This window comes from Cryptomeria japonica, chromosome 10, assembly GCF_030272615.1.
Source record: "Cryptomeria japonica chromosome 10, Sugi_1.0, whole genome shotgun sequence".
In the NCBI taxonomy this organism is placed as follows: domain Eukaryota; kingdom Viridiplantae; phylum Streptophyta; class Pinopsida; order Cupressales; family Cupressaceae; genus Cryptomeria; species Cryptomeria japonica.
The window spans coordinates 272,076,008-272,148,096 of NC_081414.1; the positions used below are offsets into that span (position 1 = coordinate 272,076,008).

A 72,089-nucleotide genomic window follows, 5' to 3' on the forward strand; every position below is an offset into this window, starting at 1 on the left:
AAATCAAGGAAAAGGCAAGAACCAAAATCAATCTAAGCCAAAGCCACAACAAGATGGAGCATAATCATCCTCTCCACAACAAGGTGATTCTACATCCTCACCTAAGAAGAAATTATATAAGGACAATCTTTTTTGTGCATATTGCAAGAAGTCGGGACATGATGAACACCATTGCTACAAGAAGGAAATTGATGAATAGAAACATCTTCTTGAGAAGAATAGAATTAGTTTGCCTTCTAGAATGTCTACTTCGGCTTGTTCTTCCAAAGAAACGGATAAAGGAAAGGATCACTCTTTTAGGACAAATAAATGACAAGCTCTTTGTGCTACTACAAGTCATGATTCGGGGAGATGGCTTCTAGATTCAGGAGCTTCTCATCATATGGCATCTTCATTGTCTATGTTCTCTTCATTGAGCCTTGCCACATGCCAAAAATTTTGATGGGCAACCATACATACATGGATGTGATTGGGAAAGGATCTATTGTCATTGGGGATAACTCCTTCAATGATGTATTGTGTGTACCCCATTTGACAAACAATCTTCTTTCCATCTATCATATCACTCATGGGGCAACAAGGAAAATTGTGGAGTTCACACCTGATTCAATTATCATTAGAGACATGGAGAGTAGAGCTATCATTGCAACTAGGGTGGTGGATCATGCATCTTGGTTGTACTCCTTTTCACATTTTGGCCCTATTGATGAGGTTGATTCTTCACATAATGATCAAACTTATTGTGTTGATTCGGATATTGAGGAGAATTTTGGGTACTTGAATTTGGGTATTCTCACATGTGAACCCATTCTTGAGCCTTGTATTTCATCTCCTCTTGTCGATATCACCTCACCTATTGCACCTAATGATGCGAATATTGCAACAGTTTTGCCATCTTGTGATTTAGTGCAACAGGATATACCTTGTCTTCCAACTTCAATTTCTTGGGATGACTACTTGACAGACATTGCAGGTTTCTTTGTGGAGTCCTACATTGCAGATTTGAAAGACATCATTGGTCACAATTATCTTCTCTTTGATGAAGATGATCCTTCTTCGATTGTTGCAAGGGAACACTCTGACCCTCTTGTTCATTCTTTACATGATCATTCTTTCGAGGTTGACATGATTGTGGATTCTTATGTACAATATTTGGAGGAGGCCTCTTTATCATTAGAGGAGAGATGTGAGTCTTTGGATCTTGTTCTACATTCATCCTCACTAGATCTTGCATTACCTTTTTCAACAGTGTGGATCAGTACACCTGATTTGGAGGGGGTAACTTTCAGCATCGACATGGGGACACTTTAGCAGTTTTCAGAGACTCCATACATCTTGAGTTTTTTCCTACATCTTCCCTTCATGATTGGGGAGACTTCATGGATACAAATTTTGTTTTGTTTCTTCCCGAGGGGAGAAACTTTGTTCGATGATCATGGAGCAACTTCTTCATTCAATTTCGAGCTTCTACCATTGGTGCAGATTCTACATTGAAGGGGGGCTACTTGGTCTCTCTTCTTCTCTCTTATGGGGGGGACTTTTTCCTCACATGGGGTTTTGTCCTTCTCATCTTCTTTGAGACTTCTTTTGTATAGTTTTCATCTCTCTTTCTTCATTTGTGAGAGATTGCATTGCATTGGTTTGTGTACATTTGCATTTGTACATGGGTACCTAACATGGCCTCATAACCAGGACCCATATTGCATTGTTGACTTAAGTCTACATTCCCCTAAGTTGCACTTAAGGGGGGGTGTTGGTGTAAATTATGTCTCATAATTACACTTTACTTAATTTGACTTAGGGTAATGCATTTCATAGTAGTTTGAATATGAGACACTTAGGGAAGTGTGCACATAGGGATGATGTATGTAGGAGAAATTCCACCTTTTGTGGTCCTATCTTGTTGTTACATTCCACCTTCAGTGGGTGATCCACCTCTTATGGAATATTTTATCTCTCCTAACTAATCCTACCTACCCTCACCTACCCTTGTTTCTCATTGAGCCACATGTCATTATTATGTGCTCACATACCCATATGGCCTTGCCTTTATAAGCAAGCTCATCTTCATTGTATGTAATTTTTAATGATCCAGTTGATCAGTAGTTTGCTCTTGATTAGAATACAGTTTATTCTTATCAAATCTATTGTCTGTCTTCTTGTGCTATTCAATATGCTCTTGATCTTCGCTATTTTCAACAAATTCTTAGAGGTTTCCACATATATCTGGTGTTCTCTTTTGTTGATGTGTGATTGTTTTCATCATTTACATAACTTCCTTAAGGTTAAAGTTAGATCTAGTAATGAACATAATGTTATATTGGATTTTAAGTCAAATTTGGTATATATTGATTCATGCCCCTCCCCACCACCACGCCCCGCCCCTCCCTCTCTTAGTGTGTCTATATGCATAACAAGGAAATGTCCTCCAATTTTTGGTATATCCACACCAAGTAAAATCATAATGGTTATAAGGTATGTGGCCCATATAGGCTTTTCTCCATAGTTTATTTAGTGATTAATTTTTTTCTCTACATGCAAGGATTTATAACGAATTAACCCAAGACATTGAACAAGGTGCAAACAAGCATCCAAGTGCTTTTAAGGATAGTTTCTTGAATGGATACAAGGTGGAACATTTGGATAATTTAGAGAGCATAGACACATAACCATGATGAATTCTTAGATGACTTTATTCTTCTAGCATGATTGAGTTGGTGCTCCAAGAATACAAAAAGATTCAACTTGTTTTGTTGAAACTAGTTGTAGTTTGTTGAAGATCTATTATAACTAGATTTTATTTTATTGTGATCTCTTGTTATGTATGTTAGAGTCTATTATGGGTCATTTTCATGTGTTTGACCTGGTTTTTAATCCTATAATACACCTAAATCTTACATATCTAGATATATCTCTTTGTAAAGAGTATTAGAGTATATTAAATTTATGTTTATTTACTTTATTATCCTAATTTTATAATCTACATAGGACAATCTTGCATAAATGTTCTCTCACACATAGGTGGCATCTTATTAAAACATCTTCTATATTTAGCAAATTATAATTTATTTAGTCTCTTTACATAGTGACACAATAGTAGTCATGTATTAGGACTCCTAAGTATTTGCAGAATGTTTTGCTAAAGATGTAATTTTTAAGAGAACTACATATCACTCCTTGATATTTAATGTTATTGTGCAACTCTTTGCTTGTAATTCTTTCTTTGTACATTTATCCATTTATTATAATACATTAGTCTTTAGTGAATTTTCTTTGTTGAGTACATGTTTGTAAAACCCTTTTGTTTCATGGATTTTTTGGAACTACTCATTTGAATGTACACTTAATCTAGCTCAATATAGTTGCATGCATCTTGAAAACATGATATTAATTTTTCCAACAAATGGTTGAAATTTTCAAAAAGAATGGAGAATTCAATATCATTTAAATCCTATAATTTTCAATAGAAGATTTTTGTTTCCATTTTCCTATCTAAGAATTATTGTTTTGAAATAAAGTCTCTATAGTTTATATGCGCATGTTTCGTTGAGTACTTAGAGTTTCAAACCAATTGTAAATTGTACTATGGGGATTATTATGGGGGTTGTATTACCACATGGTGTAAAGTACCTATGAACATTGCATCGTCTTCGTCCTCTACTAATGTCAAGGCAAACTATGGTGTAGATATTTATATAGATGCACTTAAATCACTAAAAACCCAATGAATGTTGTGCCAAATGAAAAAAAAAAAGAAGAAGATCTATTCTCTCCTTATTGTGCTTTTCTTTTCTCTTTTTATGAATGTCCTGAATAGATTAAACTTGTAGATAAATCTTAGATTAAAAATATTTTAAAATTCATTTTGAACTATCTATGATTATGCTAACCTTGATGTTTGTACTACTAACCATATTGATTAATCCAAATGAGATGGCACCCACAATTCATTCTGAACTATCTATGCTTATGCTAACCACGATGTTTGTATTGCCAACCAATATGGTTGATCCAAAGGGGAGGATGGTCATTATTAGTCCTCTCATGCCAAATTTGCAAAATATTGGGAGAAACCAAATCAAATGGCACCCACAATATCTAAGTGGTGTATTTAACAAAATTTACAAATTTTTTGAAGAAAGCTGAATCAAATAGCACCCACAATTTATTTTGAACTATCTATGATTGTGCTAACCTAGATATTTTTACATCTAATCATATTGATTAATCCAAAGATGTACAAAACCCTTATATATAAATTAACCCATAGCCTATTAGAAACATTGATCAATCTATTTTTAATTTGATATCTCTTAATAAGACAACCAATTGTCAAATTCTAATAATCATAAAAGAATACCAATATTTAAAGAAAACAAATCCCTTTTCAAATGAGCTTTATCTTATTTGTGTGTTGAAAGACAAATCAACATATCCATTAGAGTATCTATATATATAAACTTGACATATGATTATATGTCAACAAGTACAGTGTTCTATTAATACCTTTACCACCCTCCCTATGCTACTGCAAAGGTGACAAACAAATTTCCTTAAATACCGAGCAACTTTTTTCTTTTGCAAACATCTCTTTCCTTCAAGGCAACCTAACACCACACACTAAATACACTTCTTGAGGCGTAATATGCCAAAACTTCCCTAAGAAATGAGAGCCCATTATGATCATTTGCAGCATGGGATACAATAAAATCCAATAGCTTACTTATCATGGCCCATTGGCTGTAATATCAACCATTGAGGATGATCAACAGTGCCACCAATTATAGAGGCTAATAACATCAAATATCAAGTATGTCTTGTAATGTCACAATTACTAATGAATTTTGCCTTTACCAGACGTTGGGTCTATGAGTTGAAGGATGAGATAAGCCTTTCGATTCTATGTGATCAGTTGTCACATATATTCCCCTTCAAATCATAGGTATTGAGTGTGTGTTTCATTATCTAATCCTGCACATGGTTGTATTGGTCTTCATATAAAGATTGATGATGAATATTCAAGGCTTTTAAGTGGTGATTGGTTCAGGCAATGACTGGTTACCACATTGATATAGTCCTTTTACCTTTGGATCTTAAAAAGTATGTATACTCTCCACTTTTGTAAGGCTTTTACCCTTTATTTCTTATAGTGCTCGTAAGATACTGAATTTGGTTTGAACAAAGTCATGTGGAGTTTTCAAATATACCCCACTTTATTTCTCATAGTGCTCCACTCCAAGTAGCAGGTTTTTTTTGGTCAAAAGAAAGCCACTTCAACTGTAATGGCAGATTGTCATATGTATGAAATGTAATGGCAGATTGTCATATGTATCAACTGTAATGGAAGATTGTGAGTTTCCTTTCTTTATGTTCTTTTTACGTTAAAAAAATTGATCAATGGTGTGTTAGAGCCTTTTTGAGGTATTAAGACAATGAGATTCCAAAGTTGTATTTATCAATTTCATTAAGATTTAAGATGGATTTTTTTGACATTAAATTAATGTATGATTATAGAGATGTCCTCATTATGTTTATGTCTATATATATCAACATTTAAATATCATTTTATGCTACCATCAAAAATTAAATGAATTTTGAAATACATTATAAATAGTTCATATTAAAAATTATATTCAAATTGATCAATATAACACAAAAGTACATTGTCATTTAATGATACACCATACCAATATCATGATGAAAAATAAATTCTTTTGGCATAGATCGTGAATATCCTATGCCATATGAACATGAATATTGACAATACAATAATATGATCCTAACAATTATAAGATTAGAATGGGACCCCTCTTCATAGGCATAAATTATCACTTAAATGTTTATATAATAAATCTTATCAAACACAAACTAACAGCAGTTGACTAAAGTACAAATACAATTTAAGAGACATCAATTCATAACCCTAAAATGTATTCTCAAGGCTTAGATGTTTTACACATGTATGACTTTAAATTATTCTCTATCAAGCACATCAAGGTTTTCCTAAAAAATTATTATTAATGATCCTCAAAAGACAAATAAATACCACATATCCTATAAAGAACATACGCATTTTATCACGATAAAGTATTTCAAATCGTATAGTTACCATTAAAGGGTAATAAAACAATGGAGTCTCTTCATCTCAAGATCTAAGGTACTTCATTCAAACATATAATTTTCACCATCCATAATATTGTATAGTTTTGAATTTGACAATGTAAATTTCTTCCTCAATGTTTATGCTCAAACTCCGTCATTAGAAAGAGAGCAAAAAAAACTTGCATAGCCAAAACCAAAAACTATGCATAAAAACTACTACACTCATTCAAAAAAATCTAAAAATGCATCACTAATTATGGAAACATGGTGAAGATTCACAGTTAGCTATTGATGACACTTATGTCTACTATTATCTTTGGTTTAAAAAAATTCCCACCTACTGCAACATCCCCTCCCATTAATGAAAATCTTGACATGGCTCCTTGTGGTCATGAATTTGGTGATAATCTCCTAATGTGTTGTGTCTATTCTCTAGTGCATGCTTGTGGATGCCCTTCTTCTAACATGGGTTTTGTGGATTTGACAATCTATTCTGTTGTGAATAATGGTGTTGGAGATTTAAAAGGTTGTGCTCCTTTGATTTTTTTTATTGGTGCAAATGGTGTTGAGGGTTTAAATGGTTGTTTCATTCCTCTGGTATTTTCTATTTCAGTGTTTAAGGCTATTGTTGGTGATAGTCAAATATCATATGCTAATGTTGTCAATGTTGAAGGTACTCCTCATTCAGACTGAAAATCACAATCCTTTCCTTGCATCAAATCTTCCCCTATGGTGTGTTGTGGTTAATATGTGGTGGAAAATGAGGACTCATATTAGTGTAGAGGTCTAGTTTGTTAATTCTATAATAATTTCCCTTTTCTATCTAATTTACGAAAATGGGTCTTGGATTTTTAAAGGCCCACTATTGAGGGTAAGATTGAGCTATTCCCTTGTGAATTGTTTTTATTGTTACTTTAGCCTCTTCAAGGGATAAAGATGTCCTTAATGATAAGTTGTTGTCTTGGGAAAAACACTCTCTCCATAAAGCTTTGTCTAGCTTCCTTTAGCCCTCTTATAGAGCCTCTAAATGTGTGTTTGATGTGGGTCAGACTTTCAAATCTCTCTCTCTAATTTGAGGAGGTTTCATACTATGAGGTCATAAGCAATTCTATCAATTGCTTCTTGAAGTTTGATGGTCTCACTTCTTACATCAAGCACTCTACCTTTGCTCATATTTGGGTGGATATTGACATCTCAAGCCTCTTCATAGAGATGTGATTTTGATGGTTGAGGATAGGTCTTGGACTCAACCATTTGACTATAAGGGTCTCCCTCACAAGTCATCAATATTTTTCATCAATCACCTTGCTATTGATTGTTCTCTTTCTCAAGGCAAAGGCACAACTAATCAGTGTGAGAATGCCAGCAAAGATCACTTGACTACAAATACAAAGAAATCATTGACAATGTATGACTCTTTCTACCTCTTTCCAACTACAACTAGAGATAGTAGTACACCTTTGTATTAGGATATGTGAGAGATCCCACTTTCCTTAGTCCTGGGTATGTGGTCTAAGAAGCAAGCAAATAGACTATGTACAAAGTCAACCTTTGATCTGTTTGTACCCTCAACAACTACTCATCTAGGTTGTCACTAATCACCCTTACCCATTCTATAAATACTTGTCTGTAGCTTTGATGAACAGGATCATCTATGGTTGGAGCTCTTTAGCATCAGGAATGTCTACCACCCTACTAAGAAGAGTGACATAATCCCTAAAATCTATATGCCTATATGCTTTGTGAAAAATCTTCATTTACTCAAGTTGATTTGGTTTCTTTGATTTCTCCAAGAAGTTCTCATTAATGTAAGCCACAAAATTTGGCTCTTTTTCATAATATTGCTTTCCTTTAGTGAAACTCACAGAAACATACATATCATGACTCAAAATATGAAACACTACTTTAATGGCATCAAGAGAAATGTCCAAGATGACATCTCCTAGAGGTCTAGAAACTCTTTGTTAATTAGAATTGTACTTTGTTGTGCAAGCCAAAATCAAGTCTGGAGATTGTAAAGACATGGGAAATCCAACTGCTTGCACCAATCCAAAGTGTACCAATGATGAAGCCCAAGTAGCCCTTTCATCTAGTTTATACATTCTTTGCATGAACTCTTGAAGGTCTGCATGGCCTATATCAGTATCTATGATTTCCTAGTCCAAAGAGTGCAACTTTGTAGGAGGGAGGTATCCATCAAATTTGTACTTCATTAGAACCACCTTTTGTTGACACATCACCAATTCTGCACTAAAATACCTCAAATTAGGAGCCTTTATTGAATTGAAAAAATAACTATACTACTTGATGTAATCACCTCCTTTAAAGAAAAACTAACTAGCACTAAAGAAACTGAACAGTTAAATTTCAAAAATTCATGCCTTTAACATTATTATTAAACTCTTGTATATTGAGGATCAGGGATAGCAACATCCCAATGCCTACTTAAAAGAATGGTGGAAGCCTTCAGGTTCGGGGATACTATTATCCCTAATCCCCACCAAACATTGTGGGTGAATAGATTGGGGGTTAATGATGTGGGCATCCTTGATCCCCAATAGCATTGTTTATCATCAGACATCCTCGACCCTCGATAGCATTGTCTATCATTGGATGTCAAGGATGTCACCATCCCCCATCCTCATCACTTGGCATCGAAGTTATTGAGTTGCAGACTTTGGGGGTCGGGGATGCTACATACCCAACCCTACAATGGGTATCGAGGATGGAATATCCCCAATCCCCATGGGATAACTAGTGCCTGTACTAAGGTTTGAAATAGGTGGGGGTCGAAGATGTTCCATCCTCGATCCTCGCTAGGGCATTATTTTGACAGCACACTTAGAAATTTTCAAAGATCACAGTTGGTCATTCAATCACTTACACAGGGGTCTCTAAGTCATTTTTAGGGCACGAAATGCAAGAAGTAATCCTACTTATTGGCAAACAAATGAAAACCAAAATTAAGGAAAGAATTCTAGAAAGACCTAGGGCATGCACTACTCAATAAGAGATGGAAGGCAAAACCAATGAAAAGGTTTGAAAACATACTCCTATCAAGCAATGGAAGGATGAGGTCTCAAACCCTCAAGGATGCAACAAAGACAAAGAGATTCAAAGGATCAGAACCCTAAGATAGACAAGAAGACAAGAAAACCAAACAATGAAAGAGGAAAGAAACAAAAGAGAGTAGTAAAGAGATAGAGTTGAAACCCTACTTTAAACAAGAGGAAGTGCACCCTAGGACACAAACAAATTCACATGACAAGCATACCTATGCTCATGGAATCACTCTGAAAATCACCCCAAATGCGTTGTAGAATAATACCAAAAAAAAACTAACCAACAATTGGGTTTTTATAGGCAAAAAGGGGCTACATTAAATGCAATTGGTGGTATGTAGACCCATTAGGGTTCAGGGGTCATAGATGTTACATGTCACTAGAACAGTGGACACCACCACCTCCGATCCCCAATCCATGTTGGGGTGAGTCGAGGGTAGATACATCCTCGATCCCTGAAAGGGAGGATAGACAAAAGGACTCTAGAGGTCAAGGCTCCATGACTCCCAAAACTGGAAGGGGAACCCCTAATCCTCAATCCCTGCAAGGCCAACAAGGTGTTGAAAAGGGGAAAGAAAATAACAAAAGAAAAAAGAGAAAAGAGAAGAGAGGAAAGAAAACAAGAGGAAAGGAGGAAAAGGAAACAAGAAGACCGGGAAGGAAGGTGAAAGCAAAAACAAGAAGGCCAAGTGACAAGAAAAAAAGAGGGTTCATGTTTTCTCAAGGGAGAAAATGGAGTGTGAGTTGTGGAGGCACAACAGTTATGTTTGTCACCCAATAGTCTTACACCATGACCACTATAGGTTTTCTTCCTTTGATGCTTGAAATTTCTACCTCTTCCTTGGGTTTCAACTCCATAGTGGACTCTCACATAGGATATTCCCTTAGCATGTCCCTTATAAGTTGTTGTTTTTCATGTGTCCATATACTATGTTGGCATCTTGTGCCCACTTCTTTTTCTAATGTGATGGGGGATCGCAAACATCTAGTTAATCTTTAGGATTATACCCTTGAGCTGGAAATAAAGCATCACAATTCACTCAATATCTTATCCACATTAGTGCTTGGATGGCTAGAACAGTTGCCCCCTATAACAAAACCTTTCCATGAACATTACAATGAAAAGAAATCTTCTCAAAATTTATCAGTCCAATAATATTTGTAATTGAAACTAGCACTATTAAAATGATGTAATATATGCAAGTATCATAAACCTCTACAAAATTCAACCATTTGATTATTGTAGGAGTGGTAAATAGTTGTTCATACACTAAGAGCTTTCCATTAGAAGCTACTCATTGTAAATTGTTCTTCCCTATAGTTGATAATCCTTGAAAAACCACTTGTGTGAATGTCAATGAAGTAATGGGGTGGTTGTTAACAATGATGACAGCAATAATAGGACTTGAAATCAGGTCCATTATTGTATTGGGAATACATCTATTGTGATATAAGGATATCATCTTTCATAACCCAACCACCTCGTGCTTTATTGGAGATGTTGGTAATTGACACTCATCCGATAAGAGTTAATGAGATGATGAGTTTCCATTAATGACAACCCAAAATGCCATTAACTCTTACTGGATGAGTGTCAATTGCCAACAATCTCCCTTGATGGCAACACTCATGTGAAAAATGGTGTCAACCCTGAATCTGCATAACCTCCTGACCTGTACATGAATCTTCTATATACATCTGATGCTCCCCCTAAGAAATATATACATTTTTCACTTATTCCTCCCCCTTTGACATCAATGACAAAGTGGGGTGCCCACAAAGAATTGGATGTATATAGCAGATTCATGTAGAGGTTAGGAGGTAATGCAGATTTAGAGGCAGATTCAGGGTTGACACCATTTTTCACACGAGTGTTGCCATCAATGCCAAAGGGGGAGATTGTTGTCAATTGACACTCATCTGATAAGAGTTAATGGCATTTTGGGGTGTCATTGATGGAAACTCATCATCTCAGGGTAAATGGTTTCATTATTTGGTTAACCGGCATTCATTACAATTAATACCGGTATTCACATTGCTTTACATTGGCACCGTCATTCACTTCATACCCGAATAAGTCCTGATCTCGGTAACATCCCGATAATGGATAGGACCCAACTCGAAAATCTTTTGGTCCCAATTATTTCTTTCATGGATTTTGTGGTAACGTGTGATGGCCGACATGGTCATTAGGATTATGTTTGAAACTCATTATATACCAAAAACCGACATGTTTATATTTCTCATTGAAGCCGACATGGTAAAGTTGGAAAGATGGGTAAGAAGATCGGATACACAACCGACAGATCACCTGGTAGAGTCATCTGGCCCTACACTGGTAGCAGATACAACTGATAACTAAGGCACTTTGCCTTAGGGGAAGGCAAATCATTGAAGATCATGTGAATACCCCAGATTAGATCTATAGTCAGATAATTCTGATTGCGGATAGGTACTCAGGAAATTTTAGGAGTTTACCGGAACCTACTTGCAGACTATGTGAACCGGTAATGCTTCCCGAGAGCATTTATGACAATGAAAAATTAGGGTTAACGGTGAAAAAAAGGAAATGTTAAGTTATTTTCTTCACACAACGATCGAGCATTCAGACGAGCGATTTCCAAAGAGATTCAGAGTTCAAGGTGATTTGTGCAAGAACTTTATTTTCAAAAGCAATTTTCATCTCCCAGCAGTTTCTTGGGGTATTATTCATTTGCAGAAACCCTAGTTTCTGTATCTGGTTATTATGGCTTCTTCATCATCCAGCATCGATACTCCTTTGGTGGTTGAGATCAAGAACCGCCCATGTCCATCTTTTAAGAAGCATTCGGACAAATCACTTTTGGATGAACCATTGGGTGCATTTTCGAAGGTTCACCATGGAGTTCTTCATACTGAGGATATTAGGGCCTATATCCATTGTGATATTGAGGAGCTTGGAGGATATGAGTTGTCCTGCATTTTCATAGAAAAACTAATCACCGACAACCAGTTGAAACCAGAATTTGCACACCTGCAGAGGAAGGGTTTTACATAGTTCATGGATTTTTCAACTTTTGATGAGGTAGAATGGGTGCGATATGTTTTGAGCCGCATTCATGGAGATTTCATCTGGTTGGACCGGATGTACAAGATCACGGAGGAAGTCATCAAAAATGTTACCTGTTTGCACAAAATTGGAGGCATTCCTGGCACAAGGTGTAAGTTATCTAACACAGAGCTCAATAAATTTACTAGCGCAACTTTTGATGGACGTTCTTTAAGAGTAGATTATCTTAGGGATATAGATGTGAAGTTTGCAACGATAATTATCGGATATAAGGTTTATCAGTCAAATCAGTTAAACTATGTCTGCGGTAACACAATTTTGATGGCACATCAGATGGTTGAGGATGCCCATTATGATCTATGCAGTGTAATGTTGAAAGAACTCATGACTAACCTGCATAAGATCAAGCAAGACAAGAAGAACACCTTTCGGTATGGATCTCTAGTTATCTGTTTGGTATTTTACTCTTTGGGCACAGTTCCCAGTTTTGGCAAGATTCAATGGACTTTTGACCGCCCGATAGCAACTCAAATAGCACAAATTTTGGATAGGCAAGGGGACAAGCTGAGCAAAGCAAATTTATGGGTGGTTTTCAAAACATTCCAAGAAGAAATGAAGAATAGGTCTAGAATCCCCAAATCTGTAATAAAAAAATATAAGGATACAATTTGTTTTATGGTCAATAAAGATGAATCTATGATGGAGGTTGTACAACCTAGAATAACTTGGATAATGCCAATGGGATATGAGGTAGACGAGGCCACACAGGATCCCTATGCACAGTATCTATTGCAAGCATCGGTAGATGAGAAGGAAGACAAATTTGGCACTGCCCAGGAGAAAGGTCTAAAATTTCATCAGGAACAGGTTGCCCTAGCAATTAGAAAGAAAATGACTAAGGTGGCAGTGGAAACACTGATTAGTGAAGGTCATGATAGGGCCAAGGGTGAGCAGAAAGTCAAAATTTTGGAAGGATAGAGGAAGGAAGAAATGAAGTAGAAGAGAAAATAGGAAAGGGAAGCCCGGAAAGCAGCTCAGGCTACACCCAATGTGGTCCCAGTTACAATAGAAAGTTCCAAACAACCGAAAGAATCAACAATTGAGCCTGTTAGTGAGAAACTGGTAGAGACACCTAAGAAGAAGCAAAAGGCTACCCGACAGTATATGACTGTTTCTTCTGAAGAAACTGAATCTAATGTAGAAATTAAGGAGGTTCCCAAAAAGAAAGGCATTTTTGCTAGAGTTGTGAGGGAGAAGAAAGAGGAGCAAAAGCAAGAACCAGTCAAGGAGACTCCTCGGAAGCCAAATAGTACAATTGTACATAAGAGAAAACCTAAATCAAATGAGCAGTCCAAACCAGAACCAAAAAGAAGAACCGATAAGAAAAAGATGAATGCTCAATATTTTGATTGATCAAATAATAAATGATGGTAATTTAGATAATATTTGTTCATTCTTTGATAATTTTAATGAGGTGGACAAGAAGCAGATTGAAGAGGCTATTCTTTTGTATCTTGATTCTTTTAGTAAGATATTGATTGAATTGAAGAAAATTTTGCCTAAGGAGTTATATGATAAGTTAGAGGTCAAGAAACTACACGCTCAGTCTTTGGACCGACAGATTAAGGAGACTGAATTGGTCAATCTTTGTCCCACAATAACCCCTCCAAAGATGGCAAATTTAATTAATAAAACTGACTCATTCGAATTCAACCCTAAGCACAGAAGTAACAGTCTTATGTTGGACAGATTAGAAGAGATTATGAAGGAAACAATTGATATATAGGTAAGGATTCTTTTGGGTTTAGGCTATGAGTTGAGTTCCAGTTTTGTGCAATCCCAAAATATACAGTTGCCTAAGGATAAGCAACCGACAGATCAACAAAGTGTAGATACTAAGAAACCGACTAGCACTCCACCGGTTACTAAGTCACATTTTGTAATAGAGGATATACTGGCAGACAATGTACATATTGTAAAGGATACAGAGCCAGATACAATTAAGGATTCAGAGAATAAGGATATAGAGGATGTACAGGTTTCGGATAAGGCACCAAGTGGCGAAGCCACCGGTGCACAAGAGTTGAAAGATTCTAAAGTTATCTCACCGACTGATAAGGGTAAGAAGACTATGGTGGATCTCTCCTCCAGCTTGGCAATTGACACTTCTGCCATAGCTAAAGGAAATTTACCACAATTTTCCATCAGTTTTGACAAACCCTACCACAAAATGTCGCCAGAAGAGAAGATTTTGGCAGCAGCAGCTCTTAAGGCACAGGCGACTCAGGAATTGGCTCAGGAAGAGTCAAAGGACAAAATATTGATTAAACACAGTTTTGAGGTTTTGAAACGGCTAGTCCCTGAATTTCAAGCTCGGGAAGTTGCAAGCTCTTCAGGTAAACTAGAAGAAATTATTGATTTTATCCCCAAGCACTATGATTCTTTATTGAAAATTTCACTAACAGAGGCTAAAGAAAATTTTGTGGCAGCCCGAAAGTTAACATTTTTGCAAATGATTGAGATTGATAAGGAGAAACTCTAGACCTATTTGTAATCCATTGATGCATCTTTGGTTGAAGGAGGTAGTGTATACAAGACTTGTCTAGATTTTGATAAGCTCACATATCCATAGACAAGCAACTATCAGACTGTAAGAAAAACTTAGTTCAGATTTCTAACTCGTACATATCGGCAGTCAATTCAACAAACTCTTTGGATGGTCCAATTTTGGTGGTTATGGATCAAGTTTTAAAATTGGAGAAGGATAGAGACAGAATAAAAAGGAGAGAAAATGAGCTTCGGAATTTGATTGGTCCCCGACTTGATAATTTGTTGTTTCATAAAATAGAGTGTATTTCTAACTTGCATAAGGAGGATCCCACTACTTCAGATGAAATTGAGTATTATGCCAGTATCTTGAATGGATTCATCTTCATTCTTGAATTTCTTAAGCAGGGTTGGGATATGAAATTGAGTATTATGCCAGTATCTTGAATGGATTCATCTTCATTCTTGAATTTATTAAGTAGGGTTGGGATACCTACTTTTCATTTTTTAAGAATATCTATGCAGATATTTTGAAGTTTGTATAGAATCGGCTCATGTTTATAACTGTACAGAATTCTTTGTGGGCACCCCGCTTTGTCATTGATGTCAAAGGGGGATGAATAAGTGAAAAATGTATATATTTCTCAGGGGGAGCATCAGATGTATATAGTAGATTCATGTACAGGTCATGAGGTTATGCAGATTCATAGGCAGATTCAGGGTTGACACCATTTTTCACATGAGTGTTGCCATCAATGCCAAAGGGGGAGAGTGTTGGCAATTGACACTCATCTGGTAAGAGTTAATGGCATTTTGGGTTGTCATTGATGGAAACTCATCATCTCAAGGTAAATGGTTTCATTATTTTGTTAACCAATATTCATTGCACTTAACTAGTATTCACATTGTTTTACACCGGCATCGGCATTCACTTCATACTTGGCTAAGTCTTGATCCCGGTAACAAGTCCTGATCCCGGTAACGTGTATATGGAACTCGATAATGGATAGGACCCAGATAGGAAATCTTTTGGTCTCGATTATTTCTTTCATGGATTTTGTGGTAACATGTGATGGCCGACATGGTCATTAGGATTATGTTTGAAACTCATTATGTACCGCCAGTCAACATGTTTATATTTCTCATTGAAGCCGACATGGTAAAGTTGGAAGGATATTTAAGAAGAACATTTCAGCAATAGATCAGATATGTGATGGAATATGAATTTTTGGTTGCGAATGTTTCAGTGAGTATCAATATACATTTTGTTCAGCGATTAGAAGCGTCTTTGTGCAGTTTCACGTGCACAACATAATTGGTAGCAGAACAGGGCAAACCAGAGCATCAAACAACCGGTATACAAAGAAGGATATCAGAGCATTCATGGGAACTTATCCAACATGGTCAGATGCATCTTATAAGTTCATTCTACTTTGTAATGTTTTGTAAGTCGGTGAGACTTCCCATTCTATGTTTGAGCAGTGAGCTCTAGGTGGTTGGCCTAATTGCATGTGCAATCCCCTACATGTAATATTTGTATACCTTGATCAAGTATATAGATATTGTGGGTATCACCCCCACCATGGTTTTTCCCTTTGTAGGGTTTTCCACCTATAAATATTGGTGTTATGGTGTTGCCTCTTTATGTGTTATTTGGTGTATGCACTTTAATTTTATTTACTATTAACCAGTTAATAATCAATAAGTTCAAAACTGTCATTTCTGGTAGAACATTGATTCACACCCCCCCCCCCAAGTGTTATTGGATTCCAACAGGAAATTAGTCATCCCATCTTGCTCACACTATGTTACCCTATCATACAACAAAATATCTCTAGAATCCTTCAATGGAATCACCATGCCTCCTCAACTTGTGATGATATTCTTTGTTTAATTTTAGCCTTATAAAAATCAAGTTTCATAGGCTATTGGTCCAAGGTAGACCAGGTACAATCTCTGATAGATGACTAGCCTTTAAGTAAGGTTGTAGTTGTTGCAATTGAAACTATACATATTAGTCTTTGCACATCACCTGTTCATCAAAATGGTGACCAATCACATTGCTCCCCTGATGCTCAAAATTTGGGATGTCTCATTATTCGTGAGTCCTCCCATTTTCTTGTAGCTCAAAATCCACAAGACCATACCCAGCTTAGTCAAAAAGTCTTGAACATTAAAATGACACCCATTTTTCTTACCTTCATTTAGCATCAAACTTCCTAGGGTGACTATCTCCATTTGGTCTTCAGATGTAGTGTAGTGGTAGCTTGGTGAATGCATTCATTTCCCTTAGTGTTCATGTTGGCCTCCTCTACATCTGTCATGTGAGAACTAAGAGCCTATTTTTCATGAGTACAAACTAACTTGTCAACAAGATCATCAATGTTGGAGAAAAAGAATTTGAATGTTTCTTAGTTAACCTCTATGTAACTAGTGTGTATCATCGTGTAGTTTCCTTCCCACATGTCAATAATTGTCGAAAGAGAAAAGGGGCTAAAAATTATATAGCCTATTTGTGGCAACTCTATCGATTTGCAGACCACTATCAAGCCTCTTGTCAACCTATGAGATCTCCTCAATAGAATGCATCAACATGTTAATCATAGAATATAAGTCTCCACATACCTCACACTTTCTTATTATCCAACTTGCCCATTGCTCTTTTGGCATGTAAGGGAAGAAAAATCTACAACCAATAGTGAGAGTAGCTCCACCAAAGATACAGTCTCCTAGATCCCACAAAATTGCATGTGAATGGTCTTGATTCTAAAGAAGGCGATCCTCATGCCCCAAGCCACAAGGTATGACCTCCATCTCTCCAATATCATTAGAGTTGTTATGATCAACATGCAATTCACCTAAGAATTGGGTGGATGTTTCTTGGACATCATTTGCAATTATTAACACATCTTCATCACACAATATCGGCTCTTCATCAAGGACGATGTTGTGTTGATCTTGGACCTCACTACCTTCTATCATTGAGATGCCATCTTTTGCTTCCTCTAATACATATTATGACACTAATTTTTCTCCCTACTCTACTATCAAAACCTCCTCTTATGATTTTAGCTCTAGTATGCTCTTCACTATTTTAGGTTCCACCATCTTGGGCTCTTCCTCTTTCAAGAATGTTTTTTTTAACTCGTGTTCCTTGTGCCTTCTCCTTCTCCACCCATTTCTTATATCATAATACTCCCTAAAAGACGTCATGACAAATTGTGGGATCCAAGACAAAAATATTCAATGTGATATCTCACCCATTCATCCTCTTGTCATTGTGTATAGATTGTTCATATTTCTTCTTGGTTACTAGGCTAGCCATCTCCTTCAAAGTTCTTACCATCACTACCATAGACTCCCTCAATGTATATTTAAATTCTCTAACCAACTCTTTATTTTCAATCCTAATGACCTCCTTGAATTAGGCATACTCATTTCTATTCCCCATAGCTACATCTTTACTTCTTTCCCTTTGCAAGTACTTGATTTTCCTATCATTTTTTTGCATGAACCTACATCACCACACTCATAGGCTAGCAAGAAAGTTAGTCTTATACCATTGTAATGTCCATTTTCAAAAAAAATAATAAAATAATAGATTTGAAACTTAACCAACAATCTTCACCAAACTATGTCCTAACAACAATTTATCATACTTAAACAACACAAGTATTTAGCCAAGTGCACATAAACTTACACAGTTCAATTATAGCTCAAATAATAATTTATGTGAATATAGATTTGAACACTATAACAACTATAAACTTCACCAACATACACCAAATGTTACCAAATAATATACACACAAATGGCAAAATTTACCCACAACTCTCACATTGATATAATTTTGGTTTTCAAAATGATTGGCACTATCATAGTAGTCATTATAGAAGCAACGAACAACAATAACAAATCGACAACAAATGAAACTCTAAACTGTACTACAAAACTTGAAGCTCCAACACACTCCTTAAGTGAAAATTCTCTTAAGAACCAAAGGTTTTTTATCCTCTAGTTACAACAACCAATGAATTTTTGTCCACTAATTCACAGTCTCCATGGGTTTTCATCTATAAAAGAGATTTGAACATAAGTGTCCAAAAAATGAAATGCTCTCCCCTCCCCCTTACAAAATAAAATAGTTTTCTAGTTTTATATATTATCCAAATGACCCAGCTAATCAACTTGAACCTAAATCAACGCAAAGGCCCAACTTTGCAATATTCTTGCTACATCATAGGTTGGCTTTAGCAGACCTTTACACGTTTCAATGCAAGTTGACCTTACAAGCCTTATAGACTTTCCTATTGAAGGATCACAACTTCTCCTACCTCCCAACTTGTCATGAGTCAGGTAATGTTAGATTTATTTGTTCAGCCCTACAAGCCCATGAATCACCTACAAGCAAAACACCTATCACATCTGAAGAGAAAAATCCATGATCAATGCCATACAACCTTGAGAGAGATTTATCCAAAGAGGAATCTAATATGTAGATTAACCTATAAAGAATTGGGTAGATCACAATAAATGAATGGCTTGCTTTATAGAAAGCAAGAGAAACCTAATCTAAAATTAGGAAACTAAAATTAGCTCAAAGAACTAAAGATTAGATCAACTAAGTGAAGCTTTTATTAGCCTAATTTAAGTGAATAAAGTAATTAAACAACCTAATTATAGAATTAATTAAATAATGTGTCCTAATTACTCCAACACCCCACATTAAGATTAACTTAGGGAATAGCTAAAAAGCTAACAATGAGTGCAAATATGCAAGCATGAATGGATGGATCCCAACAACAAAGGCTTGATCAGGTACCCATGCATAAAGTAATGCAACTCTCACAAACAGAGAGGAGAAAAACTCAGTGGCAAAAAACTCCTCTGTAAAGGAGAGATAAAGAAATGAAAAGGTACATGTGACTAAGCATGAAGGACTCCAAATGTCCTCCCAAGTACTGAATCGGTCACATAAGTACAATCAATATCCCCCACATAGGAGAGCGAAGAAGAGACAATGTATCCCCCATAGGAGAGAAGCTCCAATGCCAAAGATGAAGGCTCGAAGACAAATATTGATAAAGATCCAAGAGTGGCAAACCGCGTTCCTCCCATTAGGAAGAAAAAAATCCAATAGACAAGGCAAAAGCAACACCATGAAAGGAGATGGAAGGAATAGTCTCATGAAAGGTGTCATGGAAAACTGCTCAATTATCTGATATGCCAAATAACTAGAAGCAAGATCAAACACCTATGAAGATACTAGATGAACAACCTTTGAAGGCAACTACTGAATATGAGATAATAGGAATGCTCAAGCTAACATCAAAGAGGAATGAAATATCCTCAATCATATCCCCAGTGTCTAGAGTGTGTGATGTATCAAACAATCCTACAATATGTAGCAAGTACTCATCACACAAGATAAAAATTGGAAGGGAACTATCAACCTACTAAACTAAATCAATGGGAGTCATGCATGAACCAAAGCCAAGGTCATCAAAGAAGATTGAGATGGTGTCTCAATGTGGGTGAGAATTGAGAGACAAGCCTTTGATCCATCAGGACATGAAATATTTGTGATATTTCAAGCATCTCATACGTAACATTATCATAGAGTATGTAATTTGCATGTGCAAAGGGAATAAGTCAATCTACTACAGGATCCTCTAAAAATGGAAAGATGTAAAGGTCTCCATAGATCTCCCATCCTCCATAGATCTCCCTTACGTGAGTCCAAAGTGTGTGGGGACAATCAATGTCCAATAAAGCACACAGTGTCAAAATCAACACTAGACTCGATCACTCCTATAACATGGTCATTAATGATCCTTCAAGCATGTTTTCCGCTCTCTAAGTTGATTGAGGGATGAGGCCATATAGATAAGACAAAAAAACCAAGCCACCTAAAATATGTCAAGATGCCCTTTCGCCAAGACTCATAATTACCCTTTATCCCGTTGATAACAAAAGGATGGATATAAAAACCCGTGATACCTCCTCAAATGAAATAATCAAACCCCAAAAACCTCAATACATGTAAAGTAAAATCAAATAAAGTCCTCTCCCACGAACAAATTCATTCCAGGTGCCAAAACATCCAAGTAATCAACCAAATAGTGAAAACACTAAAATCTAAATTAAATTTACGTAAGGAAAAATCTAGAAAAAAATCCATATGTGGATCTGAAGAGCTCTAAATCACCTTTCCAAAGTTGCAAGAATCACAAAAATAAAAAATTATTAGTGAAAAGATATGAGCTCATAAGTTAAAAATAAAAGATCTTACTTTGACTGAGTATAACAGAAATTTGGAGCTGAATATAAAAATAAAACTACCACCACTGGGATGCTCTCAAAACTGCTGTTTTGATGATATCTTGTTTGCCCAATTTTGACACCGTATGCAAAACTTATGCCAAAAAGAAGAATGGACTACAGTTATCCATTTGACAACTTGCAAACACAACCCTTTTGATTTGATTTCTGCAAAATCTACTCACTTCCTCCAAAATCCGGCAAATACCCAAATAGTTTTTTGGGGTGAAGAACCCAATCCAAAAACTTTTTTGGCGCTATTTTTAGCTTTTTGTTTTTTTAATTTTTTTCACAAAATATGATGAATCTTGGCAAACTAAGAGCGACCCAAATTGGTCTTTCCTGGCTTTGAAGAGAACCCAAAAATTGTTTTCCTCTAAGATGGGTTGATTTTTCTCCTCAAGGCTTGATCTCTCAGAAAATGGATGGGAACTTAGCAAATCTAGAGCTCTTATACCATGTTGGACTTATTTGTTCAACCCCATAGGCCCATGAATCACTTGCAAGCAAAACACCTATCACATCTGAAGAAAAAAATGCATGATTAATGTTATACAACCTTGAGAGAGATTGATCCAAAGAGGAATTTGATATGTAGATTAACCAATTAATGAATTGGATAGATTAGCATGAATGAATGACTTGTTTTATTAAGCAAGAAAAGCATAATCTAACATTAGGAAACTAAAGATTAGCTCAACTAAGTGAAACTTTTATTAACCTAATCTAATAAAAAATAAAAAAGCACCTAAGTTTAACTTAAGTGAATAAAGTAATTAAAGGACCTAATTATAGAGTTAACTAGATAATGTGTCCTAATTACTCCAACAGGTAAAAGCCCCGACCCTCAACCCCCGATGTGTCATTGAGTTCTTTCATTCTCACCCTAGCAGAAGTTAAATCGTATCTCCAACTCCCAATGCCTAACATCTTTTCAACACGAGTCAAGAAACATGTTCGATCTCCAAGCTCTGACATCTCTGAGGCATGCATCAAGCATAACTTTCAATGCTCGATCCCCAACAATTCTCAAGCATGAATCAAGACACATGCCTAATCTCTAATCTTTGATGTCTTCCTTGCATGAGTCAGTCAACAATCCTAACTCTTGATCTCTTACACCTCCTTATGCAATAATTCTTTCATTTATTTTTTGTAAAAGCGACATGATAACCACAACTCTACAGAAATAACATCTTACTCATTCTCAAAGATTGTTGAACTTTGGCCATACTTTCTTCCAATTTGTAAGTCGTTTGTTTATGTTCAAAAATTGTTGTGTATTTTTAACATCCATCTAAGGACTAGGAGATCTATACCATATCATTTTGGGGACAAATTTTGATAAGTTTGTGGTTTGATATAATATTTTGGTGAATATTATTATTGGTTGTGATATTGCGCACTTGTTTAATAGTAATTTTTGGGGCTGCCTGCTGCAATAGGTTTACACAAGTATAAGAATTTCATAGCATTTAGATCGCAACATTTGGTTAATGGTTACAACATTGTTGTGAAGTCATGCCCTTTTATAAGTTAGTTAATAACTGATGTTTAATATTGAAGACTTGAAAACAAAACATTCAAACAAAATAATATCATTGATCTAAAACAGCCAATTCAAGAGCTTTGTGAATAATAATAACATTAAATTTTGTGAAAAAAAAATGACTTGATGTTACAAAATATTCCTTCTGGGATATTAAAAATTCAAACGAGACAACATTGGCCAACTGCATTCACCATTTGAATCCTAGGGGAGAGGGACCAGTTGTTGTACGGGGTCCAATAGTCATTATAGCAGTTGTGCATATAATATCCAGTCTTGCCACATATTTATACTATATAATGTAAATAAATAATCTAAATGTAAATAAATAAAAAAATGTTATGTTGATCAAAATGGACCAATACTTGAACATAAAAAAACCTATAAATGTTATATAAAAAAGACATAAATACATTAATTAACAAGTGAAATAGATCATTTTTTGTTTCAAATAAAATATCATAGCTATCCACTATAAGTGTGTCATTTATAAAATAAGATACTCACTTAAACAAGTATTTTATCATAGTGAAAAAATATTATTCTTATGTGTACAACTATTGGGGTAGCAATGTATATGCATTGGAGTATTTCATATTAGTAATTTGTCTTATCACAAATATAAAAAGTGAACACAATAAATACCTTGTTTTTCTCCATGAAATGTGAGGGATTGTCTAAAGATTTAAGTGTTCAACAATTGGTCCCTTTGTGCTCATATAAGTTTTATTTTATATCATAATATGTTGTTTTTGTATTCAACTATTGGTCCTTTGGTGTTGGATATAAAAGTTAGAGATAACACACATTTATGATTACTAATAGGTAATTGGTCCATTTAAGTTTCATATAAGTTATATTTTACAAAAAAATACGATATGATATTAATTACAAATGATTTTTTTTTATTCAACAATTAGAGATTTTTAGATTAAGTTTTGGTCGAATCTTTAAAAAGTCATTTTTTTGATACTTCGCACTAGACATGTTATTTTGATGAGTTGCATGATGATTCACACCTTCAAACCTTAGTTGTAGATTGTTAAGTGTCCATACTACATTTCTAAAAAAACGGAGGTCTTACAATGTTACGGCTACATGTTGACGAAGTTAGCCCTAACGACTACTGTCCCTCTCCCCTATCACTCTTACAAGTGTATTTGGAGGGGGTGAAGAGAGAAACGGACGAGGGGCATAAATGCCCTAAAGGTGCTCCTCTCCACAATGTATTTGGACGGGGTTATAAGGGCTGAATATTATACATATTGATTTCTAAAGTGAAAGATCTTAAATTTTTTCATAATTCATTGTGATTCTGGTTAAGAATATGGAACAGAATCCATTCAGCCAATTTTTTAAAGCTTCAAAACAGGAATTGAAAACGGAATTAAGAACACCTTTAACTCCCTCAAATTGCAGTATTGCTGCTTTAGTAAGAAGTGCTAATGATATTTACTCTCAGCTGCATATTGACTCAGAGACTGGAAAAAACTAAACCAATATTCATAACAGAGCTAATATGCTACATGCTTTCATTGATAACACGACTGGAAATTACGGTGGCATTATAGCAAAATAACACATCATGCAATGCTAGTAAGTGCCAAGTCTACCATTAAAGCTCAAGACAGATGGTTCATAAAGATTGAATTGACACTAAGATACAGCCAAATTCTGAAAAATGATATAACATGAGGTGAAACGGTGTAATAAAATTATACAATTGTTTGGGGAAAATAATCAAATGAAACATGGAACTGGTGGCATTTACTTTTACAAAAGAAGTGTACCACTAACACAGAAAAATGTGCTCACCCCATCCAAAATGACCATATTCACTAGATAGGTCGCATGGGTTTCTTCAAACCAATTAACTCAAGTTAATAAAGCTTTGTAAGGAAGCTATTAAGCTGGGGGGCCAATGTTTTGTATTCCTTACATAGGACAAGTCCGTATAGCGAGGGTCTAGCAATGTGGCTATTGTGAACTGTCGTTCAGCAAGCAAAGGAGCCTTTTTATCCGCATAAAATGCTGCTGCCAAAGCTGCATGCACCTCTGCCCAGAATTCACAAAAAGGAGAAAGTGAATGAATGTTAAAAAAAACTGATGCAAAATGAAAAGGGTTCATGCCTTTCACTATCACAGATGAATAAACCTGGATATCCTTTTAAAGAGACTGATACATCTTCCATCTCTGCTATAGATTCTTCTCTATCACCGACCTCATAGAGTGAAATGGCTCGCCCAACCCTTGCATATTCTGTTAATGCTAGATCTCCATATATATCAATGACCTGGAAATAAACCAAAGAAGACATGATATGATTGATGGCATAATTATTTTACAAAGTACTATATGGTTTTGGTGATTTATTCTAATATTTCTACAAGTATTTGGGATTATCAAAGTGAGGATATATGATATTTAAATGAGTTAAAAGACAACCTAACATGAATTGTTATTTTATGGTAAACGGCAGCCAATGTACATAAGGCCAATCCCCTCGAGCTTTGTTATCAAGATTTAACTGCACTAAACAGTGTTTGAATAGACCGTACTAAAGATGGTGCTTTTTAATTGGACTATCTCGGGGACTAATGATTGCAATTTGGATATTCATACAATATTTTAGTTGGGACTATCTTAGGGACTAGTATTCACAATTTGGTTGTTCTTCTGATTCACGATACAAAAGAATGATTAATGATCCACACTTAGCTGATACTAATATTTTTTCTTTTCTTTGTCGAATGCAATGATCTCAAATGGTTAAGTATTCGGGCTTCCAAAGTGAAGCCCCAGGTTCATACATCAGGGAATATGATGAAATGTTGAAATTGGGTGAACCACATTCATAAATTGGGTGTGGCATACCCTAACGAATAAGGCTAAGTGCGTGTCGTGAATTTTACAGAAGAGATGTCCCTTGATTGTAGCATCTACAACAAAGGTCACCATTCAAAGGAAATTTATCGATCAGAGAATCTTTTCTCAGCAATTTTTTATAATATCACAAAACCATAAATTTATTTCAATGAAAGTGTGAAACATTTGATGCCTTTAGGATGTAGTTTAAGGGAAAAAAAAATGCTTGTCTGAAAAAAACAATCCGGTCCTTTGGTTCAAGACATGAGCCAGGATGGTGGATGCAGGACCTGTTGGTGCAGATTGACTGGATGCAACATCTTTTGTAAAACATAGGATCAAGGGATTCATATATATATATACACACCAAAACAAGCATAAGCAGCAAAACCTATGCGATATACTATAGATGAATTTCTTATCAATAATGAGAGAGGAATTCTACTCCTCTCTTCCTCATTGTTGTTTCATTTATGAGATTGTCTCAAAAATATTCAGCTTAAGTTCATATTTTTCATAAGATCTCCAACCTGATTCCTCCAAAGCTCATTTTCTTTTGACTCTTTTTAAAGGTGTTAATCTTTATTTCCAGATTTCTCCCTTGGAAAACAAACAAATTTCTCACAAGATGGCTCCTCGTGCACAAACCCAAGCTTTTGGCTTTGAATATTCTGTGTTGCTCTGGCAAGTTATACATGGATAAAAGTTATGAACCTCTTTGTCTGTCACATCGCTTGAAGATGATGAGCACATTCCCAGTAGAAAGGGTAACTCAAATTCAACAATTTGGGACGATAGTGGTGCTACAGATGAACTCATACAAGCACTGGTATGCAAGCTTAATTGAAAAAAATTCCACTCCTGCGTAAAGGATGGGAAAAGTGAAGTAGAAACTGTTGAAACAATGTAGCTTCGGTAAGATAAATGATTGAATGAGAGATAAATGAAGTCTCTCATTCAATCATCTATCCTATCGATAAATCTACATGCTAATGGTAGACATCATAATCATCTTTATAAGCATTTCTATCATCGATCGAGATATGATCGTATTTGCTATGCAGTGATTTCATTTATATGCTGTGATTGTAATCAGTTTTGCATATCTATTCTAGTTGTCATATGACAACACTAATTAGTGTTGTCATATGATAACTACAATAGTTATCGTATTAACATATTTTTGCTCTTATACCGATCCATAATCGGGTTGCATTTACCATCGATTACCATGAAATAGCATTAAGAATAAACCGATTAGTGATCGGTTAATGATAACTAAAATTGCATTAGAAACTAACCGATTCATTATCGGTTACAATGATAATCAAACCGCATTAAATCACAAACCGATTGGCATCGATTATCATTTGTTAAGTATCGGCATTTATATTAACCGATAGTTATCGGTTTGCATTATGAAGAGGCACCACCCTTGATTAAGACATGTCTTGATCAGACATGTCCGGTCAAGGCATGCCTTGATCTTACAAGGCAATGCCTATATATATGTGCCATGAAGAATGCTGGAGAAATATCGAAATCAATAAATATTATCTACAGCCACCTGCAAACAAAGAAGTTTCAGTTCATAATCAGAAATAACTAGAGAGCATACATTAATAGTTATTGGTTTGCATTATGAAGAGGCACCACCCTTGATCAAGACATGTCTTGATCGGACATGTCATGAGACATGTCCGGTCAAGGCATGCCTTGATCTTACAAGGCAATGCCTATATATATGTGCCGTGAAGAATGCTGGAGAAATATCGAAATCAATAAATATTATCTACAGCCACCTGCAAACAAAGAAGTTTCAGTTCATAATCAGAAATAACTAGAGAGCATACATTAATAGCATTGAATATTGTCTAAGGAATTAAAAGAAAGACAACATCCTTAACATTCCACTTTTGAACATAAATTTGAATACTTTTACAGAAACATACAGGCTCTCACAATTTCAATGTAATATTAATTAATAATTTTGTGTGAACTTGAGCATGTTAATGGTCAGTAAGTGAATTATTGAACAATGTATATGGCTGCTAGATATGTGTAATATTTACAAGGTATATGGATCCCTAGAGAATTGTTTGGGACCCCATTTCAGACTAACCTCATGTGATACTGGCAACTGGATATTTGGTGAGATTTTTAAAGAGATGAAGGCAGGGATTCCAAACTCTTGAGAAATTGTATTTATTTGTCAGCTTTCTTACTTGCTTATGACTTCAAATTAATATTAAAATTAAATCTCGGAAAAGCACACATCCCCTCCTATTTTGGGTTTGCAGAGTGTCTTGCGGTCCATGAGACGCAAAGCACCATGTATAGCCACAAGTTTCTCTGCTCTCTTAGAGGTAAGTTTGTTCCTCTTAAGACAGTGGATGAAGCTATATGTAGACCAATTCCTCTCAGCAGCTGAAGAACTGGAAACCTGGGATAGCAGATAGATAGCTAGAGTGGTGGTCAAAGATTTCGGACCACGACAATTCCACCACAAAAGTGGATCCTCCTATGCCATAGTTTCTATATCCATCTTTTTCGCATCTGAATAGCCTCTAAGAGTGGCAAATTTTTCCCACTTAGTGTGAATTATGACGGCATCTCTAGAATCAAACATCTTCTCTATGCACCTAAAGAAACCCGTCTTCACCTCATCATCCTAAATCGGTGTCACTCTACCCAGTCTAGCCTTGTACCACTTAGAATTCAAGGCAAAGGCAGCCATATGCAAAGGAGTGTTCAACTTGTCCCATCTGCGCTGAATGATTGGCCGGATGTGCTCATTGTAAAATGCTAGAGAGGGGTCCTTCACTTGCACAGAAGCCCTCATCTAGTCAAGCATAGAGTTGATGCACTCATGCACCTCTCCAAGATTAGGTGCATCCCCATCCCCATATCTATTGACCTGGAATACGAGAGAAATGATGGAGACAATGTATTTTGCATCAATCCAAAACACATCACTCTTCACATCTCCTTCACCCTTCTCCCCTACTCTGTCTTGCCCTCAGCCCACCTATTCCACTCATTAGTCGTAACCATGAGTTGCAATGCCTCTTGCAACTCAATCATTCTCTCCAAGAGAATGAAATAGGATGCATATCTGGTCTCACCTGGTTTCAAGAACTCCTTCGCAAAGGTCCTGAAGAGTGCATGTGAAGTGTGGTGGTTGCAGATAAACATTTGCATATCTCTCGCATCACTGACGACTCCTCTAATCCAGTCAATCTTCCCCATGCCCTTGAGTGCATTGTTCATGGCATGCACACAACATGGGGTCCACCAAATATGTCTATAGGCCACCTCAATGAGTTTCCCACTGCTCTACACACATGGGCTACATCTGTCACTACTTGTCCTTGAGTGCATTGTTCATGGCATGCACACAACATGGGGTCCACCAAATATGTCTATAGGCCACCTCAATGAGTTTCCCTACTGCTCTACACACATGGGCTACATCTGTCACTACTTGGACCACATTTTGTGGCCCAACCTCCTCTATAGCCTCCATAAGGACCTGAAACTAAAAATAAGCATCTTTGTGATGCCATGTACAATCAACTTCTCTAAGGAAGTATGGGCCCTCTGCACATGTGACCATGATATTGATGAGTGGACGATGGCTAATGTTTGTCCACCCATCCAAAACTATGTTGCACCCAGAGGCCACCCAACATGCCTTCATCTTCTCCATCAAAATATTGATCTTGGAATAGCTCTTATCCCAGATCGTGGTCCTCAATTTCGTCTCACCTTGTGGCACAAATGATGTTCCTCCCTTCCCCACCATAGCCATCATCTCCCTATAATAAGGCGATCGTGTAACATGAAATGGGATGCCATTGGCAAAGAAAAACCTACCAATGGATTCATCTATCTCATCTCTCAACTGGACATTAAACATATCAGCTATGGGGTTGCTCTACGATGTGTGCAACTTGTGCTTCCCTGTCCCCTTAGCCTCTTGTGATTGGGGCATGGCACTAGAAGTGGAAGTGGATGAAGGTCTAAACATCATTCCTCTCGTCTGTGATGCATGAGAAGTATGTTGCACTTGTTGGTTTTGTTGAAGGGCTTCCCTAGCAGACAAAGTAGTAGGGACTAAAACATCTCTATCATCTGGAATGCCCCAAAGCTTGTTCATCTCAATTTTGTACTCTATATTTTTAGTTTTTGCCAAAAACTTACAATGATCCACACCTTTTCCTTTCCAAAAAAGTAAGTGTGCATTCACTCTAGTGATGCTACCAAACCATTCAACCCCACAAATGTTGCACTTCCACTTCCTTGTTCCCCCACCTATACATGATGTGCCTTCTACTCTTGAAGCAAACTGTCTTAGAGGAGATTTAGGGTCATAAGCACACCTAGCCTAATGTGCCAACAACTCTAAATGGCAACCTATACTAGCCGGTGCACTCACCATGGAACTAGATTGGGCTCCAAGATCAGCCCCATGGTCACCCCCCTCATTCTCAAGTTCAAATTTTGAGCCATTTTCACTATGAGAATGGATTTGCATCTCATCCTCACTCATGTCATAGGAACTCATTGTGATAGTGACATTGCATTTCACAAAATAAAAATAAAAATAAATTCAGCCTAGTTTAACAAATTGAGATACAAATTTGAAATTTCAATTTTGAAAACAAAATTTACAATTTATAATTTTATATTATTTAAAATAAAAATTTGATGTTGAATCTTGAGGGCATCAGTTTGCCCTCAACATTCAACATCAAATCTGATTTTGAGATGAATCAAAAAAAAAGTTTAAACAAAAAGAATTGAAAATCAAAAACTAAAACAAACAAAAAACAAGAAAAACCCTGCCTTGTGCTTGGAAAAATCTCTCCAAAATGTTGTAGAATCATTTTCCTCCACTTCTTGCTCCTTCTCACTCCTCTCACACTTGCACTCACTCTTTTCACTCCTTCAATCAGACTTCTCCAAGTTTTTCCTCCTCTTTTGCTTGCTAGAAGAAAAAATCAGACTTACAAAATGTGACTGAAATCACCAAATGTGGTGGTTTTGTGTTGTTTTGGGGGAAGGGGTGGGGCCCACGTCAAATTAGGGTTACCCCCCCAACCCCAAAAAATAAGTCTTTTTTATTAAATTAAATTTTTTTTGCCTTCTTATGTCTAGGCGACGGGAGACATCTGGATGTCTCCCCACCCCCCGAGAAACACCTAGGCAACTCCCAAGGAGACTTGGAGACATCTTGGCATCTCCACATCTCCTTGGGAGACGTGGAGATGTTTCCCCATCTCCGACAGAGCACCGATGGTGGTGGCAGGACAGCGGGAGATGCGACATCCCTGTTTCCCTGTCCCAGAAACATCCCCGTCTCGAACGCGCGGGCTTGAGGGGGGGAAATGCGTTTTTGTGGAACGCTAGGAAAAAGAAAAAGATTAATCATTAATCTCTAGCAGAAACACATCACTGGATTGTTCACCGGAATTGCTCAAGAGCTGATATTTGTCAATACGGTGAGAGGAGAACAGCAATTAGAAACATCTTCATACAGGCACAAGTCACTGCTTTACTTGTATATATTTTTGTGTAATTTATGTCAATACAATCTATTTTATTGTGTGTGATTATATGAAGTTAGAATACAAATCACAGACTCGTTTATGCATTCATTAAGGATGAACATGCTTTGTTATGAATTGCATTTCAAGGGAATTGCTAATCTACCTGCATACCCATACCATGATATTGTAGAGTGGACTAACAGAGTCTTGGAATTCAGTTAAATGTAAAGGTAGCCATGGAATAATTACTACATGTTAGCCAAAACAAAAAAGAAGATATTGATTCAATATGATTATAGATTAAAGAAGAAAATCTACATTAAGTTTGGAATTCCAGAGTCTGTGCAACGATTCTATTTGATTCAAATGATTGCTTTATGTTTTTGTATAAAGGAAATAGGCTAGTGGGCAAAGTTGTTATATCATTTATTTGTTTTGATTCTCACTGTCTTGTCGTTCTAAAATGTTAATCCTTATCTAATTTAAAAGTCCGATTTCTGACAGTGGTTAATGTTGTCTATGAAGTATTAGGACATGGTATTGTAGAGTGGACTAACAGAGTCTTGGAATTCAGTTAAATGTAAAGGTAGCCATGGAATAATTACTACATGTTAGCCAAAACAAAAAAGAAGATATTGATTCAATATGATTAGATTAAAGAAGAAAATCTACATTAAGTTTGGAATTCCAGAATCTGTGCAACGATTCTATTTGATTCAAATGATTGCTTTATGTTTTTGTATAAAGGAAATAGGCTAGTGGGCAAAGTTGTTATATCATTTATTTGTTTTGATTCTCACTGTCTTGTCATTCTAAAATGTTAATCCTTATCTAATTTAAAAGTCCGATTTCTGACAGTGGTTAATGTTGTCTATGAAGTATTAGGAGATGTTAAGCTCAGAAGTCAGCAATATGCTAGTTGTTTAAATAACTTACAATGAAGGTCGTTAAGACCGTTTTGTTAGTTGTCCTGTGAATGTTGAAACGGTTGGTTACTTTTCCTGGGTCAGTTGAACCATATTTCTTTATGTAATAGTGAGTCATTTGCACTCCAAACTGTTTAAGCCGAGTAAGGGCGGTGAAAGTTGACAGAACATTATCGTTACAATTGGCATGCAACCACCAGTTCACATGAACCAGATACACTACTAGTCAAATGGTCATGCTACTTAGGGGGTACCTATAGTGTGTGACTTACTAGTTCGTGTAGGTTCTAAACACCAGGCTTAGATGGTTGAAAGGTAATTGATCTTTCCTTAGTCTACTACCCTCTTGAAGAGTCGGGCCCTTCCAAAAGGAAGCGGCACGAGAGACTTAAAAGTCTATGGTTGGGCAGAAAAGCTGCTCTCTCCCTCCTATGTTATGTCGAGACTTGTATTTGATATCAACAGGAAGCTTGTTGCGATGTAATCTCTAAACTCTCCTGTTTTTGTTGCAATTGAATAACTATATCAGTTAACAGTTAGTTTTCTCTTTCTAATGAAAGTTAGCTAGTTAGTTTTCAATTTTCTTTTTCAGCTGAACTGAAAGTTATAGAAACTCTTTCTATTTATGCTTATATCTTATATTGCTTTCTTTACTGAGATAGTGATTGTTACATATGGTATTAGAGCTACCAGGCTCAACACTGAACCTAGGGCTCACCACCTGAATACATCTAGATAGAAAAAAATTGAAACTAGACCGTCGTGTTTCACAAGATGTGAATCCAACAAACACCTCTGAAGAAGGTCCGGAATCCTGTATGCGTTCATCTTTGGAAAATTTAGCTTAAACATGATTATACATGTTGTTCGTTACCCTTTGATACGAAGACTATGGTCAAGGCCCTTGAGCAGCTTCAAAGAGAAAGACAGAAATGGGCAGCCGCCAGTAAGGTGGCAATTAAAGCATCCATTCTGAAAGACTTTGTAAAGAAAACTAAATTTGTGACTGAGAACCCACCTAAGAAGGGTATAACCATAGAAAAACCTATTAAAGATCGTGTACACCTACTCTGAGATATAGGCTTGCTCCTTAGTTTGAATTTAGTGACCAAGAAGAAGCTATCACAGGAAATGATAGCGACTCTTAAATAAGAGAATAAAATTTTGTAACCATGTAAAACAATTTTGGCTTAAGTAATAAAATTGAAACTTCTTGGATTTTGTATACAATTACTATATATCAATTCTATTCTTGAAATGTAAATGTAATAGCTTAAATGAGTTTTATTGAATAAAATTATTTTTTCTTAATAGAGAAAAACAACTAGAGTATGGATAATTCTAGGAATAATTTAGGAGAATTTGAGGATACCAGTGATTCCATGGCTATGATGAGGCAGCTTCTTGAAGCCGTGAATAAAACCCAGACAAGGTTGGATAACCTAGAAAGAAGGTTTGTGGGGCAACGAGAATCAAGAGATGAGGAATTCAAAACCCAGTCCAAGGGTAACTTTGATAGGCAAGAACATGTCGATTGAATGGACCGCAAGAAAAACAATTATAGTGCTTAGACTTCAACATCAAGAAAAACCAATTAGCAGATGATCTCTTGAATGATGTGAAGAAAATAAAACCATCGAAATTCAAGGCATCTGCATCTAGGGACGCTGTTGAAGTGTGGTTAACAGAGATGGAAAAGTATTTTGAGATCCGAAATTACTCCAACAACTCTAAAGTAGCCTAGGGGGCCTACCAACTGTTAGGAGAGCAGCAACATGGTGGGAGAATAAGAAGGCAGAACTGGGATTAAAAATAACTGAAATGACATGGGAGCAATTTGTGGGAGTCTTTAGACAAAGATGGCCTCCGCGAATGTTTTATGATCAAAAATTGCTAGACTTCCAAAACCTCAGACAAGGAGAGTTGTTTGTTAACAAATACTGGGAGAAGTTTACCAAATTACTTGAATACATGCCCCATATTCAACAAGATGAGAGCTTTTGCGTTAGGAAGTTTGTCATGGGACTCAATCGTAGGATAGGAGGGGAGATAGATGTGCTTGTGCCTCGAACAATGGATGAGGCATATGAGAAGGCTGTCAGACAGAAACAAAGGTTGAAAAGAGACGACTCCAACCAGGATAGAAACCGCAAGAAAGTTAATTGGAACCAATCCTCTCAGAATTTTAAGAGGAAGGGATTCAAGGGAAACAAACCATATTAAAAGGACAGGAAGAGATACAGTAATCACAAGGACGGAGAATTTGTGAAAAAAGGAACAAAAAAGCAAGGACCACGTGGAGGGTGTTTCACCTGTGGAGGAGATCACTATGCAAATCAGTGCCCAACAAAAAGTTAGAGGGATCAGCTACTGCGAAATCCCTTACCTCCTCAACATACTGCAATCCAACAAAGGATTCATGCAGCCGTGGACAATAAGCAAGTTGAATACCAAGTCACACCAATAGAAACAACAGGTATGCTTTACAGTAAGCATTAGTGCAAAGACTCTAATATTTGCCCCTCCTTTTTAATTATTAAATGAAAGCTTATATGGTGAGTTTTCTCCCTTCATTTTTTTATTCAATTTAATAATTTGCATTTATGAAATATTACTTGCAAACAATCCTCAGCCATCTCTTTTTTATTAAAAACAATATTATATTCTTTTCATATTTTCTTACAAAACCATACCAACAATTTAAACAATTAACTGTGAATTGATGTTATCACTGCCACAGGTGCAAAACATGTTCAAGAGCCTTGAAAAATAGTGTGAAGATGTAAACTCACCACAAGCTCGATTTTCACCTGATGGACTCAAAATCAATATTGAAAGTTGATTGTGATTTATCTAAAATTGTTCAATTGCCAAAACTTTGAAGTGCGAGCTATTTAAAGATGCCAAGCATGGCCAAAATCACAATTCAAGGTTCAATTCTCGCCTAACAGACTTGAAATCGGAAATGGGAGTAGTCGATGAATTAACAAAATTTTCAGTGATGCCAAACTTCAAATCTCAATTTTAAAACCTGAGTAATTTGCAAATTAATCCTCCGACCACCTTACCACTCTAGGCCCAAAAATATGACTGTCACACATCAACTCAAGTCTGAATGCCTAAGGTATGGAGGCACAAAAATTAGTGCCAACAGAATCTTAATTAGATTGCATTTTTCCATCCCTTGACTTACCCTAGCTCTAGTGAAATTTTATGAACCCCTAGTTTGCACCCTAAGTCACATTTCATAGAAATACACTATTTGTTTGCTCGTCTTTCATCCTTCACCATTGTGAGACTTTAAAAACCTAGTGTTTGTATTTCTTTAACATTTTTTGCATACTTCATCTTTTTTACACCAAATCAGTTGTCACCTTGCCACCTCAGCCACCTATCCATCCATACCACATTTGTCAAGTTTTGTTGTCATTTGATCACTTTTGGTCATCTCCCAAGCAGCACCTACTTAGTTCTCATATTGGACCATAGTTACTAATTATTGTTTATGTTTTGAATTCGCATGATTTCTTCGCATAGACATTTCATTTATCAGTTTTTACATCAGCATTTACATGCCATGTGGATTTGTCCTTTAAGGCCCATTAGGGGGCTAGCTTGAGGTAACTTCTCCTTCAATCCTTTGTTTTGCATGGGTTCCCTATTGTATTTTTGCACTTGTATGTAATGTCCCTTTTCAGGATTACCTTGTAATTTGCCCACAATGGTTTAGATAATATTGCATAAATCAGCTCGCTGCTTATATGATTATTTCTGCTTCTGATTGATCTGCTGCTACAGACATTGCCGATGATCATTGTTAATTATAGACAATCACATCACTGTCTAGTTGTTGTTCGTTTGTTCTGATTTCTGTAATTTTGGGCCTGCTTATCAGTATGCTAATGAGCAGAAGAGCATTGTCTTTCCACCTGCCATTCACATCTCCACTTAACCTTATTTATACCTGATCTAACATACCCCTTTACCAAGGGATGTGTCTCTTCCCATGAGGTCGGCCCTTATTATTGTTTAATTATTTAATATTTAGCATTAAAAAGGGTTTTATAGTTTCAAAAAAAATTTGCCCAAGGATGGACGCTTTTCCCTAAGAGGTCAGCCAGGGCCGATTATAAATTTTTATTGCTTTTATTCTTTCTTCCAAGGGAGCACTAGCTATTAGAGGGTCATTCCTCTTGGGAATATATATAAAAAATATTTAGTAAAGGATTTAAAACTCTTCCTCTAAGGTCGGCTAGGGTTTATTCAGGACAAATCTAGGGCTATTTATAGATGTAGTCCGTGTTGTGACCTAGTTTTTGGCGAGGACATGACATTGTAGGTTATTTTGAGAATATGTAGCAAAGAACTAGACTTAATTTGTGAATTCAAAGAAGTGATTAGAAGATAGAGAACCAACTTCCTACAAATTTTCAACCCTTTCAAAAGATAGGACTTCTCTCCAATCCTACACCCCACCATAGGTGGAAGGCAAGAGCCCTCTCTAGTCTTAGACATTGGGCAAGACTTCCCAAACCTAGGCCCCACCTTGGGTGCACCCCCTCCTAACAACGGCATCCTACTGTCAAAATTCCATAAAATTTGGTCTACAAGCTTAGAACAAGCTCCTAATTCATGGTCACTGAGCAAGATTCCAAGTGTATTTTTCAAATTTTATGTTTTTTCTCTCTCCTACAATGTATTTTTGATGAATTGCCACATGTTTTACAATATTACAACATGTTTTACTCACTATCACAACAAATGTCCATTTTGACAAGTGATGAATTTCAGATTTTGAATCATCTCAATTTGGAGTCTTTGGGACACAAAGGACTTCTCCCCACCCCTAGACTTATCCAAAATTTGGGGTACCCTAGGCACAATACTTCCTTATTGTAATGACCCTTAGATGTCAAATAGCCACCAAAACATTTTGACAATAGATTGCAAAAACAATAAGAACATGAAATACCCATAACAAATATAGAAGTTGAAGTCCTAGCACAAGCCCAAAGTTTCCCACTGCTAATGTGTTTTTTATGCACTTCGGACACAAAATAAAATACCAAGGTATTCTATCCTCTCTTGAATAAAAAAACCTTATATATTGAATGATGCGATCAAATAAAGAAACCCCAAGGTTTACAATGCAAACTATGTGACTTAATTGCTTGAGATGGACTCAGTATTTATGATGTGATCTTGCTAGAATCACAAGGGGACTTACATTTTGCTTGAACTCTGCTGGAACATAGACTCTAATTGATTCAATTGGAAAATAAAAGGCAAAAGAGATAAAGGGTTAGGAAATCTAATCTACTTCTAAGAACAATGATGATAATGGATGATGCTCTAATAGACAGATTCCATAATCAAGCTTTGTTTCACCATGCAGAAACAACTACACAAAACTGATGCAATCTTTTAAGGAATAACGAAGGGTTTTCATACCATGAACATCCATTCAAATACCCAAGACTGGTGCAATTCAAGTGAACATTTACAATCGAACTTGTTCTTAATGAGGTTCAGACTAACCATACACTACAACTAACAATCAGCAAATTACAAATGGTATATACGGGAATTCCATCAAGATACCATCACGTTTCTTCATTACAATCAATGCACTTCAACTAATTTGAGAGGTAGCAAGAAACCATGCAACATGTGGAAATTACACATAGAAATCCACCATGCTTCAATGAAGATCATGTATTAAGTTCAACAAGTCTTGGCAACAATTTCTTCTTTCCTCCCCCTACTCTACTGTAACTCCTATCTACTATCTAACAACTATTAACCATTGATCCACTATTAACCCTTTACAAATGAGAAGGCAATGTCTCATATAGACATCCCAATTACAATTCAAGGGCCAAGATTGATTCCTAAATCAACGACTGAGATCTAACAATAAAACCCTAATTAGGGTTTATTACAACAAACTCCCTCTTGACCAATATTAAAATTACGATATGATGGACACATGTCCTTTGAACGTGCACCAATAAGAATTGAGGCTAGGTGGGACAAACAATATTTGATAAAGTGACACATGTCACTTGCTCCTTCACTGGGTGTTTTCTGTTCACTGAACTTGGTCGTGTTGATGTAGCATCTCCTGATTGGTTGGTGACGACTAAGACTCCACCTCATCATGCTTGTCTTTGTAGATCATCACAAAGAAGTGCCTTGGGTTGGAACAATATCTATTGATACTCAACTTTATCCAATTGCCCTTGATGAATGTGATGAATCATATTCCCAAATTGCATCATTTCAATGATCAAGTTTCTAGCTTTGATTAACTCTTCTGAAACTATCTGACTTGATCACACTTGCATTTGATTTTCATACTTAGGAATCTTCTTTGTGTAGCATTTCACCTTGAACCTTGTATTGATCCTTACCTTAGACTTGAACTCCTCACCTTGATTCATATTGCAACATTCTTCATCCAAGATTGCCTCCTTGTACTAACCCTTATTCTTGGATTTCCGAAGGAAATTCAAGATTGTTAAATTTCCTCTACTTCATTGTGATGCTTTGAACATCTTGAAATTCTTGAACCTTCTCTTTGTCATTGCATTGTAAAACAAGCTCGAACTGTTGAATCCTTCATGCATTACCAAATTTATGTAGTCCCTCTATATTGCAATGTTGATCACCTCCTCATGCTGCCATCTTGAACTCGTGGATCTTGATGCAGAAGTCTTCCATCATGTTGAAGACCTTCAATTTGTAGAGTAATCTTCATGTAGTGGTTGCATCCTTCAATTTGTAGGTCCTTTCATCCTCCTCATGTTGATGTTGACACACTCCACTCACTAGGTTGAGGTGTTCCTTGTTTGTAATGAAGCCCTCATAACCTGGAAGAAAGAAAAAAAACATTGTGAATGGAATGCAAAACAAATAATAATGTATCACGATTAATGATTACCAATTTCATTGCTCGAGTCCGATCTGATTTTCTGCCTTTGCAACCTATGTTTGTTGGTGAAAATCATTTAAAAACCTGGTCTGAATTGCCCCTAAATTAAGTGGTTGCATCCTTGAATTTGTAGTCCTTTCATCCTCCTCATGTTGATGTTGACACACTCCACTCACTGGGTTGAGGTGTTCCTTGTTTGTAATGAAGTCCTCATAACCTGAAAGAGAAAAAAACACAGTGTGAATGGAATGCAAAACAAATAATAATGTATCACGATTAATGATTACCAATTTCATTGCTCAAGTCCGATCTGATTTTCTGCCTTTGCAACCTATGTTTGTTGGTGAAAATCGTTTAAAAACCTGGTCTGAATTGCCCCTAAATTACCCCTGATTTGGTCATTTCTTGTCTGAAATTCGTACACTTCTGCCTGCTTAATGTCTAATCTCTGCTCCCTAATCGCAGGTCTGCCCCTTCTTATTAAAGCCCTGAATTGATGTTGATCTGATGTTTGAAAGGAACTTAATCTCCATCTTGTAGGCATCCTTACCGCTTTAAAATCACCTCCACCTTATTAGGCCAACCTACCCATCTATGTGTTTGAAATTGAATTAGATTCAAGTCGGCCAAGGCAATAAGATTAGCTTTGCTCTTATCTTTTCTTCAAAAGGGCCAACTTAAGTTCTTAACCCTCCTTGAGCGGATTTTGGGAGGTCAAAAGGATAAGGGAAGGCACACTTAGGAGGTATTGAAAGACAGGCCTGGGCGGTAATTATATGTGTCTTTGGATAAATGTAAGTCAGCTGGACCATGTAATGCATTTGATTTGCTTTTTCTCTTCTTGTCAAGTCGGCTAAGGTTGGATTTTACACCCTTGAATGCATATAAATGGGAGTCCTAGCGCTGCATTCATCAACACAATCCACATTCACCTTCAAATCATGATTAGATCTGCTCTGACTTTTAGGACTGCGCCTCCCTTTAGGTCTGATTTTTAGGGTACATAGGTCTGAGTTTACATTCCCTTTATATGCCCTCCAAACATGAGTCGCATTCCTTACCAGATACAACCGACTTCCTTTTATTTCACAATTTTATTGAAATTCAACACCAAAGGGTGGAAATTTGAACATGAGGAGGAAATCTCGATATTAAGGGAGCAAGTTCCACATCTAGCTCCCTTGTGATCATTCACTAAGCACCAAGATGTTGAGTGGAAAATCGCACAAGACAAGGTAGGGTGGAAAATTGCAACATAGAAGGAAGATTTTGATGTACTTGTTTTTCATCCTTCTTCGTTCCATTTTACTTGCATTGTTCATCAATTTGCTTAGAGAGTGGAAAATCAAACCAAACAAGGAAATTTCATTTTCAAACAAAGGGTAGAATTTCGTGGTCTACAAGGAAATTCCACTCTTCCACCTTATTTTGCCTTGTAAATTTTCCCTTAGTGTGGAAAATCGACCTCCACAAGGAAATTTCAAATTTTCAATTCTTTTTCTTCAATTATACCTGATTTTTCATTCAGTTTCAAAGGGTGGAAATATGACCCTAACAAGGAAGATCCCACTTCTCTTTCATTTTTCATTTAACATCAACTCCAAGAGTGGAATTTCGATGGAATTTCAATGGGTACAAGGAAATTTTGATTTCAAGCTTGTCAAAAGGTGGAAATTCAAGATCGACAAGGAAATTCCACTCTTCCATTTCACCTTTAATTGTAAATTTTCCTTAGGAGTGGAAAATCGACCTCCACAAAGAAATTTCCAATTTTGCACTGCCTTGAAACAAACTTCATCATTCAACACTTGGTTTCAACCTCTCTCCAAAGGGTGGGAAAACGACCCCTAGAAGGAAATTAGGAAGTTTCGCTCACCTTGACAACTTTGCAACATGACAACAATTGATTTCAAGCTTGTCAAAAGGTGGAAATTCAAGATCGACAAGGAAATTCCACTCTTCCATTTCACCTTTACTTGTATTTTCCTTGGGAGTGGAAAACGACCTCCACAAAGAAATTTCCAATTTTGCATTGCCTTGAAACAAACTTCATCATTCAACACTTGGTTTCAACCACTCTCCAAAGGGTGGGAAAACAACCCCTAGAAGGAAATTAGGAAGTTTCGCTCACCTTGACAACTTTGCAACATGACAACAATTGACAATTTCTTACAACCTCTAGCAATTTGTCCTCAAACTCAATCCTAACACTCCACCATGGATTTCAGACTCAAACCAAACCTTCTCATATGCAAAGGCTATAAACTAAGAACCGCTACCAAGCTAGGACGACTCCAAAAGCGAAAAGTGGGGGGTCCCCATTTGCAATGGAGCGATGTGTGAAAATGTCACAACACCCACCACTTTACACATTCAAATTTGAGACCATTAGTGACATCCTTGGTTGGCCATGGTGAGCAATTAAACTTTAAGTTCATATGGTGGATGTCTAGAAAAAGGCATGTCAAAAGGTAGTGGTTTGAGGAAATGTATACGCAATCGATGCAATGGCAAGAGGGACTAAGGAAACGAGAGTCTGTATGTCAAGAAAAGATGTAGTGAGAGTCGTAAAGGTCCAATGAAGGAGTGCATGAGTAAAGAAGCAGGGGTTGGGAGTTACGAGAACACAATACCCCATGCTGCAATGCAAGGAAAGACAAAGTTTGGGAACCTACAAAGAATTGTTAAGGACAAGTAGGGATCGAGGAAATGATATACTCAATGTGACATGGCATGTCAAAAGGTAGTGGTTTGAGGAAATGTATACGCAATCGATGCAATGGCAAGAGGGACTAAGGAAACAAAAGTCTGTATGTCAAGAAAAGATGTAGTGAGAGTCCTAAAGGTCCAACGAAGGAGTGCATGAGTAAAGAAGCAGGGATTGGGAGTTAGTAGAACACAATACCCCATGCTGCAATGCAAGGAAAGACAAAGTTTGGGAACCTACAAAGAATTGTTAACGACAAGTAGGGATCGAGGAAATGATACACTCAATGTGACATGGGGAACAAGAGATGGAAATGTCCCTTACATGGATCACCATATATTTTGTCATAAATTCACAAATCCAATAAAACAAGGAACATAATATAGTTAGAGGTATACTTCTCACCCAAGGATAAGATAAATCCACGTTGGAAACCTGCAATCATGTTAGAGTCTAGACAAATATTGAAGATATGGTCCATTAGATAAATCCATTATTAGGGTTATAGCCACATTCATAAACATATAAATCTAGTCTACCATGTCGAGTTCAACCAATATGAGGCAAGAAGACATGATAGGGTGCCCTAAAGTGATCCCCTCCCTAGGCCCAAAAGCGGATCTCATATCCCCCTTGGCCTCATATGGCCTTCCCCCATCTCATATGAGGTGGTGTACCTAGTTGGGTCTCCATAACCAGTCCCCCTCATCATGACATCCTTCCTTACCGTCTTATGATTGAAGATCCCTTGATTTCTTCCCCATAATCTATCAGTGTAGATATTAAAGGGGGAGCTGCAATAAGGTGCCCTAAAGTAATCCTCTACCCTAGGCACAAGAGCAAATACCATGTCCCTCTTGGCCTCATGTAGCCATTCCCCCTCCTTGCACTCCCTTCCTTATACTACCATGATCAATTGTTACTATTTAGAATCCCATATTATTACTCATGATATTATGTTATCATATATCAATATGTAAAGGACTGTGCATTATAGTGCCACATAAACCAAGCATACGTATCGAACATATATAATTACCCATGCATGCCACTACTGAATAATGATGCTACTGCCTGCAATTTAATAACAACTTAATCTGATCTGATCACTAGTGTGTGGTTATTGTCTGATTCGATGCCTTCCCTTGTTGCAGATCTTAATCTTCCTTTCTTCTTTGATTCCATTCTTCCTTGCTCTCCCTGATGGTTTCTCCCATCGGGGTCATTCCTCTTTTATATCTTAAGGTCTCTTGGAGGAGAGACAACCTTTTGGAGTGCCTGCTCCTTTGGAATGGTCACATCCCTTCTTAACTGTGTCCCTTCAGATTTGACTCTTGATGACATCTCTCCATCATGTTGTCTATTTCTTAATCTGCTTATTTTATGTCTTTATCTGCTTAAAGATCTCTGGACGCTGAGTTTATTAATGCTTGTTTATGCAATTGGTATAGATTATTCTAATCACTGAGTTCATTAGTTTTCTGTAGGTGTGATTCAATTGGATACTAATCCTGGCTGTTTGCTAACCCTTAATTGCTGGTGTATAACATGTTGATTTTCTCTGTTCTGCTGTAGATCTGCTCTAAACATATGAAGGATATTCCATGAATTGTTGTTGAAATAACCCTCAAACATCTCTTATTTATAACTTCCAATGAAGCAGCTCCTCACCAAAGGTTATAGCTCCTCAACTAGGTCCGCCAGCAACATTACAAAATATATTTTTGATTAATTTTAAATCCTTTGCCCAAGGTGGGTGCTTGCATCTAGAGGTCGGCCAGCTTTGATGTTTTTATTTAATTTAAAAAGCACTTCCCAAAAATGGGCGCCAACCTCAAGAGGGGAGTTCCATGATTTTTACTATTTCCACTTAAGCCCTAGGTTGGCTCTTCTTCATTTGCAGCCCTAGTTTCTATATAAGAAATGGAAGGGGCATGACATGGAAATACACGAAGGCTCAAAAACATTAGCGAAGGCGATTAGGATTGAGGTTTGGGATTACCAAGTACCATGCACCATGGGACAAGAAGACTTGGATCTCATTAGGGATCAAAGATCGATGATTCTCTGATGCAGTCACCTTTACATGGGATGATAGGAAAAAATTCCCACCTAGGGCAAGAAAATGATGCAAACACCCTCATACTTAGGATTTGGGACATGTCCACCCTTCCCAATATTGCTTGCCCTCAAACAATGCAAATTTCGATCTCCAAGATCTCTATTCCTTTCCAAGTACATCTTTTACAAATAGATTCTTCCAATGAACCAAATACTCTATAAAGATTTTGTTCCTCAACTTCTTCACCTTTGTCTCAAAAACAGCATCAAGTACCAATATGAACTTTCCCTCAACATCTGAGTAGCAATTCCTCTTATGGTGTGACATGTTGTCCACAAGCCCTATAGAGATGAGACATATGGAAAACATTATGCATCCTATTATTTTTTGGCAATTCCAACTCATATGTAACTTCATCAATTCTCCTCAAGATCATGTAATGCCCATAGAAGCATGGTTTGAGCTATTTAGCCCCACTACTTTTGATGGAGGTTTGCCTATAAAGCTGCAGCCTTAAAAAAATTATATCTCCTACTTCAAATGACCTCTATGTGCAGTTTTAATCTACATGGAATTTCTCTCAATTTTGGGCTTCCTAGAAGTGATCTTTGAGTGATCTCAATATGTCTTGGCTATGTTCCACCAAGCCACTAGTTGTTGGCACTTTACTATATGTGAAACTAAATCAACGAAGGTTAACATATCATAATATAATGCCATAAATAGAAACACACCAATGGACATATGGTGAGTAGTGTTGTAACAGATTCTCCCAAATGTAACCACTCAATCCAAGTTGGTTGTTGACCTAAATCATAGTTCCTCAGATAGCCTTCAATGCATTTATTCATATTTATGTTTGTCCATCTATTTGTGGATAATACCTTGTCCTAGGAGTGAGTTTTCTACCAACCAAATGAAATAATTCTTGTAAAAATAAGGAACCTGCGACTACTACTCTACGTTTACAGCAGCAATAGGTGATCTTTGAGTGATCTCAATATGTCTTGGCTATGCTCCACCAAGCCACTAGTTGTCGGCACTTTACTATATGTGAATACTAAATCAACGAAGGTTAACATATCATAACCATATAATGCCATTGGAAACATACCAACGGACATATGGTGAGTAGTATTGTAACAGATTCTCCCAAATGTAACCACTAAATCCAAGTTGGTTGTCAATATGAATCATTGTTCTTCAAATAGCCTTCAACACATTTATTCATTATTTATGTTTGTCCATCTGTTTGTGGATAATACATTGTCCTAGGAGTGAGTTTTCTACAAACCAAATGAAATATTTTTTGTAAAAATAAGGAACTTACGACTACTACTCTACATTTACAGCAGCAATAGGAAATCACAGTTGGACTTGCTGACTATGGAGAGTCCTAGCCCCACATACTTACATTGATAGGGCATAGAGATGGATTCTAAAGTTTGAACGAGCAATGATGGCTTAGTTGTCTGATAAAACTTGTCCAAATATTCTGAATAAGCTGTTGACTTATCACTTCCCAAACACCTTCAAAGATTATATCAATACTAATGATTTTATGATTCCAAGCTTTTATTTGGAAATAGTATGCAAACAAATTTTCAAAGGCAAAACTACAGTCATAGTGGACAGCTAAACAGACTTGCCTGTAAAATCTCTGTAATCTTACAAATGAGGTCCAGATTCCCAAATGATTCAGAACTCCTTCCTAATACCATAGCACAAGAGATGGCTTTGAAAGGTAAGCGTATTGTTAGAACAGCTAAGAGTAGGACCCCTTGGAAGATTCATCATAGAGATTGCTTTCAAACTGCATAACATATATAAAAATTCAAGGGCCCATTTCAATTGTGTGGTGTGTTTCATGGGTCTGCACCACTTTAGATGATTTGGACTGCCTAGAAAATAGTCTCAGATTTCATATATTGACAATTTGAGGGACCATGCAACACTTGGGGCATAGTTTCATAACCTATTTAGACCTCTCAGGTTTCACAGGGACAGCTTGAATTGTTTCCCTCATTCCCAAGAAAGCATTCGGCAAATTGGGAAAGTATGTAGAATCAAGAACTCCACAAGTGGCAAACTTGGTGTAACTTAAATGGAGTTCAAGTGCTAACCAAAATTGATAAAACTAATCATGAAATCTATTCAAAATTATCATTGAAAACCACCTTTTTGAGTTACAATTACAAGTGTCAGATCATTATTCAATAGATTGGAAGTGGAACAATAGAAAATATTTTTATAACAATGAGACAAAAACTCTATATGATGAAATTGGGCATACCACAGCGCTTGCCCCATTACAGAATATGTGGCAGTAAGCCAAGGATCTAGGAGTTCAATGGCAAAGATGTCATCAAGAAAAAGGTTTTCGTGCAGCTTGTGACTCAAATTACTAGTTTTAAAGCAATGTTGGGCAAGGTAGGCATCACAGACCCTCTGTATACCTCATGTAGAGAGAGGAGCCAATTGATCATATCATTTCAAGATACCTCATGACTAACTCATTTTGGGCTTGGCTTAAGCTTAATTCTATTTCCTCTTTATAGCTCCTCTGTCTTGGCAAGGAGATTTTGCTGAAATACAGTCAAATGATTAGGAGCAATGCCAAAAGTGTATTCCCTTTGGCCTCCATAAATAATGCAGTCGAGCCCAGGGATAAGCCCAAACATTCAACAAAACAGAAACTACATATCTTCAAAACCACTAAACAACAATAATGTTCAAATGTCTATTTAAATTTTAATCAGTCAATAGAGTTTTCAAATATCATCAATTATCAATGTTCAAATCACTAAACAGGGTGAAATCTCAATTACAATACAAGTCAAACGTTCTTGGAATCTCCCTTCAATTTTGCCAAACACACATCCATTTTCAACAACATTCAAACTTCATACCCAAAATGAGCCTCCCCTCTCTTTCCTCTCCAAAATCTGCATCTTATACCTTTGTTGAAGAGGTTGAACCAACTTGAAGTTCATCTCAATCAGGACCCTCCATGTGTCAGCCTTTAAACCCTTTGACTGGTCATTTCAAATTCTATCATGTGGTGTGTTTATTGGGTCTGCACCACTTTGGATGATTTGGATTGCCTAGCAAACAGTCTCAGATTTCATATATTGACAATTTGAGGGACCATGCAACACTTGGGACCTAGTTTCGTGACCTATTTAGACCTCTCAGGCTTCACAGGCACAGCTTGAATTGTTTCCCTCCTTCACAAGAAAGCATTCGGCTAATTGGGAAGGTATGTAGAACAAAGAACTCCACAAGTGGCAAACTTGGTGTCACTTAAATAGAGTTCAAGTGCTAACCAGAATTGATAAAACTAATCATGAAATCTATTCAAAATTATCATTGAAAACCACCTTTTCAAGTTGCAATTATGAGTGTCGGATCATTATTCAATAGATTGGAAGTGGAACAATAGAAAATATTTTTAGAACAATGAGACAAATCGCTTTATGATGAAATCAGGGATACCACAACGATTGCCTCATATATGAATAAATGGCAGTAAGCCAAGGATCTAGGAGTTCAATGGCAAAGATGTCATCAAGAAGAGAGTTTTTGTGCAGCTTGTGACTCATAAATGACTAGTTGTTAAAGCAATGTTGGGCAAGGTAGGCATTGCAAACACTCTGTATACCTGATGTGGAGAGAGAACCCAATTGATCATATCATTTCAAGATACCTCATGGCTAACTCATTTTGGGCTTGGCTTAAGCCTAATTCCATTCTCTTTATAGCTCCTCTATCTTGGCAAGGAAATTTTGCTGAAATAGCCTCAAATGATTAGGAGCAATGCCAAAACTGTTTGGCATACCATCTCTTTGGCCTCCATAAGTAATGCAATCAAGCTTGGGGATAAGACCAAACATGCAATGAAATGGGAAGCATATATCTTCAAACCACTGAACAACAATACTGTTCAAACGTCTATTTAATCAATCAACAAAGTTTTCAAATATCATTAATTAACAATGTTCAAATTGCTAAACAGGGTGAATTCTCAATTACAACACAAATCAACCTTCTCAAAGTCTCCCTTCAATTTTGCCAACCACGTGTCCGTTTTCAACAACATTCAAAGTTCATTCCCAAAATGAGCCTCCACTCTTTTCCTCTCCAAAAACTGGATCTTATACCTTCATTGAAGAAGTTGAACCAACTTGAAGTTCATCCCAATCAAGACCCTCCACGTGTCAGCCTTTGAGCCCTTTGACTAGTCATTTCAGCTTCTATCAGCAGCCTTCATTGAAATCAAAACTTTTTCTTGATGCCTGATATCAAGTCTTGGCCATTGAGCCTTCCCATTAACTCATACCTTTTGTTGAATGGAATATATGTAACCTCCGATTCAAAGGTCTAATGTTGAGGTAGGGAAAACAATGATACTAATTCTTACGCTAGCTTTAGTAATTCTTAGTGACTTTGAAACAACCACTGCAAGCCCAATCTTTCCTTGACAAAGGATGAAAAACCGAGTGTCACCATCAGGCCTAACCCTTACTACACTTGGCAATAGAAGTTAAACAACATTGCCGAGAGTCGAAGGTTGATATCAAGGGTAAGATGGATCTTCTACCATCAATAACTCCAATCCTTCTTAACTTAGCCAATCCTTTGATCATCTTCAATTCTCGTAGGCTCCTTAGGTGAAGTTAAGCTCCCAACTTAGCCAATGTGAATGAGTTCTCACCTACAAAGCACCAAAATAAAAACAAACAACAAACTGGAAAAGGAAAATGCTTTTGGGTGATGTTGATAGCTTGTGCACTCGGAAGCTCCTCCATTAGACACCTTGGGTAAGAGAAATGTTCCATAAGGCTGCAACTCATCGATATTTGGGTAGTCTAGAATGGGTACCTCATACTTAGCCAATAATGAAGCTTGCATCCAAGAGGCCTCACCTACTGGTCTATCCTTCTAATGGACTAAATATTCTATGCATTCTTTTCCCCTTGTTCTTCTTACTACCTAAGAACCAATCACCCTATCCACCTATTCCCATTTCTTTTCTGGAACTAATCGATTCAATTGAATGCATCCTAAATATTTTCATTCGTATTCTCTTGCATACATTATTCTCCTTCATAATATCTTGATAAATCAGCCACATTGAAAATAGGAGAAATATTTATACCTACTAGAAGTGCTATCTCATATCCACTGGATGAAAACTTTCATAAGACCTTAAAAGGTCCTATCCTCTTCCATTTCAATTTATTATATGTTCCTTGTGGGAACCTTTCCTTCCCCAAATGTGCCATTACCATATCAGCAACCTGGAATTCTTGTTCCCTTCTATGTAAATCTGCATGCTCCTTGTATTTGATGGCACCTTTTGCCAATGTTTCTTTCACCTTCTTATGCAAATCATGAATATATGCAGCAAAATCTTCAGCGGACTATATCCATACACGATATGAAAAGTACTTTTCCCTACACTCTTGTTAACTGAATTATTATAGGTAAACTCTGCCTAAGATAGTATTAAGTCCCACTGATGTGGTTTATCACCTACCAAACATTTGAGTAAATCACCCAAACTTATATTCACAACCTCAATTTGACCATTAGTCTAAGAATGGTATGCTGAACTAAAACCCAAATGTGTACCCATTTTCTTCCACAAGGTATGCCAAAAATGTCCTACGAACTTTGTATCCCTATCTGATGCAATACTTTTAGGCAGACCATGCAGCCTAACTACCTCCTCGAAAAATAATGTAGCAATGCGAAAAGCATCATTACTCTTTTGACATGGAATAAAATGAAACATTTTTAAAAATCTGTCTACAACAAAAAAAATTAGGATCATCACCTCTTTGTTGTAGAGGCAATCCCAGAACAAAATCCATACTTATTTGTTCCCACATCTCTCTCATATAGGCAATGGTTGATACAAACCAGTGTTTTGCCTTACTCCCTTTGCATGTTGACAAATTTTGCAACCTTGCACGTACTTCTTCACATTTGTAGTCATATCAAGCAAAAAATACCCTTCACATAGTTGTGCCAATGTCTTATCCACACCAAAATGTCCACTTAACCCACCAATATGCTTTTCTCGAATCAAATTATCCCTCATTGACCCTTGAGTTATAAATAATTTGGTTTCTTTGAACAACAAACCTTCTTGAATAAAATATTCCAACACAGAGTTATATCCTTATCAACTGGATTCATACATGTTGTCCATGCTTCTTTGAAATCAGCATCTTCTTCATATAATTCCTGCATAGAATCAAAACCAACTACATTTACTCTCAATTCATTCAACAAAAGACATCTACTCAATGCATCAACTACCCTATTGGACTTTCCACTCCTATGTTTTAACACAAAAGAATTACTCTGCAAAAATTCAAACCACTTTATGTATTTCTCATTTAACTTACCCTGGATATTTATGAACTGCAAAGCATAATGGTTAGTATATAGAACAAGCTCCTTAGTTAGCAAGTAATGTATCCACTTCTTGAGTGCCTATACAATTGCATAAAGCTCTTGATCATACACAAAATACTTCCTTTTTGCTTCATTCAACTTCTCACTAAAGTATGCAATTGGTCTCCCTTCTTGACTCAAAACTCCCCCAATTGATGTTCCACTGGCATCACAATCAACTTGGAACATCACAATCAACTTGAAACACTTTCCAAAAATCAAGCAATGCCAACGCAGATTGTTCAATTACCTTCTCCTTCAATAGTTTGAAACTCCATTTTTCTGCTGCTGTCCAAACAAACTCTTTCCTATTACCCTTTATTGTTTCAATCTTAGTCATAGGATTCACCAAAAATCATGCTTGAATTTCGATATTTGGTGAACATCAAAAAAACTTATGAGAACCATTGAAAATTGTCTTTGGGTTGGTATAGAAAAAAAATAGGGTTGCAGTCAAGTGTTGGGTAGTGAACAAATAATTTATTCTGCTAAGACACAACTCATTTCTTTTGCAGCCAACAATTTACATGTCTCTCCCATTACTAATTGTTTCAGACATAGAAGCAATAGTCTGCAAAAAATCATGATTATACCCGATTAATCTTGAATCCTAAAGCCAACCGATTTATTCCCCGAAAAAATCCCAATTCATGAAAAAATCGTTGACCCAATTTTCAATTAATTTTGCATTTAAATCATGTTAAAATCATGTTAAAAACCCCAAAAAATGGCAGAAAAAGTGAAAAAATCATTGTAAAAACGTGCAAAACCCTAGAAAAACTCGTGAAATTATTGAATTGCTTAGAAATAGGGTTGATTCGAGATAGAATCAGAGTCAATGTGCAATCAACGTTGAAAAAGTTTGTTATTTTGTCCATTTTTAGGGGGTTTCATCATTCCCCACACTTCACTTGTTCAAACCCACAAGCTCAACGACCCAACAAAGGCAGAAAGCCTACAAGCTCAATGGCCCAACAAGGGTTTGAAGTTTGAACCTTGGTGGCTGCCTCACCAATGGAGTGTTTCTACCAACACACTCAACGTCCAAAGACATATATGATATGTATAGATATAGATATATGATTTTTAATTAATAATTGATATAGTTAATTTTTGCTCAAACAAAGACATACAATTCATTATATGAGCAATATATCCAAAGTGCTCCACGAAATAAAAGAGCAATAAAAGAGCCTCCAACACACAATCATTAAATTTTTGTCTCTACCTAAAATAATAGTTGCAAGCTAGGTATTGCCAAAACCAGTGGCTTGCTAATCTTTTACTTCAGCTAAACAAATGCCTTATGTTGAATTCTACCCCATATAAAAGACTTACCAATTGCCATCAGGGAATATAAAGCATTGCACCTGTGGAATATGATTTGATAAGCTTTCTCAAATATTGAACTACCACTAGAAAAATTTCTTGCCTCAATCACAATGGAAGTCTCGGATCACTTCAAAATGGCTTCCACTTTTACTAAATTCCTAACAATAGCTAGATCTCTGTTTGATAAATTTTGATAAATTTTCCCCACTGATTTGCTCATAAATCACTCCAAAGACATCATAAACCTGAAAGAATGTTTCCAATCTTTATTCCTAATGCTGACAATGAAATTTGCACAAAAAAACCAGATGTAAACCCTCCAATTTACTTTTTGTGAATTCCTAGGCAAGATAGGAGTGTATAGCTATCACTCCAAAGACATCATAAACCTGAAAGAATGATTCCAATCTTTATTCCTAATGCTGACAATGAAATTTGCACAAAAAAACCAGATGTAAACCCTCCAATTTATTTTTTGTGAATTCCCAGGCAAGCGAGGAGTGTACGGCTAGGCTGGGAGAGGTATGGTTGGCCAAAAACTGCAATAATTCACCAAAATCTGCCCTCTAACTGCTCAGATCTGATTCTCAAGATTAGTTGCTGCTGTAAGTGTCAAAATTCCTCTGAATAATACCCTTGTTGGTCAGATATAAACATTCCCAGCACTCCAAATTGACAAAATATGAAAGGGTTTTCATCCTTTCTCTCAAAAATGGAGGTCTACGTCCCTAATTCCAATCCACACCTGCAAAATAGTTTTTTTCTCAAAAATCTTCAATCACAATGTGCAAAATGAGCTCCCAAACACCTTTTAGAATATGAAAGGGTTTTCGTCCTTTCTCTCAGAAATGGAGGTCTACGTCCCTAATTCCAATTCACACACCTGCAAAATAGTTTTCTTCTCAAAAATCTTCAATCACAATGTGCAAAATGAGCTCCCAAACACCTTTTATTTTCAGCCCAAACCCTAATTTCGAATTAGGGTTTCATTTGCCCTTTTTAAATAATAAAATAACTTTATTTTATTTGCAAGACAATCCCTTTAGAAGTCCGATTGGCTAGAGGGGTCAATTATTCATTGAATGGGGCCAAAATCACTTAAACCAACTTCTCCAAGTTGCCAAGCCTAGGAAAGGTGTTTTGATTTTTATTTAATAATATAATAAGATAAGTGATTAATATAATCACCTTTTAATTATTAAAATATTTCCTATTTTATTCATCAAGTGCTCAAATAAACTCAGAACTGTAAATAATGCCTGAGCCACATAAGCCAACTGGCAGTTTTCCCCTAAAATCTAGGGATGCTCCTAAAAAGTAGGAGACTAGACCTGTCACCCAGTAACTGAATCCCAATGGTTCTTCTCTGTTGTGTGCACCTCCGAGATGTCTGTCAGTAAATAGGGAGTCCCTCCTAAAAATAGGAGCGCCTCCTAGAAAATAGGAGATGCACTCAAAGTTTCCAAAACGTTCCCAAAGGTCTCCGGATGCCCCATAGACCACTCCCAATCAATCCCTAAAAAATAGGGATCCTTCCTAAATTTTAGGAAACTGTCGTCAACTGCTCCAAATTGCCTGAAAGGCTCATGCATGACTCTCTAAGCCCCTGAGTTGGTTCCCTCCACACTCTGCTGGCCTACGAGAACCAAATAATACACCAACCCTGCTAGAAATGTTGACACTAAGGAAGGGCAAAAATTGGGGACATGACAGTTATACTCTATGAGAAAGATGAAGCTTAAATAAGCTACAAACCAGAGTCTAAACTGCTGCCATGATGACCGCAAAAAGTTTTACACAAAACAAAGGTGGAACTCAGCTGAAATGAAATCAAAATTCAGAAAACACAAAACACTATTCATTAACTTATTAGTGACTAGATCCTCTAATCAATACCAGGATCAACACCTGAAAACAAATCCTAAATCGCACGCCCCATCGGGAAAGCCTCCAGCATACAAGACAAGCATTTACTGGTTCTCCCAATATGTATCAGAAAGTAACTGTGTTACAGCAACAACTACCAACTGTTTTTATCGAGCTCAAAGATATGGTTAAAACAGAGCAATATCTGCATGTTTTAGAAAGTACTTTATCTCTGCTTCAATTTTACAATCAGAAGAAAACTGACAATTAATATGACCAAAGTTCATTTAGCAAATTAGCTATGAAATATATTATTGCAAATCTAGAAGAAATAAACAGAAAATGGCAAAAGCTCTACGAGTAGTAAAAGTTTTGAAAGCATGGCTTCTTGATCTTGTTTTCAAGTCATAAGCTCTGCTAAAATCCATGGGGATGGCAATGAAGGAATGGATTGGAAAACCCATACTGAAACCCAGGAGTTGCACCATACCCAACACCCTCTGGGAACCCATGCATCTGGAAGCCAAAGAGAGATGGAAATAGCCTAAAGCCCACAGAGAATGTAAAGTTCTCAAATCAAGCCACTGCCAATAAAGCAGGTATTGATTAGGGCATGGTAAAGGACTGCCATACTGGTGCTTGCTCCCTGCCACAAAAGACTTACAAACAGGGCACTCTTGGCATAAACATATCATGCCCTCTTTCCATTCCTGAAATTGACAGTGTTTAACACCTGCTGTGCCATTGAGAAAGCAAGCGGCAAAGATGACAAATTGCTTAACTTGGATGCGACCGGATGATCTTCCACAACAGCGTAGTGCACCAGAGTGGTCACCTGCCTAAGATTTCCTGCCATGAAATCTTGAATGTCGCCATAATCATTGTTGCCCTTGTTAAATTTGGATACACCATCACCCACATCAACACACCACTCCTGCCAAGTCACACCCAGGCATTGGCTAAAAACAAAGTCACAAATAATTTATACTCTCCAAACGCTAAACAAATAAAAAAAATCTAAACTATTATTTTCTGAGAGAAGGGTGAGGGAGCATATAGGAAATGGCACATCAGTGTTGCGAAAGATGCCATGTTGCCATATTTTGAAATCCATAGAAATGAAAGCAGCTGTGTGACCAATTAACCCAAACCTGGTCGGACCCTATGTTTGGGACGGGGAATTCCCCAAATTGCAGGACATCTATGGATCCATACTTGCAGTATAACAAAAAAACTGCAACCCGAAGTACTCAAAGAGATGCAAAAATGAATAGAATTTTGCGCTAACAAACCTTAAAAAAAAGCACATGGAAAAGAGGCAGGAATTTCACAGACCCCACCCACAGTCTCCTTGTCAATAACTTTTGACAATCCCCGTTTCTCGCCTCAGACTGCTGCTGGTCTGTGAATTGCTGCTGGACTCGGACAAATAGAGCAGCCTCGCTCATGTTTTCACAAATGAAAGATTTCAGCCAACAACGATATTTAATTTGGCTATCACTGTTGCCCAGGTTTAGAGTAGTGTGGCAGTTGGTTAATTATTTTTCTGGTGCACAGAATTCTTTTTAGCGGCATAAGACTAACTAAGAAGGTTAAACCCGTCTCAGGTTCCATGCTTCTATTCTATTGATTATGGTATCTTTTTTCATGAAATGCAAAGCATTTTAATTAACGACGGAAGCAGGATCCAGATACTGTTTTTGATATTCATATCCCACTGCTCACCTCAGGTTCCATGCTTCTAGTCTAATGATTATGGGGTCTGTTGGAATGATATGCAAATCATGTTAATTAAACCCCCACCTCAGGTTCTATGCTTCTATTCTATTGATTATGGGGTGTGTTGTAATAAAATGCAAAGCATTTAAGTTAAGCAGGAAAGAAGGATCCGGCTTCTACTTTAAAGATTGGTATCCCACTGCTCGTTGAATTAACACAGTTATATGCTCAGCCTACCGAAATTGATTCATATCCCATTTTAAGATTCATGTCCAGAATTAATTATATGCTGCGCCTACCAGAATTAAATTCGCATCTCATTGCTCTTTGAATTAACGCAATTACATGCTCAGCCAAGTTCGTATGGGGAATCGTGATCCTCCATCTCAACCACTGAAACACAGCCCACACTTATTTTCTTGATCCTTTCCAATCACCATATACAGCTATCCTTAAGCTAACAGAAACCCCATGAAAAGCATATGGATGCGATCAACCACCTAGAACTTACACATCACCGCATTCCTAACCACCCGGGAATTTTGGACCAGGGCTCAAGTGTTAATTCAAATCGTCGCCACAACATGTCACTAAAAGATAAATTGTCCTGGTTTTTTTAACTTAAAATTGACATCAAAGGCCAAAGTGTGTGCCTGTGTATATACATATCTGTAATAAGTTTCAGGAAGAAAAAAAAAATGAAGATGGAAAAGGGTTCTGGCCTGAGTGAAGCAGTTGAGAGCTTGGATAAAATCACCTTGGGCTTGCAACTCCCTCCCTTTCTCCAACAACACGATGGCTTCCCCTACTCTTTTTTCCAGAGTATAGCTCGCTTCCTTATCTTTCTGTGTTGCTGTCTCATAGTCCTCGGCCTCCACATGAGGGCAGTGGTAGTGCATAAGTAGGGGTGGAATAGATAGGAAAACAGCCCGCCTGCCTACAGATATGCTTTTTGATGACGCTGTGAATGCTGCTGCCATGATTTTCCTTTTCCCATAAACCAGTGGAAGAGAAAGAGGAAGAACGGGACAGGGAATAGCTATTCTATGGCATATGGCCATAATAATGGCTCCACCAGTTGCCTTTCTTTCCTTTCCTCAGCTCGTCATATCTTTTATTCTGAAAGTGGTTTACTTCGGTATCGTGGTAAAGCGAAAGGAGCTCCTGCTACATTATGAGAGCTCCTGCTACATTATGATTAACTTATGTCATTTTTGGATTTGATTACATTATAATATTTCAAATCAAATTTTATAATCTATTAATAAAGAAAAAGAAAAAATAGTATAGAGTTAAAAAAAAAAAAAAAGTTAATATTTGTTTTCATAATAGAAATATTTATTATTAGGATATTTATATTTTTAGAAATCTAATTAAAGTACGTCAAGAGATATCAAGTTTCAATTCAATGATAGATGATGTTTTTAATTTAATTTTGATTAAATTTGAATTAATGATAATCAAAATTAAATAAAAGCAATATTATACTTTTTAAAGGTATAATAACAATATTTGTAAAATATTATGCAAATTAAAAATTTGAAATCATTTATCAAAATGATATTTAAAAAATGGAAAAAAATTCACTTGACTAATCATTTATGAAGTAGTAATAATTGTTAAACAACATCTATACTATATTATAATCATTGAATTTATTCATAGATACAATGTGTAAATAGGTTTTCAAAACTTGTATCAAGTTTTACTTTGTTAACCACTTATGCACTGGTAATATCTCTTCATTTTCAATATCATGAAGAAGAGTTTGGACTTTGATTGTTACGTTGTACTTCACAGCATATAATGTAGGTATCCCATAGTGAGCATGTAACAACCTAAATGATGGCATGACTTGATGCACTGTGAATCTAATTGAATAATTAAACTTAAGAGTAGCAAGCAACCATTTTTCAAGTGGTCATGTGTGAAAACTAATTCGTGATTGTCCCTTAAGAAATCTCATGAACTTCATACTAAGTTGTTTAAATAGGTTGTGTTTTTTATTGTTAATGTTGGTCTAATAGTGGCATTTTGTATACATCCAACAAGGTAAAGGTCTTGAAACTCATGGTATTGAGAAATTAGCTAGTCGCATAAATTTATAATCTCAATTTGTAGATTATAAAATTTTACATCTAAGTTCATTTTCACCATGGAATCATAGAGGAAATTAAAGTATAAAGCATAATTATCAAAAAAAAAAATTATTATTCTTTGGTCCATTTTTGTCAATTATATTGATCATTTTTTCTCTCAACCGGACACTTAATTCCTCTATACAAAGGATGGCATTGAGTGGAAGACAGTAGTGGTACTTTTTCAACCAATTGGACGCCCATGTATGTGCATTAAATGAGATTTTTCTCCCCTGCAAGGAAATTATTTTTAGCTTTTAAATCAATATTGAATAGTAGAATATAAATATTTTAAACTTAAAGGCAATATATGTTAAGGTGAGGTAATTAGATAAATTTATAGAAATTTTCTTCATTTGAAGTAAATGTATGTTATTAAATAGGAAATAAAGTAGAGCAACATATATCTACCATTTCTCTTATCATAACAAAAAAAATGATGCTAGGTTACATGATGTATATTTAGAAAATGCTACATATTTCAAAATTTTCTTCATTTGAAGTAAATGTATGTAGTTAAATAGTAAATAGAATAGAACAACGTATATTTAGCATAATTAAAAAAATGATACTTTAATATTAAATTATTATTAAGATATTAATTAAATTATATATATTAATCAATATTAAATTATTATTGAGATATAACTATACTTTTATGTTTTTATATTTCTATTAAACTCTTCATCATTCAAAACAAAAATCTATTAAGTCTAATTATTGTTATATTATTATATATTTATATTACTATATTACTCATAGTGAGAATGTGTAAATAGTTTTGTAAAAAATACAGATGAAGAAGCGATACAAGGATGTTAGCAATTATTATCATGGTTGAAAATCACACATTTATTAATTATAATTTATTTCATATTATTTGAAGAAATATATATTACATCAATTATCTTCTAAATATTTTAATCTATTTTCTTCGGCCTTTCGCTTTGCAAGTTGTCTACCTTTTTGCATTTTTTCATAAGGATCAAATGAGAATGTTGGCATTATTCTGAGACATTCTAAAGACTTTACATGAGACAATGTCACGAATGTTAATCATGTATTTTCTCGTGGTCCTATATCAATTGTGACTTTTGATAGAGTCAACCCTTTAGATTTATGTATTGTTAATGCTCATGCCAATCATAATGGTAATTAAAGTGTTCTGCCTCTTTATATTGTTGTTATTGGAATTGTATTTGGATGATGATTGTCAAATGGTATTCTTGAATAATTGTCAAATTTAACCATGACATATGTTGTTGGTTCGGGTGGAGAACTACCTAGCTTGTAGATAATCTTTCAAATATATACAGAGATCTTTAATGTATACACAACGAATGAATTCAATTTGAAAATAGAGAGATAATCTTAATACACAATTGAAGATTGGAATACATTGATAAGATAATGAAAAAACATATATGAAGAAAGTATGAATGATAAACTAATGTTAGAATATGTAAATTATTATATACCTTCAAAGTTACACACTAACATTATCTTTTTCTTTCTGCAGCTTCCTTAAAATCCACAATGACTTTTTATTCTTTTGTAATTAAAGGTAAATAAACAAACTTTGTCGCGTTAAATAAAGTATAAATATTTTTTTCTAAATATAGAGTAAATTTATCTATTTCAATGCATGGAAATGTCTTTTTATAACTGGTAGTTATGCATTACATATTGGATATCTAACTTGCTACAATACTACACATGCAATTTATTTTAATATAAATTGTTTAATTTATTTTAATTTAAGTTATTTAAAATAATTTAGATTATTTTAATTTAAGTTATTTAATTTATTTTAATTTGAGTTATTTAATTTAATTTAGGTTATTTTAATTTAATTTTCATTATTTTAAATTGTTTAATATAATTTATTATTTTATTTTATTTTATTTACATTAATTTAAATAAAACCTAGTATATATTTTATTAATTTCTATTTATATAGAGAGTAAAATAATAAAAAATTTAAATATTTAATTTGAGAACTCTTATTATAACTATTGGTTGGATTAAGGTTATTTAAAGTATTTTTATTACAATACTACACATGCGATTTATTTTAATATAAGTTATTTAATTTAGTTTAATTTAAGTTATTTAATTTTGTTTATTTAAGTTATTTAATTTCATGCATTAATAATTGGATATAGTCGAATAAAATTAAATATTAAACTTATTCTAACTCGTTACAATACTAAGTATGCAATTTATTTTAATTTATGTTATTTTATTTTATTTTATTTAAGTTGTTTTAATTTTTTCTTTTTTTCTTTTTTTTTTTTTTAGGCAAGCGCTATCTTTATGGGGATAGATCCTTATATTAAAATGAGACACCAAATTACATGAGATTTGCCTTACAGATCGTCGTGTTACTACTTCCTTACTAGACTACATCCTTTTGATAACTACATCCCAAACCTTATAACACTTCCCTTTATAGCCTACATCTACCCCAAAACATTCAAGATGAAAAACCTCATGAAATTCTATCTTCCGTATATCGACTGAAGTATGATAGCAAGCAATTCTCCAATTTCCACTATTGTCACGGTAGATGACTCCGAGAGCCAATTGTCCTCTGAATCCAGCAATCTTTGAAAGGGGGTCAAATTCATGTTTATAACCCCTACCCGATATACCTCCTAGGCATCTTCAATGAAGGATTTCTTCCTTTCCTTCTCTTCTTTTTCTTCGTCAATCTCCTCATCCTCTTCAGATTTTGAATCCTCTTCAAATTTGGAGAATATGTAATTAGCATGGTTGAAGTATAGGCCCAAAACACTCACCCATTTGTTTGCTTCTAGGTCCAAAATGGCATTAGCAATGACCTATCCATCCATAGCTCTAATGAATCCATCTATTCTTGGGATGCACACCTCCTTAGAATCCAGAACATCCACCAAAGGACATATAACGACTTCATAAACGACCTGTCACACCAATGCCTTCCTTCTCCTAGGATTTTGTCAACCAACCTCCACACAACATCAAACACTCGCTCATCAGAGAAGAAAAGCCTTTTGCAGTGGACTTGGATAGACTTATCCCTGCACAAAAAACTCATCCCAAAATGGTGCACCATTATTGTGACTAGGATAGCTACAATCGCCTTGGTTATTCTACTCCCTAGTTGCCCTTTCAACCAAATACAAGATATTCATTCCTCCATTGATTTCTACTTCTTTGTGTTATGTTCTTCTTGCATTAACTTAACTCTAAGAGACTAGAATGTTTTGCATCGCTTCCAATATCTTCGATGACTCCTACAACCTTGTTCGTAGTCATCTATTCTCTTGTAGGCTTTTACTATTTTATTTACACCAAAGTAAGAAAATAGTCATGCCCTCCATAAAAAACATCAGAGTCATCCTATTATTCGATCCTTGACCGAGCAATGACCAATCTGTCAATCTCCACAACGACACTCAAAGAATCTTGTATAGGATTTTCCTCTACCATATATCTTCTGAGTACCATTTTTGATCCCTATGTTTGCCAACTCATTCGCTAACCCGTTCCCCTCTCTATAGGTATGTTGGAGTCTTAGATCTATCAATGAATTTAGTAGTTCATTGATTCTAGGAATCCATGTGTCAAGTTTATAAATTCTACGGACGTCGCCAACCAGATCTCCTCGATGCTTAATATTGCTTAATTTACTAGACCTATGTGTTGGGCGACACCATCTGTATTGATGGTGGCATGGAAGTCACCCAATTCCTTGTCGGGCCAACCTTTATGTAAAGTGGAAAATTCCCCACCTAGGAGAGAGAAAGGAATCACTAGGATGATTTTCACTTGGGAAATACTTTACATTCAAAAGAGGGGTTGAATCCACTAGATCCAAATCCAAGGGAAACAAGAATGTGAATTCTAAGTGGATTGCAAGTGTTGGAATGTAATTTGCCCTCTTTTGTAAGTAGAAGAGTTGACTTGTTGACTATGCAGAAAAGAGAGATAAAATGGGTGAAATGAGAAGCTATCAGTTCAAGATCGTGTTTTAGCTTCAGATCTGAGATATTTAGACTGATACAGATCTGCCCTGCAAATTTGGATAAAAGTCATAGGGACCTTATTGAAAGTGCACATGGTCCTCCGAAAAATTTGTGAAACGAAAAGGGTTTTTTCGTCTCTGCAAATGAAGCCCAAACCTACAATTACAGTTGCGCACCTACAACCTACACACAAAAAAGAAGGGAAGAAGGGTTGTGGATAGGGTTTTGCCTCAGTCAAACCCTGGTTGAGGAATCAACCTTGAAAGAAAGTAATTGCAAATGCTTAAATGTAAATGATGGAAATGTATACCTTGTAGATCTGCAATTTGTTGATGATGATTGCTTTGCTTCTTGAATGTAATCACAAGTGTTGCATGAAATGACATGTAACATGACAAAACCCTAACACACACATATGCTTGCAAATGAATGTTGTAATATTGCTCCAATGGATGAATGAAGAAGACACATGAAGAAGGATACTTGATGGATGCTTGAAGACTTGAATGCTTTATGGAGACCTTTCACTTGAATTTTGTGTATTTCTTGTCTCTTTCCTCCTTCTACAAATGAGAAGACAAACTCCCTTTTATACATGCCTTAGAGAATTAATTCATCTCACCAAAGGTCGACATCGAGGAAGTTTGGAATCCCGAAATGTAGATAGGACCCAGGGGACCTATCTTAAGGCCACCCTAAGAGGGGATAGGGGCGCCACGCCCCTGTCCTACCCTATCTTGGGGTCTGGATAAGGTCCTAAGGCCATCTCAGGGATTAAACAAGGAGGGGTTCAAGGTGAAAATGCAAAGAGAAGTCTTAGTTGGGAAGGAAGATGTTGTCGCCAAGGTGAGGAACTCAAATGTGGTTAAAATTGCTAGGGTCATAATTTTATGACATTACATTTAGCCCCCACTTTAGTGGGAGTATGAATTACACCAATATTGCAAGTAAAGTAGAATAAATAGAGATGAAGATGAGAGATATAGAGCAATACCACAAGGAGTATAAGATGTCACTAGTCTTGAGGAACAAAGCCCCCAATCTTAGGATCTTAACTCACTCAAACATATGCAAGAGCACACAAAAACAACAAGGAACAAGACACACAAAACAAAACAAAGCGCAAAAGAACACAATGAAGACAAGACACAAGACCAAAAACCAACTAGTTGAAGAGACCTTAATATCCAAATGTCTCAACAACTAATTGAAATGAAAAGACAAATGCCATCACATAAACACAAGTGATCACATAAAAGAACAAAGCTGACATCATCAATAGTAAAACTATGGGTTCATGAGAGGAAGAAGAGAGAGGACATGAATACACACATTGGTGATCCATGAGAAGAAAGGCGAACAAGAGAGAAACCATGGACATCTTGCCCCTAAAACTAGGTGATCCATGGAGAGAAAGACATGGAAATCTAGCCCCCAGAGTCTGTCTGGGTGATCCATTCAGAAAGAGGACATGCAAATCTAGCCCCTAGAGTCTGTCTAGGTGATCCATGTAAGGGAGGAGAGTGAGGACACCATTAGTTCCACCCAACCCCATGCATGTGTGTGCAAGTGAGGTTCGAAGCGCCTCATAGGAGTCTATGCCCTAGTACGCTACAACCTGTATAAGATGTATAGTGCAAATGTCAAGAAAGGCGTGACATCTCGCTCTAAGAGTTTGTGCTCTGGTTTCGAGAATAATCACCCTACATAAGAGAAAAGTGACATCATCTCGCTCTAAGAGTCTATGCTCTAGTTCTGAGAATGACCCACTGTACAAGGAAAAAGTGATGACATCTCGCTCTAAGAGTCTGTGCTCTGGTTTCGAGAATGACCCAATGTACAATAAATGAGAGAAGTATAGTACAAAGGAGCGGTGTGGGTGCCCCCCCTCCCTTAAGATGTCAACATAGGTTGATGTTGATATCTTAAGGAAAGTAGAACAAGGATACCTACCTTCAACACAAAGAAGATATCCATCATGCAACAATATCATTAATCCAAGAAAGAGAGGGAATACTCTTCAAGAAAGGGTAAGATAGTTGAAAAGAGATATCTTGTTGTAAGTGTAAAGGAGATCCTTGAAGGAAAAGAGATCTTTGTTCGAAAGACATCTACCCCCCAAGAGGAGTTGTCTTGGACAAATATAACATCTTCTAGAATGGAGCAAAGAAGAGAACAAGAATTCAATCCTTCCTCCTATTGCCAGGTAAGAGGGATTCTTAATGAAGGATGACTCACTCTTATCCCAATGGGGATGGGTGAATTTATTATAGATGTACATTACCAAGTGTGAAAGAGATTGTAGTCAAGGACTTACACCTCTTGTATAAGAGATAACCCTTGAGTGAACAACAACAATTCCACACAAGGAATGACATCAAGTAATAAAACTCACACCATCCACAACATAGGAAAGAGTGGATCCTTGGAGAAAGAGAGAAGTATAGAGATAGTTGCCCCCCAAGTGTAGGATAGTGAGAAGAATTACACAATTTCTAGAGAGATATTACTCATAAGAGACGTATTATTTCAAGCAAGGAATACATCCTAACCAAGGAACAACCATGTGCTCGCATGAAGGATAACTCCATTCAAGAAAGGACATCAAGTTATGAATAACACAATAGAAGAGGTAATTTTCAAAGAGAGAGAAAGAAGAAGATTCACAAAAGTTCTCCAAGGAGATATTGTTCATAATAGATGTACCATTTCAAGAAAAGGAGAAGATCCCACTCACAGAACAGACATGCGCTCGCATGAAGGAAAACTCCATGCAAGAAAGGACATCAAGTTAATGAATAACGTACTCCATAAAGAAAACAATGAAACCTTAGAAAGAAAAAAAGGAATATTCTTGCCCCCAAGCATAGAGGCAAGAATAAATAGACTATTACGTTGCTCGCTAAGTATGATTGCACCTAAAATTGTACCACCACGAATGACAAGGAGCCCCCAATATGTAGGCTAACTATGTCACATAGCGAGGAGCAACATAATAGGAACTTGAATGTTATTTTAAATGATCATGATGAATATGCCATTCATTGTCAGATGTTATTTTTAACATGCATGAATCAATGTAATGTTGTATTTGTATTTTCAAAGCTTGACACTCATTAGTAGAATGACCATGGGTTTGATGATATTTACAAAAAGAATAATTTTGAGAATGTTGTTTATGTTTTCTTCTTTGTTTAGGACAAAGAGGAGATATGAAGTTGGAATTTAGAAGATTGGTCAACACATTTTATTATTGTAACTCAAAATTAGAATGAGAAGGTGTGGATTTACAAGACAATGGAGAAGAAGATGTTGACAAAGGAAAGTGTAATTTCTCATGACTTTGTCGCTCACATTCAAGCATTTGTCCATTGCATCTATGTGTATGTTCAAAAGAGGGTTCACTCTTAGGGGGAATTGGATTGAAGTTTAAAGAGGCCCAATCAATTTCAAGATTTGTGGTAAGAGAAAAATTTGGAATATGAAATTTAGGCATCTTAGACTTTCTAGAAAAGGTAGGAGTGAAATCTAAGAACCCATGTAACTTGAAATTGAATAAGCAAAATAAAATAAGAACTTCATATGCACTTATGATCAAACAAGAAACTCATGTCATTTAACCATAATAATGTTCACCCCATACATGCATAGAAAATTGAATAAAGGAGGGAAAATGGATTTTGAATTGCAAAATTGAAATTGGAATTTTGAAATTTGAATTTGAAATTGTGAAATTTGAAACTTGCAAAATAATTGAATATTTCAAAATTTTAGGAAAAATGATTATTCAATTAAATGAACAAATTAATTGAAAGAATAATAATGCAACCCCCTAGGAAACTAAAATTTTAAAATTGAAAGTTGTTGAATTGAAATTTTAAAATTTAAAATTAAGGTTGTTCTTAATTAACCACTTAATTTTAAACTATATCTTGAAATTTTAAATGTTGAAAGTGGAGATTGTTTTTTATTTTAGAGGGATCAAAATTCGACAAAATCAGCCAATTTTCTGGATTTAAGAAATTAAATACAGTCATAATAGTCTCCCAAAATTTCAAGAAAAAAGTCAGGGACCGAGTTGAAAGTGCACACCCGATCCTCCTAACTTTTTTGGGAATTTTCAGGGATGAAAGCTACGATGATTTGAGAGCTAAACCCCCCAAAAATTGATTGATTTTATGATCTCTAGATAGGTGAAATTAAGGTTTGAATGTTGAAATAGGACCCTATTAGGGTTTTGAGAAAAATGAGGAATTGAATTGCAAATTTGAAAAAGCTCACACCTAATGGATAAGGTCACCTTAGATGATGTTTAGAAAACTGAAATTGTGGGAAAATGATTGAGATTTGCACAAAATCCAATTAATTTTGAAAATTACGGTTTTAGGACCTAACCACTTAATTTTTAAATTTTGAATTTTGGAAAAAAGGAGGGAAATTGAAATTTTGAATTTTTGACAAGAAAACAAGTATGAAAACAGTGATAAATCTGAAAATGGAAGTAAGATCCAAGTTTTGCACAAATTCAATTTCAAATCTAGATTTTTTGTAAATTGCAAGAAAATCAAACATTCAATTTTGAATTTGTTTTCGACCTTAGGAGGTTTAAAAATTGATAAAGTACGACAATTTTCTAGATTTAAGCATAAAAGTATAGTCAATTCCGTCTCCCGAAATTTTGGGGAAAAAGCCAGGGACCGTGTTGAAAGTGCACACGGTCCGACCAACTTTTTTCAAAATTTTCAGGGATGATAGATATTATGATTTTATTGTAGAATCCAAAAAAATAGTTGATTTGGAGATGTCTAGATCGGTCAAATTGGCAATCAAAGGTCGAAATAGGAGATTCTTAAAAATTACGGTTTCGCTTTTTAACCACTTAATTTTTAAAAAGAAAAGACAGTTTTGAATTGCAATTTTGAAATAAAAATTAGATCTGAAACAAGCAACCAAAATTCTATACTTCACAAGCTTAATTTACTCAAAATGAAAAATTAGGGTTTTTATGCAATTAACCTCTAAATTTTGCAAAAAGATCAAACTTGGAAATGAAATTTAAAAGTTCAAGTTGCAATTATTCACATCTAACAAATAAGAAATCATAATTAAGATGTAAGACGTCGGGTTCACCAAAATGTAAAGTGGAAAATTGAACCCTAGTGAATCCCCACCTAGGAGAGAGAAAGGAAATCACTAGGATGATTTTCACTTGGGAAATACTTTACATTCAAAAAGAGGGGTTGAATCCACTAGATCCAAATCCAAGGGAAACAAGGATGTGAATTTTAAGTGGATTGCAAGTTTTGGAATGTAATTTGTCCTCTTTTGTAAGTAGAAGAGTTGACTTGTCGACAATGCAGAAAAGAGAGATAAAATGGGTGAAATGAGGAGCTATCGGTCTGGGATCACACTGTAACTTCGGATCTGGGATATTTAGACTAATACAGATCTGCCCTACAAATTTGGAGAAAAGTCGACAGGATCGTGTTGAAAGTGCACACGGTCCTCCGAAAAATCGACAAAACAAAAAAAGGGTTTTTTTGTCTCTACAAATGAAGCCCAAACCTACAATTACAGCTGCACACTTGCAACCTACACACATAAAAGAAGGGAAGAAGGGTTGTGGATAGGGGTTTGCCTCAGTCAAACCCCTATTGAGGAATCAACCTTGAAAGAAAGTAGTTGCAAATGCTTAAATGTAAATTTGATGGAAATGTATATCTTGTAGAAGTGCAATTTGTTGATGACGATTGCTTTGCTTCTTGAATGTAATTACAAGCACCACATGAAGTGGCATGTAACATGACAAAACCCTAACACACACATATGTTTGCAAATGAATGTTGTAATGTTGCTCCGATGGATGAATGAAGAAGACACATGAAGAAGGAGACTTAATAGATGCTTGAAGACTTGAATGCTTGATGAAGACCTTTCGCTTGAATTTCGTCTATCGTGTATTTTGTGTATTTCATGTCTCTTTCCTCCTTCTGCAAATGAGAAGACTAACTCCCTTTTATATATGCCTCAGAGAATTAATTCATTTCACCAAAGGTCGACATCGAGGAAGTTTGGAATCCCGAAATGTAGATAGGACCCAGGGGACCTATCTTGGGGCCACCCTAAGAGGGAGGGACAGGGGCTCCATGCCTCTATCCTGCCCTATCTTGGGGTTCGGACAGGGTCCTGAGGCCATCTCAGGGCTTAAACAAGGAGGGGTTCAAGGTGAAAATGCAGAGAGAAGTCTCAGTTGGGAAGGAAGATGTTGTCGCCAAGGTGAGGACCTCAAATGTGGTTAAAATTGCTAGGGTCGCAATTTTATGACACTACACTTTCCTCAACCCTTCCCTCGATGGATCTCAAATCAATCAAAGTCTCAGTCGATTCATCTATGACAATTTCAATCCCTTACTAAATGCCTTGGTTAGCCAACCAATCGACAATTATTTATTTTTATTTATAATCTATAATAAAAAAAAATTAAATATTTAATTGAGAACTCTTATTGTAATTCATTGACCGGATTAAAAATATTTAAATTTTTTTTATTGAAATTATTATAATTTTTTTAATTACATTTATTATTTTATTTTTATTATTACTATTTAATATTAAACTGATTATAACTTGTTACAATATTACATCTACAATTTTTTTTAATTTAGGTTATTTAAAATTATTAAAATTATTTTTATTTAAGTAATTTTAAAACTAATTGTAATTATGGCAGGTGTCATACAATATGACAAGTGTCAATTTTAATCATAGGGGGTTTTTAATCATGTATATCTATCAATCCATTATGTGAGTATTAATATGCCTCTTGACGTAATAATTCTTAATTAAGATAATTTTGAATTATTGTTATTTTGAAATTATATTATTTTAATAATATTTACATAATATTATAACTCTTATTTCAATAAAGAAATATAGATAATTATAATAGAGATATATATTTTTCTTAAAAATATAATTATAAAATTAATTTTAAATTTAATTATTAATTATTAGTTTAAAATTATATTATTTTAATTATATTTAGGTAGTATTAATTATAACTATTAATTATTATAAAAGTGAAAATGGATATTTTTTTAATGATTAGATATAAATATTTAAATTTATCATAAAAAGTTATTAAATTATTTTGTATACATTACATTGATTTAAAAAATTATGATTTTCAAAAAGTATTAAAAATAGAATGATTTTGACCCGTTCATGGGTTTCCAAGGGTTCATCCTTCGTGTGGGGAGCATAAGCAGGTGGAGGAATCGTGGTCTAAGCCGGAGCTGGGTTGGATTAAAATAAATTTTGATGGGGCATCTAGGGGTAACCCGAGCATTTCTGGGGTAGGATGTGTTGCTCGTGATGCAAATAGGGTGATCCTCTTTAAGGGAGCGAAGAGACTACAAGATGGGACTAATAATCACGCAGAGGTACAGGCTGCATTATTAGCAGTTGAATTGGTCATTAACATGAAGACCCCGAAGGTGCACCTGGAAGGAGATTCTAAGGTTGTGGTGAATGCAATTATGAAAGGAGTAACCTCGAGCTGGCGATTAAATAAATTCATAGCTCTGATTTGTTCAAAATTGAAAAATATCAAGATTTTCGGATATCTCACATTAGGAGGGGTGGAAATGCTTTAGCGAATGCCTTATCAAACATGGCATGTGAAATGGATAAAGGAGTGATGAGGTGGTGGGATAAAGATGATGTCATAAAACAATGTCATGTTTAAAATGTCTCGTGCCATATAGTACCACTGAGCAAATTGAAGTGTGCAAGAGCATGTTTTCATTCTCTGCTCACGAGCCTAGGTTAGTTCAGCTGACACTGGCAATTAATGTTGATGAACCCTGCAATGATGGCAGAGGCGAAGATAGACTCATTAATAGAAATAATGAGAATGAATGCCCATTCAATGCAGATGGTGGGAGCTCTCCTAGGATTGAGAGAGTGGTTTATTGACAGAGAAAGGCAATTTTGTGGTTAGCAAGAGTAATGGAGGCCAATTTCACACTGAAAACTAACAAAATGATGCCGACATTTTGGGGGCCGATTTCAGAGAGACAGTTGAAGACCATGTTCAGGTCGCATGAGCCATTTTTTCTGAAGGCTGTGCAGTTGGTGTTGGGAGAAGAGTTGGCTGTAATTGGCCATAGGTATAGAACAAGGGCAGACATCTATTCTCTTATAATGGCATGAGGGCTCGAATTGGACTCCTCATGCATAAAGGTTCGAAGAGTAATGCAGTGCAATAGTGTCGCATGAATACCTGGAGAATATGGAGTCTTTGTTGGAGTGGGCGGTACCAGGTCAGGGGTTTGATATGTCAGAAGGAATTCCGAAGCAACTTGTTGAGCTTAGGGGTAGACATATGTAAATTCCTTTTCTTAGATGGAGAGAAGAAGTGAAGGCCCATTTTCGAGAGATGAGGAAATGGGGACGGGAGGCTCTGAAGTTGTATGTCCAAATTATAGAGCTAGAGGAGATCATTAGGCAAGCACACGCAATAGAAGGGGATGAGGAAGTGGATGGAAGGATGCAGCGACCAAAGACCAAATGCTTATCTGCGGAATTGGCAAAGAAAAATGTGCCTTTGGCAATTCTCCCGAACGAAGGAGGAGGCGGGACAGGTGGAGAGGTAAGCATTGCGACTGTGCAAGAGGAGGAGGTGGAACGAGAATGACCAGGCTGTGGCCCTAGGTACCTCTATTTTTTTCTTTTTTAGTCTGCTTTGTCCATGGTCTTGGTTATTTAGTATTGAAAACTTCATGCTTTTATTTATTTTTCAGTAGTGTCGTATGAACTCTGAAATGCCAGTTAATTTTTGTATGGAAAGGATGTAACAAACACCCGTTTGAGCTTGGTTAACTATAATTTGGGTGTGGGATGACAGTTTGGTGGTTTACTGGTTGGTGGGATTGACTTCTAGTTTTGTTGGGTGGTTTGGTGGTTTTTTGGGTGGTTTGATGTTTAAAAACCTTTGTTGATACTGTACTACTTTAATTTTATAATATAAGAAACATACATATTACCGATAAAAAAAAATAGAATGATTTCAAAAAATATATTAAAATATAATTATAAAAAATACATATAATAATTAGATTTATTTATTTTTAATAGAAATATTTATAGTTAATTTTTTATTTTATTTTATTTAAACAACGTGAATCAAATTCTTTTATTTTATTTTATCAACAAGTGCTATCAAGATGGGGATAGCGCCCTATATTAATCCAAAAGAGTCTTACATAACAAAATTTTTTGAACAACCACAGCAAACTTCAAAGAAAATTACAAATTACATATAGCTTATTACATAAGCCTAAGAATGGTGGTCACACACATGCCTATGGTTGCCACCTTGTCGACATTTCCTTCTGACAACTATCTATCTTCCTTCATCATCATCCTTCTAAAAGGCCCCATATCTGCGTTCTTGACTCCCACTCTGAAAACCTCCCATGCCTCCGCCATAAATTCCTCCTTCCTCATTTTGAGTGCTTCGGCAGTAAGCCAGATTTCGTCCTTAGGGTCCAAACACTCCGCATTAGAAAGAAAACGTGAAACAAATTCTTATAATTGATTTTATTATTTATATTTTGACAAATAAAAAATTACTAAAATTTATATATCTATATTAAAAAAATCACTTTATTTATAATTTTTTTTTAAATAGACATTTCTTTTTAATTATAAAGAAATCCAAATAAAACTTAAAAATCTATCATTCTCAAAAAATTGTTCCTCTAACACCAATTTTTTAAATCAATCATAGTGTAGATAAATGATCTCTATAATATATTAAGTTTAAAAATATAAATCTCAACTTTATAGAACTAGCAATCACACTTTGGTGTGCAATGGGTATACTGAAGAAGTGTGGAAGGTCAATTAGAGAAAAAATTGGTGTCTTTTGCATACATTTGTTCAGTGCCTAAGTTCAATTGGTGGGCCATTTAAAAATTGATGTTTGTGCAACCAAGGTTTCAATCAAGAAGTGGTAGCTTAAAATGAACTATGCATCTAGTTATGGGGATCAAAACATGACTAAAAAAAACTCTGAATTGGGAAGATAATTAGATTCCATTACCAACAAGATCATGTTATGTTTACAATAGGTGGAGAGGGAGATAGATATATGGATAGGTAGAGAGGGAGGAAGAGGAAAGGGGATAAATAGAGGGGAGAGAGAGAGTGAGAGACTGGGGGGAAAGGGGGGGAGTAGGGGAGATGGAGACATAGAAAGATAAAGATATGAGAAGTGATATATAGAGAGAGCTAGAAGGAGATATATATATATATATATATATATATATATATATATATATATATATATATATATATAGAGAGAGAGAGAGAGAGAGAGAGAGAGAGAGAGAGAGAGAGAGAGAGAGAGAGAGAGAGAGAGAGAGAGAGAGAGAGAGAGAGAGAGAGAGAGAAATAAATTAAAATAAAAAATTTAAAATATAATTGTTATATAATAAATTAAAATTTTAACAAGATATATAATTATAAATTAAATTAATTCTAATAACTTTTAATTATTGTTTGTAATTTCATAAAAAGACATAAATAATTTAAAAAAATTCAAACTTAAATTAAAAAAAAAAAAAATGCAAAGCCAAAATATATGAAAATCCAAATACTAATACAAATAATAATTTTAACAAATTATAATAAATAATAAATATTTTAAATTGAAAAATAATAAAATAAAAAAATAAAACTATTTTTTTAATTTATTAGGAATAAAAAACTAATAAAACATGTACCTTAAAAATATAAATAATAGATTACAAACAACATTAACATTAATTGAATCACAATCTAAATCCTAACCTTAAGATTTATCATATATCAAATG

General features: G+C 35.8%; 1 pseudogene; it reads right to left on the reverse strand.

Annotated features, from left to right (window-relative positions):
* Positions 1 to 24,292: 24,292 nt before the first annotated feature.
* LOC131035505 (uncharacterized) lies at positions 24,293 to 56,226 on the reverse strand (annotated as a pseudogene).
* Positions 56,227 to 72,089: the final 15,863 nt, after the last annotated feature.